The sequence below is a fragment of the Benincasa hispida genome, chromosome 10 (assembly GCF_009727055.1).
Source record: "Benincasa hispida cultivar B227 chromosome 10, ASM972705v1, whole genome shotgun sequence".
NCBI lineage: Eukaryota > Viridiplantae > Streptophyta > Magnoliopsida > Cucurbitales > Cucurbitaceae > Benincasa > Benincasa hispida.
In genome coordinates this window covers 34,367,972-34,440,060 of record NC_052358.1, presented here as the reverse complement: position 1 = coordinate 34,440,060, position 72,089 = coordinate 34,367,972, and the positions used below count along the sequence as shown (strand labels likewise).

Below are 72,089 nucleotides of genomic sequence, written 5' to 3'. Positions count from 1 at the left end.
ACCGTAGGACATGTTGACACACATCTCTCTCCCACTTACTATAAATACTCTCTCTATTCATCTTGATATTGACCCATGCAAACACTATTCAAAAGGGGATGCTTCTAGGGTGCCTTGAGGCCAAGTATGAGTCTCACGGTGTGAACATTAAGGGAGAAACATAAATGGAAAATTGACGTATCGTATACATATTTTTCCTCCCACTAAGTATTTAAAAAAAGGTTTATATAACTTAGGAAAAATACGGCTAATTATTTTTACTAAGTGATTGTTTAAGTTTGCCCAATAATGACACTTACTTTAGAAAGTTAAAATTTTAATTAATATTCGTTAAACATTTTAACAAATTTTAATCAACAATTGCATGCTTGTAGCAAATCTATCTAATTCACCTTTCTAGGTCAGTTCCTAGGTAGGGGTGTTTCGTTTCCATCAGCTTAAATACCCTAGTCTAAACAGAATTAGCCTTAGACAAAAGGTCTGTTATAGATACGTTTGCTACAAATTTGATCTTTTATAAAACCAATTTAATCCTATTAAACTTATTTAAAAGATTAAACTAATTTCTAATCTCATTAGAAATTTGTGATCTTAGGTCTATGTGAATCATATTCTAAAACTATTTTAAAAAATAATTTAAACCTAAGTTTACATGCAATTTTGAGTTATTGATTTTAATTTATAATTTCATTTAATTTTAACAATTATAAAATAAATGAAACAAATTAAAACCATACATTTCATCTAATGACGTACTTGATAAAATTATAACAATTTTAAAATTATCTAAAGTAGTGTCATGCATCATGCAATTCTCATTTCATTACTAAACATACATAATATTTATATACTAAAATAATGAAATAATTAATAACATACATACATTCATACATCTAAACTATATATTGTAACCCTTGTAATATAAATGATATATGACTATGTTATTAATGCATGCACACATATATTATAACACTTATATTATATGATGCATGATGAGCATGCTATAATTAAATCATGCAACTATATCTTATAAAATTTATAATATAAATGATGCATGAATATTGTATAACCTATGGTAAGATTTTACTATATGGTATACATTATGATATATATAAAAAAAATTAAATCATACAACAAATGCATAATTTAAACAGCAATTTATGGACCGGGATTGGACTCCTAAACCATTAATTAAATTAATATAAAATTTATATTAATTTAATCAATCAAAAGACGCTTACATAAATAATAGCTTAACCGATTCAAAACAGGTGAATCGGGTCTTGAATCGCACAAACTGGATTGTCCACGATGAAGGAACTCTTATTTAAGAGAACCAGTGAGTGGAAGCAAGATCTTTCCAAGTCCATTGTGCAAGAATAAATGCATTCACAAACATACAAGAATAGTTATGCATTATAAAGAAAATTACAGCATGCTTTCTTAACTAAAAATAACAGGAATTGCGAGACATACCTTTGAAGAACTCTTCTTCTGGAAATCTCTCGCTTTCATGATCATTCAACCAGTAATATCTCGCTCTCATTAACAACCAAACAGCAACCTCTCGCTGTCGTCACAATCGTCTAGCCAATCTTCTAGCAATTACGAATTGTCTGATCCACAAAGAGCAACCCCTTGACACTACCACTCGGCAACCTTGGTATTCTCGGAGTGAGAATCCAGGAGGTGTTGGCTCTGTGTGAATTTGGTAGAGGGAAGGAGGAAAAAATGATCGAACTAGACGATCACGTAAATGGGAGAAAAGTTTTGTCTATTGCATAGACTGAGAGTACGTGATCGTTTAGTAATCGTTTAGAGATGATCGTCTAGCAAATCTCGTTGGATCGTTTAGTATCTCGCTCGATCGTTTACACGATCGTTTAGTCTCTCGCTAGATCGCTTAGTCTCTCTGTGTAGTCTCTCGTAAGTAAACGATTAGTCAAGCAATTAATCAAGCGATCGTTCATAAAATGAAAACTCTTTTTATTTAATCCTTCAGTTATTCAAAACTGAAATTAACCTCCCACTTTCACGGTTAATGGAGAAAATAACCAACTAAACAATTATCTCATAATTGTTTTTATTATAAATAAATATAATAACTAATTTATCATATTATATTTATAACCTATAGTTTTAATATCACATCATATGTAATATTTAAACCATAGTTCTTTTCTCCTTTATTTAATATAAATCGTATTTATATCAATTCCTCCAATTAATGTATCTAATACATCAAATCAATTATATCACATATAATTGAATTAATTGAATTATATCATATATAATCAAATTTCCTCTTGTTAATTTGAACACTTCAAACTAACCCAAAAATTGATTCTCAACTTGAATCCATTGAGCTACCAAGGGGACCTTATAAACCTATAGCTTGAAGCTCCAACGGTATGTGAATGACTGACTAAACTCTTTAGTCACGAGATCCACCATCCGTTAACTGTTGGTCACTCCACTAAAGACCGATAGTTGCATTCTTCGCACTACAGATATATTTATGTGTCCATATAACCAATCAACAATGCGATGACCCTTCACAAATTGCTCGTACAACTGGGCCAATTTACCGTTTTGCCCTTGTAGTTACATCTAACTCCTAAGTACCACTGATTCCTCTAATGAACAATAAGTCATAGTCCTACTATGACTTAGTCCTTTCTTCCAAAGAGAGGGTGTGGCCACTATGTTCAAGACCCGGAATCAGCTCTTAAAGGAGTAATTTCTCTACTTACCCCTGCTTTGGGAAATGAGTGAATTTCGTCTTGTGTAGCTGATTTCCAGCTCCCCAATCAGACGAATCCCCAAAAAGGTAGGCTTGTTGAGTTGGCAATCCAACCACTCTCACCCATACTAATAAAAGGACCGCCCTCATAGGCATGAGTTCCCAACTCACTCAGAATTAAGGTCATGTCACCTATGGTCATTTTAGTGAAATGTAAGTCTCAATTATCAACGGCGTTATATAAAGAGACTAATCATCTCGTGATCCGTCTTATACAAACTCTTTGTATAGGATACCCCCGCTCGCATGTCTCCATATAAATGGTCAAGATCAGACCATTTGTAGCACTTTACAACACTTGTAACATCTACAAAACAGGTCGTATTCGTAGTGTCACCAAGATAAGGTATCCTTCCTTTAACCATCTACTACAGACCATTTAGATTATTACTTAAGGCATGATCTACTTGTATGTCTCACATACATGCTTAAGTTACATGAAATAACCACAGATCTTAGTTTATTGGATTTGAGTAAATGCATATAAAATAACATTTATTTTATTAATAACAATGTGTGTGGAAAATGCTTACAAACTACAAGACCACCGGGAGAATCAGGACACCAATCCCAACACATGAACCACTCAAACCAAGCGACGGATGCGAACCAGTTGAACCATGAACCGAACCGCACGCGAACTGGAAAATTTTTCCATCTCGAAGTGTTGCAACGCTGTGATCGAGTTTTGTATTGCTCGAAAAAATTTTTCAGTCCGCCTTTCGCGACATTGCAACGACACTATACAGTATGTGATTTGCTTCTTTTTTTTTCTCTCTGATTTAGGCCTCGTTTTCACTAGTACGTCACCAGAAACATTGCGAACGGTTCAATACTTTAATAATACATACTCAATTGTATTATGCCAAAAAACAAAGGGTTCTTACAAACCAAATATGTAAAATGAAAGTAGTAAAAACTACAGACCAATCCCGAAATTATTCAAAATTGCAAACTATATTCATTCATTCATCATTATGAATAAAACAGAATGTACCCAACATAATTCTAGTAAAAAATTTTGGAAAAAAAATAAATTGGTCCAAGAAACCTGACTCTGATATCAATTGAAGGAACGATGAAGTTCCGCAGTGGAAGCGGGATCGCCCCAATTTTATTTTTCACAGAATCCAAATTTACAAAACAAAAAACATTTATGCATTCTAATTTTACAACATACATAAAAGGAAGAAGGAAATAATTGAAACTTACTCTTGAAGACAAAATTCTTCACATTACCCATTGATCCGGTCACGAACAATTCGATCTGGGTCTCGATCTCCAAAAAACTAAAATCCCAAAGCCACCCCCAAGAGGTCAACCTCTATTTGCGAATAAGAATTCAGGAGTTGTGGGCTCTGAAAATTTGGGGAGAGAGAGAGAATTTTGAGAAAAGGAAAGGAAATTTGTGTATGAGAAAAATTTCAGAGAATTCACAGAGATACCCTCTCTATTGTGAAGAAGACGAAGAAATAAAAAATTGAACTACCCCTTCACGTTTCACGAAGGTTAGAGAAAAAAATTAGGGAGGGAGTTATAACTCCCTCAATTAATTTAATTCGAAAATTAAATTAAATTAAATATATATACATATAATAACTAATTTATTATATGTATATATAACTATATGTTATATCAAATATAACACATAACCTATAGTTCTTATATTGTATCAAATACAATATAACTTATAGTTTTTATTTCTCTCAATCATTTACGATACTTAATATAAATCACATTTATACTAAACTTAATTATATGAATCTTATTTATATAATTAGTATTTGAAATCACATTTGAATACTTAATTCCTGTCAATATAGTGATCAATTTGTTTGAATGTTGTCACTCTTCGTACAAACATAACTTCACTGTTGGATCATGATTTTTCATATCTATGGTCTACATCACACCCATAAACAAAAAATTTTACCACTTTGTTGTGTAGTCGCTTCGACTTGAATAGTTATGATGGGGAAATTGACGTGTGAGTGTCCATTCAAACATATCTATACTGTTAGATCGTATTGTTTCTGAAGGGATCGAATCCTACAGAGAAAGTTCATGGACGCATGTGGTCCTGAAATTTGTTTTGGAAAAACATGAAAAGCAGAGAATGAAACAAACACAGGATAAACATATTTCTCATAAGCATGCTATAATGGGAAAATGGACATTATACCTCTTGAAGACTTTCTTCAACATAATTCTTCTCCGCGGCATGGACTCTAAATAAATCCACGAACAGTTATGAATAGAACCAAGACACCACCACTGGTCTTCCTTGCTATTCTCCAGACAGAATCAAGGTTTGTGGGAACCTTTGGAAGGGAGAATTTTTACAGAGAAAAATGTTCTTTTGAAGATTTTTGTGTGAGAGAGAGTTTTTGTGATAGAGAGTAATTTCAGAGAGATGGAAAAAACCAAAAATGTATATAATCCTTTTCTCTAGCAAAAAACTCATTAACATCAGATTAAGAGTTGGTTGGAGAAGAGTTACAACTCCCCTCCACTAACTCACACATAACTCCCCATGGGAGTTATTTTCAATAAATTTATTTAATTAATATATTAAATATAATTTAATGAACAACAATAGTTAAATTAAATTAAATACCATATATTTAATTTCATTTGAATCATATTCAAATAATATCCTCTTACATAACCTATAGTTTTAATATGAATCTTATTCATATTAATTTTAACCTATAGTTTTATATGAATCTCATTCATATAAATAATATTTGAATGTTATTCAAATATTTATCTCTCTTATGTAATAAAGTATAATTTTGAATATCATTCAAAATTAACTTTATATTATAATGTATCTATATACATTATATTAATTATATCTCATACAATTAATTCCCTTATTTAATTTGAATAATTCAAATTAATCTAAAACTAAATGATTCATGTTTTACATTTAGTGAGCTTGCAAGGAGACCTAATGGACCTATAGATTAAAGGGTCCGATGATAGGGATTAATTAATTAAACTCTTTAATTAAATTAATCGACATTTATTAATTGCAGGTTACTCCATTAAAGACCCACAACTATATTTTTCATACTATAGATATATTTATGTGTCCATAGATATAACCAATTAACAGTAAGTCATCACTTCCCGAAATACCGGTAATTACAGCTGGGTCAAATTACCATTTCACCCTTATAATTACCTCTTACTCCTTAAGTACCATTGACCCCTTTAATGAACAATCAGTTTATAGTTCAACTATAAAGTAAATTCCTTTCGAGCCACTAAGAGGGTGAGGCCTTTTTGTTCAAAACCTGAAATCAGCCCTTAAGGGAACAATTCATCTACTTACCCTAAAGACGGGAATGAGTGAATTCCATCTTGTATAGCTATGTTCCCAACTCCTTACTTGGACAAATCCAATAAATGGTAAGCTTATTGAGTCTGCGAGTTAGATTACTCTCACCCATACAAATTAACGGACTACCCTCATAGACAAGAGTTCATAACCCACTCAAGATCGAGGTCGAATTACCTATGGTTATCATATGAAATATTAATCTCTTTAGTCAATGGTATTATACAAACTCTTGGTATAGGATATTCCCACTCGCATGTCTCCACATGCAAGATTTGGATCAAATCGTTTATAAAACTTACAACCCTTGTAACATTTACAATGTGGGTCGTCTTCGTAGTGTCACCAGAATAAGACACCCAACCTTATCCATATACTACAAATCATTTAAGTTATTACTTGAACATGATCTATCTGTATGTCTACCACATACTGTTCAAGTTACATAAAATAATCTTGGATTTTTCCTTAATGGATAATTGCATATATAAAATAATCAACTGTTATTTTAAATAACTTATTAACCACGAGGCTTTAGGGCCTATATCACAATATTTTCATATATGTGTCTATATCGCAGTTGGTGGGATCTATGCGCTAAAGTCTCATAGTTAATTAATTATTTAATATTGTATTTAATTTAATTATTAAATATGACATTCAAATATAACTCTATTGTTAGAGCATGTTGTTTAATATATGTGGTCTATATCGCACCTGTTGAGTTTTGTGCACTAAAGCCTCGTAGTTAATTAATTATTTAATATAATATTTAAATTTAATTATTAAATATGAAATAATGAATTGTCCATTACAGTAAAAAATCCAAGATTATTTTATGAGACTTGAACAGTATGTAGTTGATATACAGATGGATCATGTTCAAGGAATAATCTAAAGAGTCTATAGTATACAGATAAGGTTGAGTGTCTTATCCTAGTAACACTATGGATATGACTTACTTTGTAACTGTTACAAACAATATGATCCAAATTTGTTCATGTGGAGACTTGACCAAGTGAGGAGCTGGGAACATAATTCGTTCAGGTGGATTATGAATTCTTGCCTCTGAGGGCTCGCCCTATGATTTGTATGGGTGAGAGTGACCCATTGTCGCTCAATAAGCCTACCATTTTAGGGATTTGACCGAGTGGGAAGTTGAGAACATAACTAAACAAGATGAAATTCACTCATTCTCACCTTAGGGTAAGTAGATGAGTAGTTCCCTTAAGTGTTGATTCCGAATCTTGAACAATGAGGTCCCACTCTTTCATTGGTTTGAGAAGGACTTGGTTTATGGTTGGACCATAAACAAATTATTCATTAGAGAATCAGTGATACTTAAGGACAAAGAGATAATTATATGGGTAAAACGGTAATTTGATGGTTATATTTATGGACACAACATGTTTTACCGTGCAAAAGAGTCTATAGTGGTTTCCCGCATAGTTAATGAATGTTGATTAACTTAATAAAAGAGTTTAATTAATTAATCTTAGATCATTGGAGCTTATAATCTATAGGTCCATGATAGTGAGATTTACTGTCGCCTGCAAACCTCTACTAATCAAATAAAATTTATATTATACCAAACTAACAACTACTACTATGATAGTGTAGCAACAACGGCAAGTTCAGATCAATTCACAAAGAAGCGCGAGTTATAGTTTTGTTAAGCCAATTCTCCAGTTAGAGTGGTAAATGGGGGAGTTTGGTATGGATAGTGAGTGAGTACATGAAAAATAAAGGCAACGAGTAAATGTAACTTAGAATAGGAGTAATCTAGTTTCGAGAGCAAGAGAGATTCCTATGAAAGTTCGATCACTGATTTCTGTTAATCAAATATGCATTCGATTTATGCGTACATGCACAACGGTCTACTCAGTCTAATCGAACTCAACGACACTACAAGCAGCCAAATTATTAGATTAAATCAAATAAGCACCCTAATTATCAATTAAAACCTAAGGCTCTAATTAAATTAAACTAAATGATTTTAGTCCTATTGGGTTCGATAGTGGCCATCTAGAATTAAACCATTTGCATTACGATTAAGAGTTCCATTATATGCTTAATCAATTAGGTAGTCTAACCAATTAATCAATTTTACCTTTGAATCTAGTTAAAAACATGCATTCTAGGGTGATCATTAAATACATGATTAACTAATTACTATTTAGGGTGATTGAAGTCAGATGAACAACAAAATATATTGAGTAATTCTAAATCGATTAGCAAGGGTGACATACATATATGAAGGAACTACCATCCATAAACATGCATCTAGAAATTAAAGAAGATTTAAAGAAGGCATAAATCAAATGCATTCAGTTCATTCAACAAGAAATCTCAAGAAAATTACATAGGGTTCTTGCTCCTAAAGCTAGATAAAACCTTACCTCATCAATCTACAGACAAACTGAAGAGGAGAGCTCCATCCTTTAGTTACAATCCAAAACAAATTTAAAACCTAAGCTAAAGATGATATAAATAAGAAGAGAGGAGAAAATTTGAAGAACTCTTTAGACTCCATTAATTCCAATATGAAAAACCTTAAATGAGAAGAAAAGAATTTATAGAACACGAGGCAATGTCGTGACGCCTAGGGGCAGCGCTGTGGCACTAAAGCCCTTTGTCGAAGCGCAGGGTGTTAAGTCGTTAAGTGCCACCCTTGACAGCATACGCACGTGGGTGCTCAACCATTTCGTCAAAATCCAATGCGCAGCGGCACTATTGCTTTTCCTTGGCTTTTGGAAAAGCACTATGCATGACATCGAGCCTGGCGCTGCTACGCCGACTCCCTTGGGGGAAAATCTGTTTTTTTTGGCTGTGCTGGAGCTCCAATGCTCTATTTCACTTCCAATAACTCCAAATCACCTCGAACGGTTTGCAACACTCCGAAATACATGAATTGCCTTAGACTTGCAAAAATAGATATTTAAACATATTAAATCTAAGAAGCAAGTGAGATTGGAGACATAAACTTAGTTCTTTTGAAATGTTCAAATTATATAAGGAAATATATGTTAGTTGTATATGATACAATTAATATAATATATATATATATATATATATACAAAGTTTATTTGAATAGATTCAAAATCAAACTATATATTACGAGAGATTTAAATAATATTAATGAGATTTCATCTTACAACTTTAGGTGACGAGAGAGGAGTATATTTGAATATGATTCAAATATATATTTAATTAAATATGAAATATTTGATTAAATAAATTTATTAATTATTATTAACTAATTAATTATTTGATTGAACTAAATTAATTAATTTAATTTTAATTAAATCAAATTAACTCCCGTGCAATTGTAGAAGAGTGGGGAGTTGCTGAGGGGAGTTATAATTCCCCCCCTCTCTCACTTTAATGGCAGAATTCTACCATTTGTGGGCTTTAGGCTTTTAATGTGATTTTTCCCTTTCTCTCTCTCAACCTCTACCAAAACTCTCTCAAACTCACAAGTTTTATAGAGAAGTTAATCTTTGCAGCATATTCAATTCTCTCTCCTCTCTCAACAAGGTTCTCATCAATTAATCATTGCCAGAGAATAACAGGAAAGATCAAGTGGAGATGTCTAACTTGAGAAGAAGTTTAATTCGGTAAGTTTTAATCTTTCAAATCAAAGACAAAAGTGATAATACAATTTTGTTATCGGATTCAATTCCTTTAACACCCATACAAAAAAGAATACACCACTTTGCATGTAACCACTTCGACCTGTATAGTTGTAATGAAGGACAAAATAGGAATTATGACAAATTGTAAGGGGAAAATGGGGATGTAAAAATTCTCCCTCATAGTCCATTTTATATATAGTATAGATATACATATATGTATATTTCAATTGAAAGGGACATTTTTTTTAATGAGATAAACAAAGGCCAAACAATTAAAAGAAAGAGAGTAAGGGGGGAGAAAAAAACAGAGTAAGGGGGGAGAAAAAAACAGAGAAAATAGAGAAGTGTTAGGTTATATATTGAAGTAAAGGAGAAGAAATACAAAACGGAGATGATGAGTGTAGATAAACAATAAAAACATTTTTAATTTATTTTTTTATAAAATGTTATGCGGGTGATTTTGGGCCAAAATGATAATCTAATCAATGGAAACAAGGCTGAGACCAAGACAAGATCATGATAAGGCCAAGCTATGGAGGGGTATTGGACCTTTTGGTGTAGTCAGATTATACTCATTTTTTGTGTATCAAAGGCTGCAGTCAATAAAAATGTGCCATGTGGCACCTTTTTTTTTTTAAAAAAAATGATTTTTTAAAGTTTTTTTTATGTGTATAAGGAAGAGGGGAGCATGGACTAGGCTACGTCTAATCACTCCCTTTTATTTTTAACAACATTCAAAAAATTTTTATTAAATTTTTACATTATTTCTCCTCAAAAATTATATTTTCATTGAACTGATATGAGTTTTTCTTTACCAACCAAAATTTTCATTTTCATATCATTTCATCTCAAAAAATTTCTACACTTTATATTATTTTTAATTATTTTTCCATTTCTCTTTAATATTTCTGTTATCACATCGACATTTATACAAATATTTACAATATACATCTAAATATTGTCTTATTTCAAAGAAATGATGATTTAAAATGGTTAATTATAGTCTAATAAAACCACAATCAAAGTTTAATTAACTAATTATAACCATTTCCATCAATTCCATAAAATTTCTCGAAATTTCAATCAATATCGATATTTCCATAAAATTGAAACCTCGACATTTCCATCAATATCAACATTTCTAACCTTGAATACAACCAAACCAAACAAGCTCAAATCAAGTGGATGTGAAAAAGGGATGAAACCCACAGATAAAATGTTTAATGTTAAAATATCATTTTTGGTATATGTATTTTTAAATTTTGTTCCATTTTAGTTTATAAATTTTAAGTATTCAATCTTTAAGATTATAAAATATTCATGTACTATATTTAAGATTTAGTAAAAATATAGAGATAATATTGAAAGTAGAAGGATAAAATAGACTACAAAGAAAAAAATTTGATATTTTTTAATCTATGGGTTTATATGTGTTATGCGATCAAGTGGCCTTGATCAAACAATATATTTCTACTTACAAAGTTACTCTTAAATAAGATATTGACACTTATCTACTTCAATCTTTTTTAATCATATTTCAAACTTTTTTTAAAAAATTATTAGTGCAACGTGTACAAGAGAAAATTCCATAACGATATTAAATTGAACGAAATTTAATTGATAGTAATTCAGCAGACATAGCAAAAGAAATCAGAAAATTCCATTCAGTTTTAGGTACAGAGAAATCTTTAGTGTGAATTTCTGTGATTTTTTTTTCTTTTAAAGAATATTAAGAGTTAAAATGGGTTTTTCCCTTAGATAATATGACATGTGGCAAAACTCAATTAGCAGAATTTCTAACACATAAATAATTTGTAAATATGAAGTTTTTTTAAAAAAAAGAAAAAAGAAAAAGAAAAATATGAGTGTCGATGTGGACATTTTTACGCATTTATGTTTTGCATATTAAGATCATTTAGATATTCATCACTCATTTACTTTTTAAATGATTTATATACCTATCAAACAATAATGCGTAGGCTTGAGATATATTGATAAGTCTTTTCAACTTTTCAAACTTTATTTTTAGATCGAATTTCAAATTGTATCATGATTGTAATTATTTTTGGCCCAAGATAGTCGTATATATAATGCAACTATTATTATTATTATTATTTTTTTTTTGAGAAAAGATTTTATCATGAATTTACAATATTGTTAAAAAGAAATTAAAATAAATGAATAGAAAAAACTAGCTAGTAGGTAGGAAAACAGGTACCATGCTATTTCTCTATAATTATATGTGCAAATATGTCAGTTAGGATGCATACCATTTATATGATAAGGGAGAGAGGGAAATAGTGGTAGATGATCATATGTTTTATTCAAATCCAATAAACAAAATGACATGTAACATGATACTATTATTTATTTATACAATTTTATATTAATTGATTTTATCAATGTTGCATCATTTCATCTACAATTTCCTCCTGTTTTTCTCATTTTAATTTATTTACAAGCTTTTGACCATTTGGTATTTATTATTTCAGAAAATTTCAATTTCAATTTATGGTTGTATCAATTTAAATCGTGAACTAATAATTCTATCAATTTAAATTTTAAACTTTCACAAGTTCAACAATTCTTTTATACATTCCTTTAAATTTAGTTCGAAAAATACCCTATGAAACATTTAATTTTTTTCCAATCAAACTTCTAATTTGTTATAAGTGAATCAATTCAGAACATTTATTAGAATTATATTTTAAAATCGTAAATTCAATCAACTCTTACACGTGTGTATAGACTTGTCAAATATCAGATAACAAAATGGACGATTAGAATTAGCTCATTAATAATTTTCAAGGAAAATTTTAATTGAGAGTCTAAATTGATTTGCTTATGAAAGTATCGGAATTTATTTGGTAAAACTGTAAATTTCACGCGATATTTATCCAAAAACGTGACATGATTCAAACCGATAGAGATTCTCGTAAATCGACATCGGGGACAGTGTTCACTCTGAATGGAAGGGCTGATGCATCGCGGACTCCACTATGGAAGCCAAATATGTAGCTGCTTGTGAAGCAGCTAAAAAGGTTGTTTAGCTGAGGAAATTCTTTATAGATTTAGAAGTTGTTCCAAATATGGATTTGTCGATCACTCTTTATTGTGATAACAGCGGAGCTGTGGTAAATTTGAAGGAACCTCGGAGTCATTGTCGAGGCAAACATATCGAACAGAAATACCACTTGATCAAGGAGATTGTGCATCGCAGTGATGTGATAGTCACAAAGATCGCGTCGGAGCACAACGTTGCTGATCCATTTACAAAGGCTCTCATGGCTAAAGTGTTCGAGGGTCACCTGGAGAGTCTGGGTCTGCGGAACATGCGACATCTTGTCTAGGGCAAGTGGGAGATGATACTGCGGGTATGCCTTAGTTTATTGTATATTGTACATGTATTTATCTTGTATTGTACATTAGTCTCCCAAGGTATTAGAACAAGTGGGAGATTGTTGGGATTGGTGTCCTAATTCTCCCGGAGTCTCGTAGTTTGTAATATGTACATATTGTTATGAATAAAATAAGAGTAATTTTACCTGGCATTACTCATATCCAATAAACAAAACTCCATGGCTATTGTATGTAAAATTAAGCATGTATATGAGATATACAAGTGGATCATGCCTTAAGTGATAACCTAAATAGGTCTGTAGTATAAGGATTAAGGAGGAATACCTGATTCTTGTGACACTACGGATACGACCTGCTTTGTAGAGGTTTGCAAGTGTTGTGAACTACTATAGATGGTAGATCCTAACCATTCATGTGGAGACATGCAAGCGGGGGTGTCCTATACAAAGAGTTTGTATAACACAGGACCACGAGATGATTCGTCTCTGTATATAACGTCGTTGATACTGGAGACTTACATCTCACATAAACGACAATAGGTGACATGACCTCAATCCTGAGTGTTTTGGGAACTCCTGCTTTTGAGGGCGGTCTTTTGATTAGTATGGGTGAGAGTAGCCAGATGCCAACTTAACAAGTCTACCTTTTTGGGGACTTGTCTGATTTGGGAGATGGGAACTCAGTTACACAAGATGGAATTCACTCCTTCCCTGAAGCAGGGGTAAGTAGATAGATTGCTTCCCAGGTTCAAGGCCATGATTTCGGGCGTTGAAACATAGTGGTCATAACTTCTCTTTGGAAGAGAGGACTCAGTTATAGTAGTACTATGACTTATGTTCATTAAAGGGGTCAGTGGTACTTAAGGAGTTAGATGTAACTACAGGGGCATAACGGTTATTGGCCCAGCTGTAGTTACGAGCGATTCTGTGAAGGGTTTATCACATTGTTGGATTGGTTGGTTATCGCATTGTTGATTGGTTGATATGGGACACATAATATATCTGTAGTAAGGAGAGTTAACTATCGATCTTTAGTGGAGTGTTTAGTAGTTAACGGATGGTGGAATCCCGTGACTAAAGAGTTTAGTCAGTTATTCACGTACCGTTGAAGCTTCGAGCTACAAGTCCATAAGGTCCCTTGGTACCTCAATGGATTAAAGTTAAGAATCAGTTTCTTGGTGTTAATTTGAAATGTTCAAATTGAACAAGAGGTAATTCAATTATATATGATATGATCGGTGTGATGATAATGAGATACATCAAGTGGAGGATTAATGTAAATGAGATTTACATTAAGGGACCATGAAAATAGAAAAAGAACTATAGTTTATATGTTTCATAAGATGAAATATTAAAACTATAGTTATAAATATAGTATGCGTATGTTGGTTATCATAATATATTTATAAAATATTAATTATTGGATAATTATGTCTTTTTCTCTAATAAACCAATTGATATGGGAGATTATCATGGGTAAGTGATTCATAGGTAACCCAATGTGATAAAATGAAAATGTTTTATTCTAAATTTAGTATATATTGCTAAAAGTTGTTGCAAAAAATTTTCCAATTCCGGAAAAGACATCATGATGGCTGTCAAGTATGAGATCCTAAACGATAGGTGAAGAGAAGAACCAAAATGATCGTAGATGACAACTACACAGCAATAGTTCAACTCAGTTGGCCTTTAGCTAAAACGATCGGAGTTTTAGCGTAAAATCGATCGCGACTAGCAAGTTTGTTAAACGATTGAGGCATGCGTCTATGACAGATAGGACCTTTTGTCATCTCGCATCTTGCTCAATCGTTTACAAGCAACGAATTGTTTTCCTTCTGGAATCTCATCCTTTACCAACGTCCACATAGCAGTCCACACTTCTGGAATTCTTACAACTCGAGGAATACGCAAGGTAACATTGTGGTGGTGTTTTACCAACTACGACATTATATTTGAGGTTTTTGGAGGTCGTGTCGCCGGTGTTTCGTGATCTGGAGTATCCGCTGAGTTCAAAGTTGCACTAATGATCGTGCTGTGTTGCGGTTCGCTATGTATCGAGCATTTCGTCGTGTTTGCAGTCTTGGAGATATGTTCGAGCAATTCGGATGATCAAGGGAGTTTTGAAAGAATGAGTCTTCAAAGTTTTCGTTTCTTGATTGTATTGTTTACATGTTCGAAATAACGAATGAAATTTGAAAACGATCATTTCCGCATGCTCATTTGGAAATTCCTCAATCCGATTTCCTTTAAATCCTGCTATGATTTAGACGATCTCTTCAAGAGAGAAAGTTTTGTGTGTGACGCAACAGCTATGTTCAAGACCCAGAAAGGTCAGCACCTTAAGGGGGAATTTATCTACTTATCATGCTTCGGGGAATGGAGTGAAGGGGTAAACAGGCAATAGCAGACCACCTACGGATCATCCCGTGCCTGACTATGAGCTGATTTGATTAGTAAGGGGAGCATGTTCCCGGGCGAAGCTATTCTATAGCAGTAGGCGAAGAAGAAGGACGAAACTCCTCACATGATTGAAAATGTTCTTCGACGGTTCTAAAAAAAGAAGATAAGTAAGAAGGGAGGATCCGACCCAAGTATTTTTTGAGTCTTCTCCGGGGCTTCTTCGTTAAACAAAAAAAGAAAGACAATTCCTTCTTGTCGGGCAGTTCAATCTGAAAGCGAGCGACATTGCAATCTCGCTATTGCCAATGGGAGAGAAGACTGGGTAGAAAGAAGCTTTTTAAGCCTCTGCTTGTTCAGATGCTATATCCCGATCGTTCAATGGTCTTTAGTCGTTATTAAAGCCTAGTATGCCTCCGCCCTGTGTCCACAATTCCAGACCTTTCAATCCTCGATCATCCCCTGAGCTTAGTTCACATGTTCTAGCTTAGTTCGTATTCCGGGATATGTGGCAAGCAAGAAAAACGTATTCGCCATAATTACGATATCCTTTGCTGATGCTGATATGTACTACTAGCTCTTGACTTAAAAGGCAGTAAGTGGCTCACCAATTTCGAGTTACGCGTCCCATAGCCTAACTGTGTATTCATGTCTTCATATTAGCAGTATGGTATATGTAACGTTGTTGGTTCCAGGTTGCTTAGGACTGTCAGGTTGCTAGTCTTTCGATGGTTCCCAACCCCTTTTCCAAAAATCCCATTTCCTTCCATGAGAAACTATGGGAAATTTTGGAGTAGTATCCCGTTGAGTTCACCTATCATATCAGCAAGGGAAGCAGCTCTTTCAAATGCACCTAAATCTGATGAAGGAACTGTGGATCATATGGTTTCTTTCATTCGCAGAAAAACAACGCACCGAAGAATCAAAATAATCGGATCAATGCAACAGGCATCATCCTAAAGAAGTGGGTAGAGGGTTGAGAAAGAAACAGACCCCATTACTGACACGACTCTTGAAGCATGGCAGTGAGGGCACGGTTGCTCCTAGTGTTGATAGTCAGCTTCAGGCAGGGGATATATAGAGAGAAGAAGGGGTAGGTTGTGGGGAGTGATGGACGAAGTGAGTCTTCCCCGCGCTGGCTTGCTTAGAAAAATCGAAGATCTAGCATGTGTACAATAATTTGAAATTCATTTCTCTCTGCACAGATTGAAGCTTTTTTTGATAAAGAGAAGACAGAAAAAAAGGCTAAAGATTTGGGTAAGAAAGAAGTCTTTCTATCGGCTCCCCAATCAGAAGAATCCCCAAAAAGGTAGGCTTGTTGAGGTTGCAATCTTGCCACTCTCGCCCATACTAATCAAAGGACCACCCTCATGAGCAGGAATTCTCAACTCACTCAAGATTGAGATCATGTCACCTATGGTCATTCTAGTGAGATGTATGTCTCAATTATCAACAACGTTATATAAAGAGACTAATCATCTCGTGGTCCGGTCTTATACAAACTTTTTATATAGGATACCCCCACTCGCATGTCTCCACATGAATGGTCAGGATCAGACCATTTGTAGCACTTTACAACACTTGTAAACATCTACAAAGTAGGTCGTATCTATATTGTCACCAAGATAAGGTATCCCTCCTTTATCCTTATACTACAGACCATTTAGGTTATTACTTAAGGCATGATCCACTTGTATGTCTCACATACATGCTTTACATGAAATAACCACGGATCTTAGTTTATTGGATTTAAGTAAATGCAAATAAAATAACACTTATTTTATTAATAACAATGTGTGTACATAATGTTTACAAACTATGAGACCACCGGAAGAATTAGGACACCAATCCTAACACAACGCTCTTGGGTTATTCTCTTTGAGAAGGAAGCACAATAACACCGTGGTAGCGAGGTTGCCTAGAGGTGGAGATACAATTTTCTTGGGGAGACACTCTGTGTTTTCCAAAATAGCGAAAAAAGTATTGTCGAAGTAGATTTGAGAACTCGAATCTTTCTAAAGAGGAACGAATGAACATGTTCTTGTTAAATTATCATGTGTGTGCAGAGTTGAAGCATAGCTTTCAAAAATTTATTTTCTCCATATATTTAATCTCACTTTCAAGGCTTAAAATATTGATATCGACGGAGGTATATTTAACGAGAAGTTCTATGAAAAAATGAACAAATATATATTTTTATACTTTTAAGCAAGTTAAAATATTTATTATTTATACTATATTTGCATTTGTGTTATTTTGTTACTTACTTTCTATTTTTCATGGAGCTCTTTTACAATATATTGGAACCATCAATTCATCTCGTATGTCGATGTCGAACCCATGACAATGTAAAACTGGTGAAAATGTCAACATTTCGACAAAAATTTATTACCTACCCACTTCACCACTCAATGAATATTAATTTTCTTTTATAGTATAGTATCTCAAATTTTAATTGGAGTACTGGTTTATGCTTGTTTTAGAGCATCTTGTAAATGTTTAAAGAATGGTTTTTGCATTGAATAAGACATGAAAGTAAAAGACCACCCTGAATAGAGAATTGTAATTTGACATTATCCACACGTGGGATTTCTTGAACGCAATAAGGAGAAATAGAAAGTTGTATAGATTTGTTTGTATGACACAGAAAAAGACCTGATCTACCCCAAGAAAAACCATTCTCAAATTCCTTCTACTTTCACATCAATAAGAAACTTTAGCATCAGGTATTTAAAAAAAAAAAAGAAGAGGAAAAATCACAATATATATATATATATAAAGATTGAACTGATGCAATGTAAAAGATTTATATGGACAACCATAAATTAAGGAGGTGAATCAGGATGGCTCTCTGAGCTTTGGCTAGCTTGTTTGTTATCACTTGCTTTTTTTTTAAGCTTGCTTTTGACTTCTGCTTCTTTTTTATCTACAAAGTGCATGAAGCTAGTTGTACGACTAAGGCGTCTCGTCCTAACAGGTTCAATCTCCTCAACTTCAGGCTGGGTTTCCGGGGTAAATCTTCGGTATTGGAATAATACTCGAAAGAAGAATATGGAAAGAGCAATAAAGCATGCAATGCCACATATTAGGAACAATCCCCAAAAGCTACTCAATGATAGTTGGTTTACGTCGACTTGGTTCAAGCTCATCGAGCACTCAGTTCGTGGCAGCCATTTGTCGTGGATCTTTTGAAGATCACCATTCTCTGAGAGTTGAAGAATGGCTGTTGACAAATCAACTGCAAGAGGAGAGTCCCTTTGGAATGCCTAAGACAGAATTATTCATGTAAATAAGAAAAACATCACAGCTATTGGTCTCTCTTTATTTCCTAAATGAATAACAATATAACCAACCAAAGTAGACATCTTCCAACATGATTACATGAGAGTTCTAGTTAGGGGTATGTGGGTTATTTTAATGCAGGGGTGGGTAATACCATAGGAATGAAACCAAGGAGAAGAGTTGGATTAATACTTACAAATCCCCACCCGCTTTTGGTGAACTCTTGTCCAACTGTCCTGAATATGCAATTGGTACCAGCCAAGAAAAGCTCAACGTAAGGAAGCTCGTCAACAATGGCAGCAACCCCGCCATTTCCCGATCCACGCTTAAGAGCATCGATATATTCCTCCTGATTTTTTAGTTTAATGATTCTAGATGCTGCTATATTCAGCTCATTAATCAGATAATTCAATGCAAATGATCCTTCTTGAACTCCAATGGCATCTGTGTTGGAGATTAAGCTATCAATCCCTTCAATTTTTGACGTTAGTTGTTGCACCGTTAAGATCGACGTCAAACTAGCTGTATAGCTCGAGTTTATAATTAACACAACAAAGAGCCATATTATCAGCACCAACCGTCCGAGGGTGCTCACAGTGTTTTCCTCTGCACCAAGAGCAATAAAAGAAAAAGGTCAGGAGTTCCAAGTGTATATGTTATAACGGGATCAATGAACAAAACGAGGTAACTTAAGCAGAAGAAACTTACTGTGAGAAAAGAACATCGTCGAGAAACTAAACCTGCAAGGATGAAAAAGTTTCACTGTATGATTGTAGAAGAAGTCGGAAAGCAGCAAAGCAAGATTCAGCCACACAAAATGCTTATAGTTAAATGGCAATTTAGGAGCTAATTATCGATTTCCTTGGCGTTATTTGTAGCCTGGTGCTGCCTCAAACTAAGAAACTTCAATCTTATCATTTACAAGTAAACATTCGTTTGATGTAGCTAACTAGATTACCCTTGTAGTAATTCAGCTTAATTATGGATGAATCACAAGGTTATGCTTAAAGCCTATGCAGAACTTTTCATACAGTCCATTTACTAAAGTCTAAAATATGTGTTGTGAGCAAATTAAAGCCTCTGCAATGAGTTAAAACATACTAACCAAAATATTGTAATTAGTTGTTGCCTGGGTGGACCACGGAACTCTTCATTATTCCGGTGCTCGAGAATCCAGACAACTGCTCCAACAAAAATAAAGAATATTGCAGTGACAGCCCACATTTGTACAGTAAACGGCCTAAGAAAAGCCCATGGACTGGACTTCTCCTCTTTGACGACAGTAACTACAACAAGTCCCGATTCCATAAATGGCTGTGTAAAGTCTACAATCTTCGTCCTATTCGTTACAATAGTAATATCTCCAACAGCTGCATCGTATTTCTGAAGATGGGAGAATATAATCAAGATAAGCATTATTCACATCAGAGCCAACCCATTTGGACCACCAAAGATAAAGAGAGCTAGAATCAAAGCCATGTACTCACATTCTGTGAAACTTCATATACAAGATTGCTGTACTCAGGAGTGTCCTTTCCATCTCCATATAAGATATATGTGTGAGGAACTGGATAAGGCAACAAGTTTATGGCAGCTTCAAACACATCTATACAATATCCTTTAACACCTGGAGGGTTCTTGTCTTTAGACACAAAGGCTTTGTAACTCACTCGGTTAGGTACTACAATTTGTAATGGTTTCCCATTGTGTGGGAACACCCATCCTCGAGGAACGGTTGTTACTTCACCCGGCCATATGACACTGTAGAGATGATTATTTGGGGAAGCATTAAGAGGCTTAGTATACAAGTTTTCTGGTGCAATAGTTGACAGACCAGAATAATTTGACCAATAACCAATTCTACGTGAACCAGTTCCCCCAATGTTTAGGATATCATAAGCTGGATGGATCAAATTTCTATCATCACCAAATTGAATTTGCCCACTTACACCTGTGAAGTTCGTTCTCTTAATTGTCTGTAGAAGTTGTTCGCCACCATTAAACACTCTGAGGGATTTTAAGTGCAATGTGCTTTCATTGTTTTCACGTAACTTCGGGTCGTTGGAAAAGGATATATTTCCACCTTCTTTAATAAATGTGTCGAGAGCACGGGCTGCTAACCAAACAGAGTCGTATGCATAGAGTGCATAAGAGTTGAAGTTTGAACTCTTCTTATATTTTAGATTCCTCCACTTGGAAACAAAGTTTTTCTTCAGATCGCCATCGGGTGTGTGGTGACGAAGAGCAACAACACCTTGTAACTGATTCATTACCTCAGGACTATTTGTTTCAAAAGAATCAAGAAAAGTAGGAAGCCAATCTGTTGCAATCCAGACATAGCCACTACCCATCATCTGAAGTTTCTTAGCCATTGAAAATACTGATAAACCAGTGTCAGGATTGACGTGTACAACGTAAACCCGAGATTCCATCAGGTTTATTGAAACCAACAAGTCATTTATTACGCTATTGGGGGATCCAGGAGGAAAGGCAGCCTTATATGAGATCTTAGCTCGCTTCTTCGCCAAGGCATCGCTCAATGCTGATATCCCGCTCCTGCCATTATCATCATCTATAAAAATGGCAACAACCTCTCTCCATCGAAAATAATCTACCATATCAGCAATTGCATTCATCTGGAAGTAATCATTCTGTGTGGTGCGAACGAAATACTGGTATTGTTGTGCAGATAAAGCAGGATCTGTAGCTCCAAATGATAGAAGCGGTATATGGAGTTCATTAATAACATGGGAAATGACGTGAGCGATGCCCGAAGATTGTGGCCCAATAGCAGCAACCACTCCATCTTCCATCAACTGCAAGGCTAGATACATGTTCATAGAATCAATTAATACAACAGTGATATAATGTGTAATAGTGGATATGCTTGGTGATGCTAGTAAATGAAGCCAATTCAAGATGCATAGGAAGTGAATCAAATAGTTCCTGAACTTCAAGTCATCGTAGTACAAAAAAAATTAATTGAGAATTCATAATCATTTTCTGCCCTGCCCTTGATGCCTAAACTAGCAAACAATTTACCGAAATAAGAAATGAAACCATAGATAAAAGGTGAGCAAAACAATTTGAAAAACTTAGCACTGGTCCAACGAACGTCAGTGGATCACTTTTGTATGAATGCCAGTTGGAGGTCATTTTTTTCTTTTAATCAACCGACCATTCGGCCGACTAAGGAAAACACTAATTTCCAACTGGCCTATATGAATATCAGAGGAGCTTTCTTGGGTCCAAAATGAGATGTTATATCTCACATCCTATATTATTTAGTGTTTGGAGACTCATTATTCTATCTCATCGATTTTAATTGTTTGTGGACCCATTTTGGAACGTATTTTGTATTTCATCGTCATTTTTCTTCCGTCTATCGTACATCATCTCAATGCTTGAACACACTCGTTCATACTCTATTAGAACTCTCCAAATATCAAAACTCCACACATCCTATATCATCTCGACACTCCAAACAGCCCTAAAAATAATGTTAAAGTGTTGTCAGTTGCCTCCCCTTATTTACTATATTTTTAAGAAAACTACCACTCACACTCTTCCAAAAAAGAAAAGAAAAGAAAAAAGTAATGATGGTCAATTAATTTTTTTCACTTTTTTGCCTTCCCAATTTTTCTATTCAATGTCATTTAATAATTTTATTAATTTTTCCATTCTCTCTCCCACTTTTTTCTTTCTCAATTTTCCTATTCTTTCTCATTTAATAATTTTAGAGAAAATTTTGGATATTCAATGGATGCAAATATAAAATATTGTGACGTGACATTTTATTTTATAAAAATTATTTTTTTTCGTAGAGAAATGAAAAACAAAAATAATAGACGGCTTAATCATCCCTCGTAATTTTATTTAAATTTATCACTCTCTCTCCTACTTGTTTTCTTTTCCCAATTTTCCATCATTTAGATTTTCTTAATTCTCTCCCACGTTTTTCCTCTCTCAATTTTCCCATTCTCTCTCATCTCATCCATTCCCATCTTCTTTCTTCTTCTTTCTTTAGTCTTTTCTTCCCTTCTCCAACCCTTTTCTACTTCGGTCACCGCCGTCTCTTCCAACTACCACCATTACCAATGAGCTTTCTTCCTTCTTTTTTTCTTTCTCCCCTTGGCTTTTTTTTTTTTTTTTTCTTAATTTCTTCTTGCTTTTCAATGGATCTTCTTTGTTTGTGAGCTTCTTAGTACACATTATTGATTTCTTCTTCTCTATTTTTCCTCACTTTTTTTTGTTTAGTTCACTAGAGGCATCAAACCGACAAAGATCGACCGGCGGCACCCATGCCTCCAAAAGCAATGAGAACCAACCGATGAAAACCGAAGCATTAGCGGTCGGTGCCGGTTTGAGCCCGACGTCGATCAACTGATGATCATTAGCGGTCGGTCCATAAATAGAAGATCAACTATTTGACATACAAACCAAACTCATGTTCCAAGATAAAAAATTGCAATTCATGATTCTCATGCTACAGCTAATTGAATCAACAGTCCCAACTTACTTAACAATCTCAAATATAGTTAAAAGGATTATATAAAGAGTTCTCTTCTAAGTTTGGGCATTACCTTCCACAGTTCCAAGAAATCCACTGCAGTTCGTGTCGTGTAGGATCAAGTTCAGCTTTGTCCCTGGAAGAATGTTGTTATCAGCATTGACATCGTCCACAGCAGCTAAAATTGCAGGCTGCGCAGACCTTCCAATAACCGAATCGAGGGTGAACAGAACTCCAAGATTCAACACCCTTGGATTAGAAGAAGAAACAGAAACACTAGTGTTTCTAGAGACACCAATCACTCTAAAAGGCATCCACATCCCAATGAACAATGCAAATAGCATCACTTTGGTTTTGACCCAATGGCCACTCCTCCTCATCCAAAACACCTTCATTGCACAACAAATATATATGAACGAATTGATTCCCCTAACCACCGCCTGTTGAAGATATCAAAACCCTCTGTACAATCCTGGCTGGAGATGAACTTTACACACCATTATTAGCATCCCTATTTCCAAAACCTTAGAAGGGTGAAAATGATTAAAGACCTCTGCAAAATTTCCCTTTCATTATAGCATAAATCCAAAGTATATGAAGAGGAAAAAACAAAAAACCCAATTCCTAAAATGAGATTAAACATCAACTTCACAACAAACGAAGAACAATTAAAAAATGAAGTCCACGAAGCTAGACAAACAAAACCAGTCTTAGAAAAATCAACACCCATTTGAGGCATCTAACATCAAACTTCATCAAGTAGTTAATTAATATTCAATAGCACCAAAGATTTCTTAGCATTACTAACAAAATCCCATTCCCAATGTACAGAAAAACCCCATAATCAAAAGTAGATGGCATTAAAATATACAATCAAGTTGAAGGAAATCACGTGGAGAGATTGATTATAAACAAATTTAAACGAAAAGTTGAGTTGGAGGAAAAAATATATTGTTTCCCAAATTACCTGAAGGCCCGACTTCACAAAATATTATGCTGAACTTTAGAAGAAATGATTTGGAGTTCACAAAAGAGCTCAAAAATGGGAAAAATACAAGTTCAACTTCATGTTCTTATACTCTTCACTTTTTGCCAAGAAACAGAATTCACAAGCTCTCACAACAGTGTTGCCATCCCAAGAAAAGAATCATTCTCACACCCTAACTTTCCACTCCCTGTTTCACTTGCCAGTCTATAGAATTAAACTACAATTTTGATACAAGAAAAGTTAATAATATATAAATTGGGTCAATGACAGCCTTAATCAATCTCATTTATCATTATCATTAACTTTTTATACAGCCTTAATCCTACTTATAAGTGTAATTATGTATATATGGCTTAGTGGGGTTGCACTCCCCTAAAAGTATGGCTTAGTGTGGTGCATTCCCTAAAGTGTCATACAAGTGGGGTATTTTACATTAACAAAACATCAATAACTATAGATATAATTTCATATTCATCATGGATTTAAATTTTAAATGATAATGCGTAAGGTTGAGATATGTTGATGAGTCTTTTCAACTTTTCAAACTTTATATTTAGATTGAGTTCAAAATCGTGTCATGATTGTTTTATTATTTTTGGTCGAAGATAGTATAGTACATATATGTGCAACTATATATATATATATATATTTTCTTTAGAAAAAGGTTTTATCATGAATTTACAATATTGTTAAAAAAAAAATTAAAATAAATAAATTGAAAAAACTAGCTAGTAGGTAGGGAAACTGGCACCATGTTGTTTCTCTATAATTATATGTGCAAATATGTCAGTTAGGATGCATACCATTTATATGATAAGGGAGAGAGGGAAATAGTGGTAGATGATCATATGTTTTATTCAAATCTAATAAATAAAATGACATGTAACATGATACTATTATTTATTTATACAATTTTATATTAATTGATTTTATTAATGTTGCATCATTTCATCTACAATTTCCTCCTGTTTTTCTCATTTTAATTTATTTACAAGCTTTTGACAATTTGGTATTTATTATTTTAGATTGTATCAATTTAAATCATGAACTAATAACTCTATCAATTTAAATCCTAGACTTTCCCAAGTCCAACCATTCTTTTATACATTCCTTCAAATTTAATTCCAAAAATACCTTGTGAGACATTTGATTTTTTTTCAATCGAACTTCTAAATTGTTATAAGTGAATCAATTTAGAACATTTATTAGAATTATATTTTAAAATCGTAAATTCAATCAACTCTTACATGTGTGTATAGACTTGTCAAATATCAGATAACAAAATGGACGATTAGAATTAACTCATTGATAACTTTCAAAGAAAATTTTAATTGAGAGTCCAAATTGATTTGCATATGAAAGTATCGGGATTTAATTAGTAAAACTATAAATTTCACGCGATATTTATCCAAAAACATGACATAATTTAGGGTTTAAATTGATATACTTTGTGAAAATTTATGATTCAAAATTCATACCATTATTAGTCTATGGTTTAAATTGATTATAAGGAATGAAACTTAAAAATATCTAAATTTTACCCTCCTTCTACCTTACCTAGCTTGAAAGCTCTTTAAGGTTTACCATCTTTACTCAAGTCACTCATTTACTTGTAATAGCAACCAAAGTATCTCAAAGGGTTCAAATTGGATCAAAATCCTTGAGAAAGAAGCATGCATGCATTTTGCATATAAATTTAAGTGGGTTTGAGGTAAAAAACATAAAAGTTAAAATCTTCTATTGCAAGAATTCTTCATAGCTCCTTTTTCACCCAAACAATCTTTGATTTGATGCAAAAAATAAAATAAATTTTTTTTTTTAAAAAGGAAAATCTACAAAGTGGAAAAATAGCCCATCAATGAGAATTTTCATAGCCTTTCACACCAAGAGGGAATAAGTAATTAATAATTTAGTAGGCTTTGTATAGTTTAATGATGGTTTTTACAGTTTAGTAGGGAGAGACACTAGGGGAGAGGGGTAAAAAGGAATAAGATAAGGTGAAATTCTCTAGCATGTTTGAGAATATTATATTATATTTATGTGATTATAATTAATATGTGTAAAAGATAATCCTTTCTGTAATTTTTTTTTTCAACATGTGCTGGTTCTGGTGTTATTTGTTTTAATATGATAATGAAATTAAAATATTATTAATTGGAGAGAAAAGATGAATCTTACTATATACTTTTTTTCTTTAATTTTTATCAGATTCCATTTGAACACTGTTTTCTTTTTTCTGTGTAAATAACATATGATCCCTTTTATTTTGTTATACAATTTTATTTTAATCTTTATCATAACTTTTTTTTTATTATTTGCCTGTTTTGTTACTCTTGTAATCTTTAGTGTCTCCACACCCCTCTCTCTCATTTTTAAAAAAGGGCTATAGAGGAGAGAGAGAATCTTGCATTGAGGAGAGAGAAAGCCCCAAAGAGAAAGGTAAGATAGAACTAAAAGTTCAAAATATCAATTTCGACAAAAATATCGAGATCTTACTTTTACAAAAATTTCAATAGAAATATTGTTAAAATGTCGATTTCGATGAATATTTTTAAAAAAATTATAAAATAAAAAAATAATTTAAATTAGTAAATAAATGTTTTATAATTTTTAAACAAATTAACATGTCTATTATTTATATTATATTTACTTTAGTGATATTTTGTTGCTTTTTTTTTTATGTTTCATAGATTCTTCTACATACAATAAAAATATCGATTCAACCCATAGAAATGTGGAAATATGAATAAGAATATCGACATATAAATGTAGATTATTTAATATTAGGGATAGAACCAATAAAAATGAACAGAAACATAAGTCCCAATGTTATATTGGGTATCAAAAAACTCAAAAGACAATTGTGTATAATAGTAATGATATTAATAAAAGGTTAGATTATTAGTTTAGTAACTTTCAAAATTATCTAATAGGTTATTTTTTTTTAAAAAAAAATATCTAATAAGGTCTCAAAGTAATTTGAAACTTTGTTTTGTCAAATTCATAAAAGTTCTTTTCCTAATTTGAAATATTTAAAAAATAAGAACTTACTAAACTTAAATTGGAAAACGTGTGTCATTTTTTTAATTTTGTGTACAGTAGATTTCATAATTTTTTTTTTTTTTTAAAAAAAGAATATATTAGAAAAAAATCATTTTTATCCTAAACATAATAAGTTGTATCAATCTTAACCTTAAATTTTCAGTTTCATCAATTTAAACCTCTAACTTTTATCAATTTTAATCTTAAACTTTCAATTTCATCCATTTAAACCTCAAACTTCGTAGATTGTATCCATTTTAACTCTAGACTTTCAATTTCATTAATTTAAACCACAAACTTGATGCAATATGTGAAGTCTCGATATGGTATGTGAAGTTTTTGGGTTTAAATTTGTGAAATAATTAAAGACTTTTGATAGGACCCAAACAATATAACAACAACCCATTAGAATCACCTCCAAAGACAAATAACCAAATAATTGATCTCCAAAACACTACAAATAAATCACCAAATAATCACCAAAAGACTAAAAACAAAGAGTACACACGAATTATGCGTGCAAACCCACATTGATATGAAGAATAAAAACCATGGGACTTATGAGGGAGTTCATCCCTGTCAACTTCTTTTGTTATGATAAAATTGAGGAAAAAAGTCAAATCAATCATATAAAAATTCACTACCCACCAGTACTATCATACATAAAAGATCAACACTTTGAGAGATAAAAAAGAATGAAAATCACCCAATTTTACAGGTTCTATTCAGCAGCAATTACGGATAAACCATAGCTCCAAACAATGATCCCGTTCAAAACAAGACCTAATTATCTTGAACAGGCTTACCAAATTTCAGCATGATCCGACAGTTCAAACTCCGCCAATAGACAACTTTGTGAAAGTTGTTGCTGAAAAATCGAACTGTTGTCTTTCTCCCCGATTTTCTACCTCTTTTTCACACTTTTTTCCCCTTAGGTCATCCTCATATCACATAAAATAAAACTTAGGGCTTTCAAGATGAGCCAACCCAAAAAATTAGTCCAAATTGGACTCACAAAACACAAGTTTAAAATAAAATCTTGCTTGTGCAACAAGTGGGCTGGTTACCCACAACAATTTTTATAGGGTTAAAATTGAGGTCAAGGCAAACTTTTTCCAAAATATATATATATAAACCTATATATTAGACAAAAACTTGAAACATTAACACTACGTTTCTAAAATTTAGTGACATATTAGAAAAAAAATTAAGAAATTAAACTCTACTTTATTATTATTATTATTATTTTGAAAACCCTAAAGCTCTAGTTTAACTTAATAATATAGTGTGGGTACTCTATTCACACCACTATTGGTATACCCCGTTTGTAATATAACCTTTCATCCCATAAATTTTATTTCAAATTATGACAACTATCCTTAAAATGTTTGTTTTGTTTCAAAATTGTTCTTATTCTTTTAAATGTTGCAATATTACTATTGAATTTTTTTAATTTGTTATAAAAACCATCATTATAATAGAAATTTAAATTGAGACCTAGAATGGATGTGGTGATAACCTAGAATGTTGAAGTGTTTAGATTCTAATAATTCTAAATTAAACTTTGAGCAATGTGGCAACGTGTTTAGGTTCTAATTCTCGTTCTAGGTCATAAGTCCAAATCTTCGTTCAACATTCTAAAAAATTTCCCCATTGAAGCTAGTTTTAAAATGATTATTAAAAAAAATAAGGATAATATGAAAGAACATAAATATTTTTAAATAAATGACAATATTTAAGTTTTTTTTTTTTTTTTTTTTTGATAATCTAACCATTTATTTTATATATTGTTGTAAATTACTTATTTGATTATTATAACAACATCATTTTTATAGAACAACATGTTTAAATTGAATAATATCATCTTAACAAGGAAATAACCTTTTAAATGGGATGGAGTTCAATTTAAGGACAATCCAAGTACGAAACTTGAAGAGTTGGACAAGCATGAAAGACAAAACCGGTTCATTGTCATCATCACTCAATAATAATAATAATAATAAGTATAAATAAATAAATAGAAACCTTGTTGTCATAAAATTAAACTCTTTATTTTTGACACAGAGATATTGAAAGGCATGATTTTGAGATGGAATAGAATAGTTTTTTTATAGTCCCTACTTTGTTTGGTACCCACGTCTCTTGCCCCATTCCCTTTGTCACAATATTTTCACACATTTATGCGAGAAATGAGGATCTCAAAACTTCATATTCTCATCCCTTTTCTTTCTCGAACATATCTTAGATTCTCGTAGAATAGATATCTGAATTATCACGTTTGTTTTTGCAAAAAATATTATATCATCTAGAGATTTTCATACATCCTAGGATACCTTTACGGAATGCATCTTGAGAGTTTTTGATACCTTCATAAGACATGGATTTTTCAGATTCTCGTATTAAGGGTATCCCCATTTTACATTTTTGTCCTTCGTTTTTTCTAATGCATATACATCACTCTTCTTTATGTGCATTATATTAGTAAAATAAATAGTGTCAACTAGATATATCACTCTTTTTTTCTTTTTTTGTTATATCGTAGTTATTGTTTTTTTAGCAAGATATATATATTCCATTTTAAATTAATATTTATTGTATAAAAAATCTTAAATTATTATATATTATTTTGCTGAAAAAAAATAACACATAAAAATAATATAAATTTTATTAATTTAAAAAGAAATTCAAATTGATAAAATTAATGTCATATAAATTCAAATTATATTAAACTAATAAATAGTCGTAATAACATTCATGGAACGTTATATAAATTTAGGACATTTTCAAGTATAAATCTTACAAAAAAAAAATATTATTATAAAAATATTCTTAGAAATCGACAAAAATATTCTTACAAAACAAACATGGTTGGTTATCTAAATATATCGACTATTTGGAAACACAAACATCTATAATATTGGACATTTAAAGATTCTGATTATCTACCTTCTCAAAATACAAACGACTCTCAATAAATATATATATATATATATATATATATATATTTCTTTACCTGCACAGTTTTATGTTCATCTAATTAACATAAAATATGTACTAAAGAATTGAACGACGTGGAGGTGAACTGAAGGTAATCATGGAATTGGACTTTGATTCAAGCATGTGATCGGTTGGTTATATTATCTTATATCACTTTCAAGAAAAAAAAAAAAAAAAACGTAACCAATTGCTTTTGAAATGACAATATGGTTCGACCATTATTATCCCATACTTTGAAAGTTTCTAAAATGATAAATTTGTGGACGATGTTAAAAAATATTTTATTACTTTAATTCAAGTTATTTTTTTCTCGTTCTATAGGTTTGAAATGATAACATAAATACAAAAGAAAATTTTAATTTCACCCTTCTTAATTTTTACGACCAAAACCTATTTTTATAATTATTTAGTTTAAAAGATATTTATTATTTTAAAATTATTTGCATTTGTATGGAGGTAGATATGTATTATAAACTTATCTATTGCTTCGTAGATTTTAATGAAATTCGGGTTAATTTAAAAATTAGGGTGGTTTTGCAAAAAAAAAAAAAAAAAAAAAATGGGTGGTTTTAAAATTATTTAGGAAAATAAGAGTGTTTTTTGTCTCTTAGTGAAAAATCTCCCTAAAAATTGGAATGGGACCCACATAATGAATGAGATGACAATTGTTGTGATTTTTTTTTATTATTTCTTTTACAAATTTATTTATTTATTAAGGAAATACAATATCACTATTTTTTTTATAATTATTATCCTATTATATCATATAAATTTCTTTTCTTTTTAGCCACATTAAATTTAATTAAAAAAATATTACATATGTCCCTTACTGATTAAAAGATATAATAAATATATATTCAAAGTTACAAATTCATTTCCTTTACTTTTTTTTTTTAAGGAAATTTAATATCACACGTTTTTTATTATTATTATCTTATTATATCATATAGTTTTCTTTTCATTTTTTAAGCAAGATTAAATTTAGTTTACAAAAATATTACATATTTAATCATTTTATTGTAAAATAATAAGTTACTATATGTGTATTGGGGTTGATGCCCTAAATCTCCTAAGGTTCTATAGTTTATAATGGTAATGTATAAACATTTTATTTATGTAATAAAATATGTGATATTTTATTTCAATATTAGTTGCATTGACCAGACCAATAAACTAATATCCAAGGTTATTTTGTAGCTTAAACATGTATATAGAGACATACGGGTAGATCATGATTAAGTGATAACCTAAATGGTTTGTAGTAGATGGATTAGGTTGAATATCTGATCCTAGTGACACTATGAGTATGGTCGGTTTGTAGATGTTAAAATTGTTGTAATGTGTAACAAATGGTCTTATCCTGATCATATATGAAGACATGTGAGCGGGGATATTCTATACAAAGGAGTTTGTATAAGACCAGACCACGAAATGTTTAGTCTCATTATATAAGGCCATTCATAATAGAGACTTACATTTCACTAGGACGACCATAGGTAACATGACCTGAATCCTGAATGAGTTGTGAACTCTTGCCTATGAAGGCGGTCCTTTAATTTGTATAGGTGAGAGTAGCCAAATCGCCAATTCAACAAGCCTACCATTTTGGGGATTCGTCTGATTAGGGAGTTGGGAACAAAGTTACACAAGAAGAAATTCACTCCTTCCCCCAATGTCGGGGCAAGTAAATAAATTACTCTCTTAAGAGTTGATTCTAAGGTTTGAATAATGTGGCACCACACTCTCTCTTGGCTCGAGAAGGGTTTAGTCATAGTTAGACTATAATCTATTGTTCATTAGAGGGATCAGTGGTACTTAAGGAGTTAGATGTAACTATGGGACCAAAACGGTAATTTTGGACCAGCTGTATTTATGAGCAATTTGTGAAGGGTCATCGTACTGTTGATTAGTTATATCCAATGGACACAGAAACATATTTGTAGTGCGAAGAGTGCAGTTGTCGGTCTTTAGTGGAGTGTCCGACAGTTAACGGATGGTGAATCATTTAATTAAAGAGTTTAATTAATTATTCACGTACCGCTGGAGCTTCAAGCTATAGGTCCATGAGGTCCCCTTGGTAGCTCAACGGGATTTAATGAGAATCAGTTTTTAGATTAATTTGAATTGTTCAAATTAATTGAGGGTTATATTTGAATTTATGAGAGAGAAGTGAAACTATAGGTTATATTGTATTTGATGCGATATAAAAATTATAGGTTATATGTTATATATGATATAACATATATATATGTTATTTATTTACTAAAATTAAAATTTATTTTTTAAATTAAATTAAAGAGAGAAAAATAACTTCACATCACGTAAGTGGGAGGTTGAAGGTTTTATGATATTCTTCTTTTTCCTGCAAAAAGAAAAAGAGCAAAGATTACGTAGAATACACAGATGAGTTTTGTGAAAGAAAAAACCTCATCCTCCTCCATCGCTTAGTCTTTATCAAACCCTTTCCTAAAAAATCCAAAATAGTTAAAGCCTACACCTCCTGGGTTCTCATAAGAGAATATCGAGGTCATCTCGTGGTCGTGACCTATTTCGATTTTGGGATTTCATTTTGAAGAACGTCTTCAAAAGGTAAGGGTTTTTCTAACCTAATTTATTTTTTTGTAATTTCTTATTCATGTTGTATTATTTTATAATTAAATGCATATGTATATTTCTCTATAAAATTATGAATTTTGAAAAAAAAAAAAGAGATTTGGGACGATCAATCGCTTCCGTTCATGGACCACCTCATCAAGGATCCTTCAATATAGATAAAGATAATACCACTTTCTATGTAATATCTAAAAAAAACTACAATGTGATATAGCAAAATAAATTTATTGCATAATTACGTAAAATTCTAAAACCTTGCTATACGAAAATATCAAAAGTTCTAATTTTTTTTCTAATAAATTACTAATCCTTCTAAATAAAATTAGTAGATAATTACATTTTTCGATAAAAAAAAAAAAGTACTATTTTGATACCTAAGTTTTGGATTTAGTTTATATTTGATCCTTATATTTCAAAATCTAACACTTTGTCCTTGAGATTTCAATAATCCTTAATTTTAGTCCTTTAAATAATAAAACATTAGAGGCTGTTTGGTTTAAGGTTTTATAAATACATAGAAATAAAAACATGTCCGGAAATAAGATCCTTGAAAAAATGATGTTTGGGAGTAAAAAATAATTGTATGTTGGTTGTGCATGAAAAATGCTATCAAAATTTTATGAACAAAAATTAAGTTTGTATTTAATTTATGAAATTAAGTATGACAATCTTATATAATTGTAATAGATTAATTAATTAAACAATCATATTTGTAAATAGTTTGATATTTTTTCTATTTGTAATAATTGCCCTAATCTTGATTATAAATATTTGAAACTTGGGTAATTTATAATAAAATTAACCAATTAATTGTGTAATCAAATATTATCATTGAAAGACGAATATTTGTTAAATTAATATTAATTAGTTAATTAATTAATTATATAAAAAAATTATATATAAAATGAAAAACAGATGGACAAGGAAAAACTCACATTTTCTGAAGGGAAAAGAAAACCCTGATGTGTGGGAAATGAGGATGCCTGAGAATTGCTTATTCTCAGGAAAAGTGTTGAAAACTGTGAAACAAACATGATTTTTGCATGTATCAATTTTCATGAAGAAAGCCCTCCAACTAAATGACCCCTTTGGCCCTATTTGATAACCATTTTATTTTTTGTTTTTGATTTTTAAAAATTAAGTCTATAATCATCTCTTTCCCCTCTAAAATTCTTGCTTTGTTATTCCTTTTTTACCCATGTTTTCAAAAACCAAGTAAATTTTTTTAAAATTAAAAAAAGTAGTTTCTAAAAACTCGTTTTTATTTTTTAAACTTGGTTAAGAATGTAACTCTTGTAATTAAGAAAGAGACAAACAATTGTAAGAAATTATGAAGAAATAAGATTAATTTTCAAAAACAAAAAACGAAATAATTATCAAACAGACTTTTAATGACTACGGATACTTTCTTTAATTAAGTTTAGTGACTTAAAAAAATATTTTTTAATTAAACTTAATATTGCTAAAAGAAAAATGAAAAGTGACTCTATGATATAATAAGATAATAATTTTTTTAAAAATAGGGATATTATATTTTCTTAAAAAAATAAAGGAAATGAATTTGTAAAAATAAAAAATAAAAGAAATCACAACAATTATCATTTCATTCATCGTGTGGGTATCATTCAAATTTTTAATGAGACTTTTCACTAAAAGACAAAAAAAAAACCTACCTTATTTTCCTAAATAATTTTAAAACCACCCATTTTCACCATTTTTTTTCAAAACCACCCTAATTTTCAAATTAACCCATGAAATCCTAATTTTTGTTGTGAACTTGAGGAGTACAATGGAAACATGGTACCAATAAAATATAGTATTAAAATAAAATAAATATAATAATAAAATAAATATAATAATAAAATAAATTAATATTAAAATAAATTAAATATAATATATAAATAAACAAAATATGAAATAAGAAATTTCTCTAAATTCTCCACTTTCTCCAATTTTCATAGAATTTGTCAAATGTGTGTCTTCCAAACCCCACCAAATGCCATTATTGTATGCAATTTGGCAAGTAGGAGATGGATTACATAGACACTAATAATGTGTAATGTTGAGACACATGGACAACACTTTAGGAAATGAAGACATGACACATGGTCAACAGACACTAAGCATGAGCATCTAATGGGCATCCATTCTCATAATATCTATAATACTTCATCTTAGATACCCACTATATATATGAAATATGTCTCGTTAAAACATTGTTAGGAAAAAACCCATTGGAAAAAAGAATCCTGGGAAGAAAAAATAGTACATATTTCATATAATTTGATACTCTTAAAAAATATATTTACTCCCCTTATGGAAACATCGCCTGAGATCTTTGAGTCGTTGCATTCCAATATTGTGCACCAAATTTGAAAGGTTACAGTTGGTAATGATTTTGTAAATAAGTTTGCTAGGTTATCCTTCGAACAAATTTGTTGTACAGTAATGTCATCATTTTCTTCAAGATCATGAGTGTAGAAAAGCTTTGGTGAAATATGTTTTGTTCTATCTCCTTTAATATGTCCTCATTTGATTCAGGATATGCATGTTGTGTTGTCTTCGTATAATATCGTTAGAAGATTTTTACTAGAAGATAAACCACATGTTCCACGAACGTGCCGAGTCATTGACTTTAGCCATACACATTCTCGACTAGCCTCGTGAATTGTAAGAATTGCAACATGATTTGAGAAAATAGTCGTTATTGTCTGTTTCACTGATCGTCACGATATAAAAATTCTTCTCCATATATTAAGTAACATGTTTAAGATATAGCTTGTATGAGTTAGATAATTAACCTGCATCTTCACAACCAAGTAGATCATAATTAGATTTATTAGAATAAAATAAATCAATGTAAAGTAATTCTCAAATAAAACATATCATATGTTAAACTCTACTCCAATATTCTCCTTTTGGAGAAATATCATATATATGTAACAAAATTATTGAAAAATACTATAGAATGCAATGTATAAACTAGTCAAGCTATACAAATGCACTTATTTCTCAAAATTTATGGTTCTTTAGGACCTAACATTCTCATCACCTTTCTGAGATCAGATGATATATCCTTTCACATCGAGTGAATGAAACATCATAGGAGTATTCAATGATGTACAAAATCCACAAAAGATTTTTAATGTATAAATTGATGTAATTCCATTTGCTCTATGCTTTATTTGCAAGCTAAGGAAAAATTTATCATCTCAATTTCTTTCTTCAGAAATTCTATTGTCTTCGAAATCTCTTCAGGAGTTTCTGCTCAAATCATCAAGATATAGTAAATCTTAGGTTGTGATTTCTTTATAAAAGGATAGGGACAAATAAGATTATTTTTGTACCCTTATACCAACAAATATTGAATAAGACGATTACATTACATTCATCAGGAATATTTTATAAGAATCTCTATGATATATATATGACTCTCTAATATTTGAATTATAAGATTATGGTACCTTTAATTCTTTAGGAATTTTCATAAATAAATATCATTATTAAGAGATTCATATAAATGTAGTATGACAGCATCCATAAGATGTATATTAAACTTTTCATACACAATCAGATAAATTGAATATCTCATGGTATTGTATATCGACCATTAGAGAATATGTTTTCTCATAATTAATACCAATCTATTGCAAGAATTATTATGGAATTGTCTTGCTTTATATCTTGTGACTTCACTCTATTTGTTTTACAAATACTCCACTTGTATCCCACATATTTGACATTCTCGGGTGTCTGGACTACTAGTCTTCACGTTTTGAAAAATAAGTTTATATATATTGGATTGTTTCTTTCCATATAAGTCAATCCTTTCTATGTTGATATTTTTCATACCTACTTTCATAAATAATTCCATGAGTAACATTGAAAAATGCTATCAACTTATATGATTCCATAATTTATTGAGATCTTATTATTATCCTCATTTACTTCAATATCCTTATGAATACTCATATCTAGGATTTCTTCTAAAACATTCATATTCTTAACTGAGTCATTTATTGATTATTTCTTTTTCGAGGATTTTTGTCTTTGGAACCAAATGGTTTATCACACTTTTGGCGTGTCCTAGACTCATTAGTGACAACTTACTACATTTGACATCCATCCTAGCCAGGAAAATCCTCGAATCGCGAGTCTGGAGTATATAAAGGAGCATTTGCAGCTGGTATATGTGACTTAGTCACTTTCTTAGCATTTGTAAATGCATCTGGTAACTGATTTGCTATATTTGCAAATGAGTTATTTTTTAAACTTCAGGTAATCTGTACGGGGACCTAAATGAGACAATAATGATGCATTTCATGTAATTTCTTTTTCCAACTTTTTAATTCCTCCCTCTAATGTTGAAAAATTTTGTTTCATTAAAATGATAATCAACAAATCATGCAGAAAATACATCACCCGTCAAGGGTTCAAGATATTTAATTATTGATGGGGAATCATATCCAACATATAACCTCCTTTGATGACACATCTTAATAAGTTATGGTGGAGCAATTAGAACATATACTGCACATCTAAAAATTCTCAAATGGGAAATATCTGGCTCATGGTCATAAGTTAATTGTAATGGCGAGTACTTATAATAAGCTATTGGCCTAAATAGCATGTCCCCATACAGATTTAGGAAGCTTAGCGCTCATAAGCAATAGTCTAGCAATTAACTACAAACGTTTTATGAATGATTTTGCTAAACATCTTTATGTATGAACATGAGCTACAGGGTGTTCGACACTTATCCCAATTGACATACAATAATTATCAAAAGCTTGGGATGCAAATTCACCAACATTATCAAGTCAAATGTTCTTAATTGTATAATCATGAAATTGTGCTCTTAATTTAATTATTTGAGCAAGTAATCTTACAAATGCAAGACTTACTTGATAATAAGCACACGTGTGGTCATCTGTTGGATGGTCTATTAATACCATAAAATATCTAAATGGTTCACTTTATGGGTTAATAGGTCCACATATGTCACCATGAATTCGTTCTAAAAATGCAAGTAATTCAATCCCCACTTTGACTGGTGATGGTCTAATGATTAATTTTCCTTGAAAGCAAGCATCACATGATAATTCATTAGATTGAAGAATCTTCTAGCTCTTCAATGGATGTCTATTTGAGTTCTCAATAATTCTTCTCATCATTATAGACTGTGGATGATCTAATCTGTCATACCAAATTGTAAATATGTCTAGATTCATGAACTTCAAGTTCATTCTTGCATATGTTTTAATTACTCATATATGAGTATAATATAATCTAGAAGATAAAACAGGCAACTCTTCTAGTATATGTTTGTTATATGAGACAGTAGATATGATATAAAGGTATTCCATATTATTCTTTATATCATTCTCAATATGATAACCATTGCAACGTTTATCTCTAAAATTAGGTAGATTTCTCTTTGATTGACTTGAGAACAATACATTGTCAATTGTAAATTATTTTCCTCTAGGCAAAATAATATTTGTTTTTTTAAAAGCCTTCAACCAGTTTGTAAAACTTGATGTCATATTGACTTTTGCTTCAGCATTATGAGTTTGGAAAAATATTTTCTACTTGTAAGTTGCACTGTCTGCCAGACATATATCTTCTTTACTCATTTTTTAGTAAACCAACAAAAATGCTTATTATGTCATCAATTGTGCCAATTTTCTCTTCAGTGGATTTGAAAAAATGTGTCACATCCAAATCTGTTATATTGAATGGGTAAAATATCTCATGATTCTAGTATGCAAAATTTGCTTTCACATTTTCCCTTTTTTCCTTCAAGGATGCTTGATAGAGATCAACTAAGTATTTTGACGTATGATAGGTACGTGACCACTGCCCAGTCATTCCACATCGGAATTTCAACATTTTTTAACACTTATCTTGATGAGTTTTTCCTTTGTGATCATCGTTTTGTGTAGTTCTTTTGAAATTTGAATGATTAGAACGATCACCACGAAAATAATTATTATTTCTTCCTCTGCCATGGTACGACCTTGATCGGGACCATGACCTCGACCACGATTATTAACATTCACAGTATTCACTATTCAAGGAATAGTGTTGTTCCAGTTGGTCGAGATTCATGATTTTTCATTAATAACTCATTGTTTTTTTCAGCCATGAGAAGACATGAAATTAGTTCAAAATATTGTTTAAAACCTTTCTTTCAATATTGCTATTGCAGAAGCATGTCCAAAATGTAGAAAAATGTCTTCTGTAACATATTGATTAAAATTTTGGAACCTCAAGTGCATCCATTTACGATGAGATTTAGGAAGAAAAATTGTTTTCCAATGATCACATTTCTATAGCATCCATGTGTATTTTGGCATCAAGCACTAATGACAAATAATTATTACCATTAATATCATATGATACAAATTCTAATTTTGTAATATTTTTCATAGTAACACTATTAAAAATATTATATTTATATTAGAAATTAATATATATTAAATATGTTAAAAAATATTTAATTTATTAATTATAACGAAAGAGAAAAACCGACATACCTTTAGGACCTACCTTTAGCGAGAAAAATGATAGGAGCTTGTGACGATAATGTGTTATGACTTGGGAGCCACAACGGGAACATGGATACCAATCAAATATAATATAAAATAAATATAATATAATAAAAAATAAATTAGTATAAAAATAAATTAAAACATAATATATAAATTAACAAAATATGAAATAAGAAACTTCACTAAACTCTCAACTTTCTACAATTTTTATGGAATTTGTCCAATGTGTGTGTCTTCCAAAACCCAACAAATGCCACTATTTATAGGCAATTTGGCAAGTAAGAGGTGAACTAGATGAACACTCATAATGTGTAATGTTGAGACACATAGACAACACTTTGGGAAATGGGAACATGACACATGGTCAATGGACACTAAACATGAGCATCTAATGGGCATTATTCGCATGAGGTTTCCAGAAAAACTTGTTTCGTGAAATTTGAACATTTGCATTTGTATTAATTTTAGTATAGCAAGTAAAATCTGTAATACATAATTTTTTAATGCTTTTAAAATAAACTTTAATCTTTAAGCTTGCTGATTTTCTTGGATGATCTCTTGTACTGGGCGTGTTATGCCATAATTTATTGCTTTGTGTACTTGTAATTTAATTATCTTATATGCCCCACTAGCTTTAGGACAAGTGAGTGATTGTTGGGGTTGATGCCCTAAATCTCATAGGGTCCTATAATTTGTAAGCCTTTTATGAACAAACATTTATGTGATTAATCATATATGATATTTTACTCACCCTGTCTACGAAATATCAATTGTATTAACCACAAACCAATAAACTAACATCCATGGTTATCGTTGTAACTTAAACATGTATGTGGAGATATACAGGTGGATTGTGTTTAAGTGATAACCTAAATGGTTTGTAGTATATGGATAAGGTTGGGTACCTTATCCTGGTAACACTACGAGTATGACCCGCTTTGTAGGTGTTACAAATGTTATAAAGTGCTACAAATGATTTGATCCTGATCATTCATGTATTAGACATGCGAACAAGGATATTTTATACAAAAGAGTTTGTATAAGACTAGACCACGAAATGTTTAGTCTCATTATATAACATCGTTCATAATAGAGACTTTCATTTCACTAGGATGACCATAAGTACCATGACCTTAATCCTGAGTGAGTTGTGATCTCCTGCCTATGAGGGCGGTCCTTTGATTTATACGGGTGAGAGTGGCCAGATTGCCGATTCAATAAGCCTACCATTTTGGGGATTCGTTTGATTGGGGAGTTGGAAACTCAGCTACACAAGATGGAATTCACTTCTTCTCCGAAGCAGGGGTAAGTAGATAAATTGCTCTCTTAAGGGTTGATTCTGGGTCTTGAACAATGTGGCGCCACACCCTCTCCTGGCCTGAGAGGAGTTTAGTCATAGTGGGACTATGATCTATTGTTCATTAGAGGGATCAGTGGTACTTAAGGAGTTAGATGTAACTATAGGGGCAAAATGGTAATTTGGCCCAGCTATACTTACGAGCAATTTGTGAAGGGTCATCGTATTGTTGATTGGTTATATCCAATGGACACAGAAATATATCTGTATTGTGAAGAATGCAACTATCGGTCTTTAGTGGAGTGCACGACAGTTAACGAATGGTGGATATCGTGATTAAAGAGTTTAATTAGTTATTCGCGTACCGTTGGAACTTCAAGTTACAGGTCCTAAGATCTCATTGGTAGCTCAAAAGATTTAGTTGAGAATTAGTTTTTGGGTTAAGTTGAAATGTTCAATTAATAAGAGGGAATTTAATTATATAATTGATTCAATTATATATGATATAATTGATATAATTTATTTGATAATTATTGTATAATTGGAGGAATAGATATTTGAATATGATTCAAATATATTTTCTATGAATAAGATTCATAGTTGTTAATTCAATATAAATATGATTTATATTAAATGCCATAAAATAAAGAAAAAGAACTATGATTTATATATTGATTAAACCTAATCTAAATAAGAAAATCAAGATTAAGCCTAATCAAACCAAGAAAATCAAGACTTAAATCCAATCTAAACAAGAAAATCAAGATTAAGTCCTAATTTTGAAAGTTCATACCTCAAATCTACTTACCTCAATGAATAATCTCTTCAAGATTGATGAAATAACAAAGATGGATTTAAGAGAAGTGAAAAACCAAGAAGATTTTGAGTGTATTGCGCAAAAAATCAAAGGGACTGCAAATTGACTGCTGGAATTTCTTTTAAATGTGTCTTATAGCGTCGCGACACTACTAAAAGAGCGTTGCAATGTTGTTCAAGAGGCACTCAATTTTTTTGTCAAAACCCGTAGCGTTGCAACACTATTGAGAGCGTTATAATGCTGCGTGCGTGAGACGCACGCATTTTTCATTTTTCCGTCAAAATACATAGCGTTGCAACGCTACCCTATATATTCTACAATTCTTGACGTTTTTAAAACGTCAAGAATCCATTAATTGAACTTGATATTTTTAAAACATCAATTAATGTATTTTCCAGGAAAAATGCACAACCCCGTTTTTTAAAATCAATTCTTGACATTTTTCTTTAAGATCACCTATTTCTTGACATTTTTTTCATAAAAATATCAAGTATTTAAAATTGCAAACGTCAAGAAAGGTGGTTTTTCTTGTAGTGAATGGTTAGTTGCATGTTGCCCTGTTGTGTCCCAGATTACCACACCTACCGCACTTTGTGGTTAGACGGTGTCCTCCAGATGATGGAATTTAGTTAACCCTTGGCCTACCAACACTGGTTACTATTTTGGGTGGGAGGATTACCCTTTCAACATATCCCGATGGTTTATTCTATTTAGATACATGTCCAACCGAGAATATTGGTTCAACATATGCAAGGAGAAGGGATTCCATACTATAAAATTTATTGTAAAGGGTGTAAGGGTCAATGTTCCTTGACCTTTTTGTAATTATTGCATGTGAACATGGAATCTTCAAAGAGTATAACTCTTTGTACGTGAGCTCACATCGTCCAAGTAATTGTCCTTGATAATGAATGTATTATTGTCAATTGGGTGTACTTGGTACTGCCTACCTTTCTCAAACTCTTCGCCACTCGTTGTTTCACGTAGTTCGAATATAAAAATGTAAATGTGGACCAGTGATTTCTGCGTTCGAAAAACTATTCCTAAAATTTCTCTATAATGAATTAAAGCAATGGTATTATTGGTAGGAGTTTTACTTCAATTGTAAAGGTATTGAAGCACTTTGTACTATTTCTTGTCATATTTTCGTACCGCCTTTAATTCTGATGGACATGTGTCCACCATTGTAAGCCAATGTTCTCCAGGTAACGTGTCGCAGCATTGTCTTAGAATCCACATAGTTCTGTTGGGGTTGATGCCCTAAAGTCTCGTGTCTTGTAGCTTGTAAACAATTTGTATGAACGCTTGTGATGTAATATATGATATTTACTTCACTTCTTAATTTTGCTCATCTAAATGTTTTATTTGCTTTACCACAAACCAATAAACCTAAAATCTCTGGTTATCTTTATGTAACTTAAGCATGTATGTGGTGACATACAAGTGGATCGTGTCTTAAGGGATAACCAAAATGGTCTGTACTATATGGATAAAAGAGGGAAACCTTATCCTGGTAACGCTACGGATGCAGTCCGCTTTGTGGAATAATTACAAGTATTGTAACTTGTCACAGATGGTCTGATCTTGATCATTCGTGTAAGGGACAAGCGAGCGGGGGCGTCCTATACAAAGAGTTTGTATAAGATTTGACCATTAAGTGTTAACGTCTCGTTATATAACACCATTCATGACAGAGACTTCACTTCACTAGGATGACCATAGGTAATATGACCTCAATCTTGAGTGAGTTGGGAACTTCTGCCATTGAGGGCGGTTCTTTAATTTGCATGGGTGCGAGTGGCCAGGCTTCTAACTCAAACCTACCACTTTGAGGATTCGTATGATTTGAGAGCTGGGAACTCAACTACACAAGATGGAATTCACTCTTTCCCTGAAGTAGGGGTAAGTAGATAGATAGCTCCCTTAAGAGCTGATTCCAGGGCTTGAACGATGTGACGCCATACACCTTCTCATGGCCCGAGAGGTGTTCACACATAGTTGGATTATGATGTATTGTTCATTAGAGAGATCAGTGGTACTTAAGAAGTGAGATGTAACTACAAGGGCAAAACGGTAAATTGACCCAGCTGTATTTACGAGCATCTGTGAAGGGTTATTGTACTCATAATTGGTTATATCCGATGGACATATAAATATATCTATGGTAAGAAGAGTTCAACTGTCGGTCTTTAGTGGAATGTCTAGCAGTTAACGGATGGTAGATCTCGTGGCTAAAGAGTTTAGTCAACTATTCATGTACCGTTGGAGCTTCGAGCCATAGGTTCATAAGGTCCCCTTGGTAGCTTGGATAAAAGTTGAGAATCAGTTTTTGGGTCAGTTTGAAATGTTCAAATTGACAAGAGGGAGTTTGATTATATATGATATAATTGAACTGGTTAATTATATATGATATGATTGACTAAATATATGAGATACATTATTTTGGAGGAAATTGGATATAAATATGATTTATATCAAGTAGAGGAGAAAACACTATAGTTGATATATGATATCAAACTATAGGTTAAGAATATAATATGATTATATTCATTATTTTAATAGTTAGACGATTACGAGATAATTGGCTGAAGTTTTCTCCGGATTCGTACGAAAATGGGAAGTTCAATTCAGTTCTTGTAACTAAAGAATAAAAATGAAAATTGTTTTCATTTTGAGATATATGAAAGAGATCCAAAAAAATTCACTCACGGTGTGATTACTAGAAGATCGTTTAGTGTTGAGAGCCTATACGATAGCACCCGCCTTCCTAAACGATCGCACACCTGCGTCTCTAAACGATCGCACACAATTTCTTAAACGATCGCTTACCTTTGCTAGACGATCACTTAGCGCGCCAAGCATAACTAAACGATCGTTTACCTTTTGATAGACGATTGCTTAGTGTTTACTACACGATCGTGTACCCCGCTCTAAATGATCAAGCACACCCGACTATATGATAGTCTTCTCATTTCTCCCACTTACTTGTTCGTAGTACACGATCACTTTTCCTCCTTCCCTCTACCAATTCCATCAAAGTCCACCCTTTGGATTCTCACTCCAAGAATACTGAAGGCTTCGAGTGGTGGTGTAGACAATCGTGGTGCTGCTAGGTGACTGCTTGTTGGACGAGTAGGAACGAGAGGAGTTCGTTCACGCTGGACCAAGTTCCTATGAAGAAGAGTCTTCAACTGATATGTTTTCTCAGTCTTTTGTATTTATCTTTTAAAGCATGCCAGTTATTAGTTGTTCAATGTATATCTATTTGTTAGAATGTATGTGTGGGAATTATGTCACAATGAAATTGGAAAGATCCGCTTCCGCTCAAAGATACTCTTGTATAAGAGATCCTTCACTTCCTAAAACATATTAAATTACAATCTTCAATATGCTCTAGTGGCTTTATAGAAAACCTTTAGAATTGTCTTATTTTTTAAGTGTGTTGTGAGGTTGTTCTTTAGATGGTAAGTACATAAGGCATGAAATGTATTTAGGAAGACTCGTTCCACTACATTAGAGATAGTGGGTGTCGGTAAAAAACAATAACCATGTTGGAATCCTCACCTATGCAACGTCGAAGGTGTGTCATGAAATATGTCTATGATGCATATGACTATTTGTTCACTATTGCATACACTAATAGATATAATTGATTGTTGTCGTTATAGCCACGTTGATCAACATGCACCCTTTGTATTTGCCTAAATGTTGATCTAGCTACTACTGTGATAGGACGACAGTCGGCATATCCTCTAATGTAAGGGCTTGATATCATGAACATATACTTGCAATGTATTGTATCTTCTAATTGTATGTCGAATATAGTACCTGGGTTTTCAATTTTTAAAGCTTCATGTTAGGCATGTAACATGCTGTGAGATTCTTCCAGTGAGCTCATGCTTAAAGAGTAGGTTGTCTCACATGCACAACAAGCTTTATTGTAGCTTATATTCACTCTGTATTCTTTCCTTATGTTCTCGATAATGTGATTAGGTTTGTACACACAACCAATACCTTCTATACCCTATCCACTATTAACCACTATAGTAAAGGGAGATTTATAGAGGAAGGTACTTGGAAAAGATGACTGATCAAATGGAAGAGGAGAATAAGAAGAAAAAAAAAAGACGAAAATTTTAGTCTTTCGATACTCTGTTTAATTTAAAAATCATGAAAGGACTGAACAATAAAAACCATGGTCGAGTGGCAAAATTGTGAGAAAAATGAGAATCGCAATAACCCAGCTCATCAAGTCAAAGATTCGACAATTTGGGGCTGGGACGTGATGCGTTGCTACTTAAAACGTGACATGTGCCCTTTGATGTAAGTAGAAAGTTAGTTTTCACTGGTTTGTGGGAGGACAGATCATTAACTATTGAGGGACTTGGAGATAGGTTATCCGTACAAAAATCTCCTATATCCTCTCTCTTCAGTTTAGCAATGTGTCTAATGGTGAGACTATTTCCCCAAACCAACAACAAATCGTAGAGTCATTTTCCCTTTTCACACCCCAGTTTTCTTCCAAGTCCTATGAGTTTCCAGTTCTCCATTTTTCTAATAACAAGGTATAGAGAAAATGGGTAATTAAAGGGAAGGGAATAACCGATGGAGGAAAAGGTGGAACATAGAAAGAAATTAGAGGGAGAAATAAGAAATATGAGAGATATATTGAGGGCAATGAATTTATTTTTCACATTAAAATGATGGTTCAATTTTGAGCTATTTTCAAAAATAGAAAAATGAACCAATATATTTAAATATAACAAAATTTCGCTATCTATCTATGATAGACTGCGATAGACTACTGTCTGTGTCTATTTATGTCATGATAGACATAGATTAGTCTATTGCAGTCTATCTATTATTTTACTATTATTTGTAAATATTTTTAATAGGTTTGTCATTTAAAATAGGATATTTGTAATAGATAGTAGAATAAGAGAAAAAATTTAAAAGTATATTACATCTTCAAAATATTTGCAAATATGGATGAATTGACTAGTCAATCATTGATTTTTTTTGTAATTTCCAATTTTACCCTCCATTGTCTTGTCTTGTTGCACAACTTTTTTTAGTCTTTTTATTTTCTTTATTTTTTTTTATTTTTTCTTCTTCCCTCATTTTTTCATTTTTCATTTTTTTTTCTTTCTTCAGTTTTTACTTATTTCTTTTTTTTATTTTTATTTTCTTTCATTTCTCCAGTTTTTGCTTCTTCCCTTTTCTTTTTTTATTAGTTTATTTTATTTTCTTTCTCCGATTTTCTACTTCTTCCCTTTCTTTTTCTTTTTTTTTTAATTTTTCTTTTATTTCTCCGATTTTTGCTTCTTTTTTTTCTATTAAATTTTCTTTCCTTTCTTCAGTTTTTGCTTCTTCTATTTCTCTTATTTTAAATTTTTTTCTTTCATTTATTTGAATTTTTTCTTCTTTTTTTTTTTTACAATAATTATGAGGCTGAGTTTCGTACCCAAAGCTTGAAAGTACATAATTCATAAGTTACTTAACACCAACAAACCAATCATCATGTTTGATTATTATAATAAATAATAAATATAAATAGTAAATGAAAGTCTATCGGTGATAGCCACTAATATTTTCTATCATTGATAGCTTAATCTTTGATTATATTTTCATAGTTAATATCCACTTATAGAAATCTATCATTGATAGCCAACTTAGTGAATTTGATTAATAAAGTTGAAGTTCAAACTAAAATGTAAGTGGAATGCCTTGAAGTTATCACTAATAGATGTTTATTAGTGATAGAAGCTATCATAAAAAAGAAAATGAACTTTTTATAAATGTTCGGGAAGGACAAGAAAGGGGCAAAAAGTTGTTCAGTGGCTATGATTGATAGAAGCTATTACTGATAACATGTTATCAGTGATAGAAGCTAATACTAATAGTATGTTATCATGATAGAAGTTACCCAATAGCATGTTATCGGTGATAGAAGCTACCTGATTGTATGTTATCAGTGGTAGAAGCTACCACTGATAGCACGTTATCGGTGATAGAGAACTATCACTGATAGCATGATATCAGTGAGATCATTGATATCATCTTATCAGTGATGTTATCAGTGAAAAAAGCTATCACTGATAACCACAATATGTGTGATGTTAGTGATATCAGTGATAGAACTTAGGTGATATCTATATATCGAGTTTATTTCAAAGATGATAACCAATTATAGAAGTCTATCATTTTATAGCCTTAAGTTTTAATATTTCAAGGTTAATTCTAACTGATGAAAGTCTATCAGTGATAGAAACTGATAGCTGCTATCAGTGATAGTCATGATAAAAGATTATTGGTGATAGCTACTGTGGTAATCAAAGTTGTTAGTATTCTTTCAAAGTTGATCACTATTTATAAATCTATCATTGATAGTCAGTAATAGCCTTAAGTATTGATATTTCAAGGTTGATTCCAATTGATGAAAGTGAATCAATGATAGCTACTGATAATTGGTAGCAATGATAGCTACTGATAGAATAAGTTTAATTGTTTACAAACCACGGGTTTTAGGACATAAAATCCAACATTAAAATCAAAATTCTTCTTGATTGCTATCAAGTAAAAATAATTTGACAAAATCTCTTTACTAGAAAACACGTTCTTTTCTTTCAAATCGTGAGCAATGTATATCTATAATCACTTGGAAATTACCATCATCAATCATAGGCGTTGAAGAAAGAACAACAGACAAAAAATACTTAGCTCCACTAGAAACAACATTAGAAGACATTTCCAAATATGAACTAGTGACATGAGCAACTAAAGGTTGTCTTGTATTGTGTTCCTTATGTCTTGTATTGTGTTCCTTATATCCTTACTTTTTTTAGAACAATTCAAGCTATATCCTTATCTTCACGAATTGGAACTACATTTTGAACATCATTCATAACAAAATCTAATAAAGTTGAAAGTTCTATAGAAGAAGTAGATGCGTTCAAACAAATCTCCTTCACTATTAAACCCATAAAATCTTCAAAAATTATTGTATCGTCTACTAAAACTGTAATAGATTTGTAATTCACATAATAGTGTTCTTCATTCCATTTTCCACTATGAAAAACAACTATTGGAATTATTGGGGTCGATGCCCTAAATCTCGTAGGGTCCTATAATTTGTAATTTATTGTACAAACTTATTATTTTTTTAATAAAATATATGATGTTTTATTTCAAAATTAGTTGCATTAACCACAAACTAATAAACTAACATCCAAGGTTATCTTGTAACTTAAACATGTATGTAGAGACATACGGTTGGATCATGTTTAAGTGATAACTTAAATGGTCTGTAGTAGATGGATAAGGTTGGATACCTTATCTTGGTGACACTACAAGTATAGGTTGCTTTGTAGGTGTTACAATTGTTGTAAAGTGCTACAAATGTTCTGGTCTTAAGAATTCATGTGGAGACATGTGAGCCCGATATTCTATAAAAAGGAGTTTGTATAAGACCAGACCATAAAATGTTTAGTCTCATTATATAACGTCGTTCATAATAGAGACTTGCATTTCACTAAGATGACCATAGATAACATGGCCTGAATTCCAAGTGAGTTGTGAACTCCTGCCTATGAAGGTGATCTTTTGATTTGTATGGGTGAGAGTGGTCAGGTCGCCTACTCAACAAACCTACCATTTTTTGGGATTCATCTGATTGGGGAGATGGGAACACAGTTACACAAGAAGGAATTCACTCCTTCCCCAACGTCGAGGTAAGTAGATAAATTGCTCCCTTAAAGGCTGATTCTGAGGCTTGAACAATGTGGTGTCACACCCTCTCTTGGCTCGAGAGGAGTTCAATCATAGTTGGACTATAATTTATTGTTCATTAGATGAATTAGTGGTACTTAAGAAGTTAGATGTAACTACAAAAGCAAAACGGTAATTTTGGCCTAGCTATACTTACGAGAAATTGGTGAAGAGTCGTCGTACTGTCGATTAGTTATATCCAATGGACACAGAAATATATCTATAGTACGAAGAGTGCAGCTGATGGTATTTAGTGGAGTGTTCTTCAGTTAACGAATGGCGAATAATTTAAATTAAAGAGTTCTATTAATTATTCACGTATCATCGATGCTTCAAGTTACAAGTCCATGAGGTCTCCTTGATAACTCAATAGGACTAAATGAGAATCACTATTTGAATTAATTTGAATTGTTCAAATTAATTGAAGGTCCCATGACATTTTTATATATGTCCCTGAGTTGTGTCGACATTCCCAAAATTTTTAGGAACATTATAAAATATATTAAAATATCTAACATAATATTAAGAATAATGAAATTTTAACCTCATAGAACGTGACATTTCGGAAAGGAAATATTTCATATATCCATATCATTGTTCTAAGAATCCTAAAATCAGGGGGGAGATATAAATCTCCCAAGTCTTAAAAGCCAGCTCGATTTTATCAAAAAACAAAAACAAAAACAAAAAATTGCCACTTCATACAGCACTCATAAATATCATACTTGTCCCATCATACAGAATTTGACCACCCAAATATGGGAGTAATTAGGATCATAATGTTGCAGTCTTATTTACATGAACACTAAATTTTAGGTTACTTTGCAGCAAAGGAAGAACACAATATTTTTAAAACATAGAGATTCCAACTGCAAGTACAGCTGCAGGATTAACCTTCAAGCATTTTTAACACACATCGAAGAGCTATCGGTTAGCCTGATTCTGAGTATCGTGCTTTCGAAAAAGTCTCTTGATAGCTTCTTCCTTCTCATCAACAAAGTCGATAAACTTATATATAACCTGAGTCCAGCTTGAGTTTGAATTGGATGACACCAATTCTGAATGAGAAGATTCCTTCTGTTGTCGTATGTAGCGAGCAAATTGTCGAACTATGCGGAGCAAAAATATGAGAAGAGCAACGAGTGAAAAGGCGCCGCACAACAGATACAGACCCCAGAAGCTGACCAACTGAAGTTGGTTAGGCTCAGATTTCCTTCTCCTCTCTCCAGGACAACCCATCTTGCAAAACCACTTCTCATGGATCTTCTGAAGCTTTCCATTCTCAGAAAGCTTTAGAATTGCGGTTGACATGTCTACTGCAAGTGGAGATCCTCTCTGAAAGGCCTGGTTGTAAAAGCATAGCATTAACGGAGTGCAACAATTCCATGGAAATGGTAACATAGGATGCCATAAACTGGCACTAGTTTGAATCCAATAGAACTAACAGTTTTTAAAATGATGTCATGACTCATAAGATAACCACATAAAGTACTAACAGAAACATTGATAATAGAGATTACCACAGGCATTTACATCTCAATTGGCTAACTCAAAACAAATGATAAATGCCATAATATCCTCGATGCAATAAGTTATAATATTTGTGGTTTGCCCCCAAGTTTCCAACCAAACAGAAAATAATGCACCTACTAAAATATGTGCAGTCACCAATTCTCTCCTAGTCTAGTTAAAGCACGGAGATGTCGATATCAAGATTTCAATTTTACGGATATATCGATAAAATATCAATATTGATGGATATTTCTGTCATGAAAGTTATAAAATTTATTTAGATTAATAGTTAAAGTTGTTTTTACTCTTCAACTAAGTTATGAATATTGTTATTAGTATTCCTATTCATATTGGACTAAATAGATGATATTGGAGATATCAATGGATATTTAATATCAATGTTGAACCCTTCGATTTACAGATATATCGACATATTGATTGATATTTTCATCATTGAGTTAAGAGAAGGTTACTCACAAATCCCCATCCACTCTTGGTGAATGGCTGTCCGATCATTCCGAAATCATTCCTCCCTGATAAGAACAATTCCATATATGGAAGTTCATCTATAATAGCCGCCACCCCTCCTTTTTTGAATGGCCCCTTCAGCAGTGCTGATTCATACTCTTCTGGAGAGCCTAGAGATACAAGCCTCGATCGTGGAAGGTAAAGACTCTCGGTCAGATAGCTATACGCAAACGATCCTACCTGGTAGCCAATTGGCTGTTCATTAGTAATCAAGTCATCAAGTCCTTTAATGGGAGATGAAAGCTGCTGAACTGTAAGGATTGAAGTGAGACTGGCTGTATAGCTTGATGTGATAACCATCAATAAGAAAAGCCACACCACCATTACCATACGTCCAAGTGGACTTACAGTAGCTTCCTCTGTAATTTGAGTTGTGAAGTCAGAAATCTTGTCAATATATAGTAAATTTCAAATTTGTATTTAAGCCAGTAATGAACACAATAAAGACTCATTTACATGGGTAGCTCATGCAGTCAGTTAGAAACATAGGCTATGATATAGAAATGTCTTAAAAATTATTTGAACAGGAAAAGGACCGGCAATTAGAAAAACGAGGTTTTCAACAATGAGTTTCAAAACAGAATTTACCTTAAAGTGGACAGTAGCTATTATGTACTTGAAAAGAGATTAGGCAGAACAAATAACTCTTAGAGAATGCACATTCATCTAAATAACTTAATGCAATACCCAGTATCGTACTTTCATCCTATAAGTTCTGATAACCAAGTAGTAACAGTATAATGAAGAGAATGAGGTCTGATAACCATGTTAATACCCATCTGTGCAAATATTTTTAAGGTAAATTGAAGCAAAAATATAAATACAAGATTCCAGTGAAAATATTACGGCTTGTCAACATTTTGAATTTATAAATTTGATCTTCTTAATAACATATATATCGGTGAAAATAGAGTGGATTAAATGACAAGCTATTGGAGTGCGATATCTCTTATATATTCTTAGTTGAGTTTGAATTTGAGTCAAACTTGCCCAATATTCATCAAGCCCACCAAATCATGCTGTTTCTTCTTATTTTAGACACTGCTTGTTATAGAAAAACAAAAACAAGTAAAAGAAGCAAAAGAAAAAAAAAATATCTTACGATTCGTTTTAAACAATGTCGAGAAGCTGAACCTGCAAGATGGAAATATTTTCAGATACTGTTCTGAATCCATTAATGCAAAAGGTTAACTTATACTAAAGGAATGATGTATCAAAAAATAGCTGTGATATTGAAAATTTTCCACTTGTTGATTTATATGTAACCGCCTTCAACGCTGAAAGCACTTACAATATTACTGTCACTAGCTGCCTTTTTGGTGGACCACGGAAATCATCATTTACTCGATGCTCAAGAAGCCATATGACTGCCCCTATCATAAAAAAGGACGCCGATGTTACGCACCACATCTCTACTGTAAATGGTTTAAGGAACACCCAAGCATTTGACTTTGAATTTTTTATTGGAGCCACAATAACAAGACCGGTAGAAGCAAAAGGCTGAGAAAAATCCACGATCCTTGTGCGATTGGTCACAATTGCAATATCTCCAACAGCTGCATCAAATATCTGACACAAAAGGAATGAGAAAGTAACAGCTCCGCGATAGACTTTTGTCAGAGAAGAAATAAATCTAATCCACACTCACGCTAATATAAGAATGAATTTAATATACACACTAATACACCTTGTTTCGTAAGTAGGTTACAACTGCATATAGAAAATAACAATTTACTTTTGTTCTTCCTACAATATTTTCTTTCCAGTCTATTTCCAAATCTAATTCACTACTTCTCTAAGATTGTTTGATTAAATTGCACCGAACCTTTTGGAAATGGATTCATCATTTTTGCTAGAGGATCTTAGATGGCAAGGTGCGGTAATTAATTTCAAATGCTAATACACCCTAGAGAGCACATGTAGTCCACAAGAAAATGGAACCAACAGATATTCTGCCCCTTAGAAACCAAATAAAATCATTCCTTTACACCATTCATAAATCCTGACTCTCGAGCTTTACAGATAGTTTACTGAATCATGTTGACACTTTCTGAAAACCACAATCCCAGATTGAATTTATTCTCTTTAGGCGCTCAGACATCAGAAAAGTAGATAATATAATATTTTACTTACACCATTTGCAACGTTCTTCACAAGGTCATCATAACTAGGATTGGAGGAGCCATTTCCAAAAGGTATAAATCTGTAAGGAACATCATAAGGAACCAGCTTTCTTGCTTCATTGAACAGATCGATGCAGTATCCTTCAATGTTTTTGTGGCTTCCATTGACTGCAGTAACAAATTCAACAAAACTTACTCTACGTGGCACTCCAATTATTAATGGTCTTTCATTGTTTGCAATCACCCATCCACGCGGTTTTTCTCTCTTTCCACCAGGCCAGGTAACATTGCCAAGCGTCTGGTTCAGGTGGGAATAACCAATTCGTTTCTGTTTCAGAGTTTCTGGAGATTGGATTGTAAAGCCTGTGACATTGGACCAATAACCAACTCTACGCAGTCCCATCTGATCGATATTAATCACCTCATAGCCTCTATTGATAACGTTCCGATCTGAATTAAACTCAATCCGACCACTTAAACCAGTAAAGTTTGCCTGCAACAATATGCTCAACAGTAGAGCACCATCATCAAATATTTTGAGCTTTCCCCAGGACATTCTAGATGTATTTAAATCATGAAACTTGTTCTTCAATGAGAAGGTAATGCTCCTACCTTCATTTAGAAACTTATCGATTGCACGTGCAACTACTTGAATGGTATCATAGGCACTAAGAGCATAGACATTCAAAGAAGAATTTCTAGAGTCTTCTGGCAGCATGTTCCTTAACCTAGACCATAATGTTGTTTTTCGGCTGGATTCAGGAATATGTTGACGAAGTACAACCACACCTTGAAGGATGTTTATAGAGGTTTGTTGCACGGGCAGAACAGAATCTAAGGTAGTAGAAAGCCAATCTGTTGCCAGCCACACATAATCACTTGTCATCATATCAAGTTGATGGGCTATTTTGAAGATACTTAATCTAGGATCAGGATTGACATGAACAACATAGACACGAGGACCAAGCAACTTGGAGTTATTGAGTATGATTGTGATTTCACTGAGATTAAAATGACAAGGTAAGGGTATTTTGTAAGAAATTTTAAACATCCTCTTGTCAAGCTCATCAGTTAAAGTGGATATTCCATTTCTACCATAATCATCATCCACAAAGATCATGATCACCTCCTTCCACTCATAAAAGTCAATTAAGTCTGCCATAGCAGTCATTTGATAGGCATCACTCTGAGTAGTCCGTAGGAAAAAGGGGAATTGGAGAGCAGATAAAGTTGGGTCAGTGGCAGCATATGATATAAGAGGCACTTGGAGATTATTAGCAATCTGTAGAACCATATGAGCTACAACTGAAGATTGAGGCCCAACTATGGCTACTACATCTTTCTCAAGAACCTGAAAAGCTGTTGCACAAGGGAGAGAAGTCAGAAAATGTGACATAAAACAAGTAGACATCAAGACAATTTAATATAAAAAGAAAAGTCCAGTATAAGAATTCAGGGCCATATATTCAAAACGGGGGCACTAAAGGATATAGGTAGAAAAGATGGTGAAGAAATAGCAGACAGCATCAGGAATGAAGGAGTAACAAATTTCCACCTTCACATACGAGTTCATCCTAATAACAATCAAAGACATAGTGTGGGGATAACACTACCACAGCCATTTCCAAAATGTTGCCAAATTTTCGAACATATTATGAATGAAATATGTGTACAGTGACATACCTCCAATAGAACCCAAGAGAACATTACAATGTGTATCTGCCATGACCAAATTCAGCTTTGTTCCATTGAGAATGGAAGGATCTGCATTCACATCCGAAACTGCGGCTTCCATTGCCACCTTTGCCGCTCTTCCTATAATTGAATCAAAAGTGAAAACTGCACCAATGTTCACAACCGCAGGCCTTTGGCAACAAGCAGAACCAGCAAGAAATGCCCATATCGAACTAATCAATGTAAGAACTAATAAGCTCTCCATGACCGAACAACAAACTTAATCTGCCAAACCAGCCTTGGCCCAGGAAGACTACTAACTGATTCAAGCTTTCACAAAGCTGGAGACTGCTGAACAAGCAAAGAGCTATTGGTGATAACAAGGAAAGCTTTAAATGAAGAGAAGGAGCTCAAGAACATAGACCACAGAAGAACAAGCATTCCACCGAAAAGTTTCAGTACAGAACTATTTACTACCAAATCTTGTATAGAGCTCGTAAAGAATAAACTCAAGTTAACCATAGCTACTTCAGCAACACAAAATCCTCAATAGTAAACCGTGAACAGGAAAAAGATGTAGGTCAAGAATAAGTACTAAGGAAGGCAAGAAAAACGAAGTAATGGGGGAATGGCACGTCTTATCAGAGAGAATCATTCGAATCCCATTGACGGTAAAAGAAAATAAACACAAAACCAAGAACGTAAAAAAGAGAATAAAGATTGACTTCCAAAAGCAAAGCTCAGAAATGATCAAAGAAATTTACTCGGAAAGGATTTTAAGCCAAAACAGGACCCTGTTCCCAATTAATGCAAGCATCCGATTTGATGCCCAAAAGCTGTTTAACAACGTGGTGCTGGTTGCGCCGATGATCCCATCAATCATTTTCGATCGACGCTTACAACTCCGAGCAGTTCTCCGACAATGTCCACCAACCACTACTGTTACAGAACAGACTTAACAACTGCAAGTTCACAGGAAACAAACACAAAATTTCTCTCCTCTTACTGATTTGCTTGTCAAAGCTAAGAATCACTGAACCGCAGAGTTTTTTTCCATCGAACCACACGCCAGTCACTGAATTAAACTGAAACAGGACATTACATAGAATTACAAATGCGACATCAATCTACTTCTAAAACAAAATTTTACAATGGGGATTCGGAGAAAATCGATCAAGAACACTTACAGAATCGCGAAGCGATAATGGGAGGATCACTTGCATTGTTTCCAACTGGGTAAACATGAATTTGACTATTCTCCACCAATCAATTTCTGGTTGGATTAGGAAGGTGGATTCATAAATTTGTATAATAACACGTCTTGATAATACAATAATGTACAATAGTTATCATAATTTGATAGAGTTTGACAAGAAGGAAGAAAATGGTGATTAGAAACAAGTCGATAGACAGTCCGACACCACAGAATGCTCACCTTCTTCAAAGAATCAAATCCTTCTTACGAGTTCTCTTGCTTCTCGCGAGCTTTTAATAATGGCGTCTTCAAATCCATTGCTCTTCCTTCACTAACCGGATCCACTTTATCGACTTCTCTAAGCTAATCCTTTTTTTTTTTTTTTTTTTTTTTTCTATTTTTTGTTTTGGCAAATTACAAAATCTGCCCATAAACTAGTGGGATGATTGTAATAAATTTACAAATGTATTAGAAAGTACTTCGAATCACCTTATAGCAATTGTACTAAAAAAAATTAATTCAAGGTTGATTTCATAGGTTTTTTTAAAAAAATTAAATTAATAAATTAACATTCAATTTATAGACAATTTAAATTTTAAAATTTTAATTAATAAATAAACATTTCACCCTCTAAAACAAGTTAAAATGTTGTCCAGGTATATTATATCTATGTTAGTGAATGTTGTTACTTATCTTTTAGTCTTTAGAATTTGAGATCAAAATATTACGGTCTCATTTGGTAATCATTTTAGCTTTTGTTTTTGTTTTGTTTTTGAAATTAATCTTATGCACACTATTTCAACTTCCAAATTTCTCCCTTTATTATCTACTATTCACCAATAGTTTAAAACTAAATTCTGAGAACTAAAAAAACAATAGCTTTCAAAATGTTTTTTTTTTTCTGGAGTTTTGCTAAAAATTAATAATTGTATTTAAGAAATACAAATTATTGTAAGAAATATGGATGAAATATGCTTAATTTAAAAAAAAAAAACAAAAATAAAAAACCAAATAGTTATCAAACAGGGCCTACACTTATAGTTTTTAAGTTTTGAGTTTTATTTTAATTTAGTTCCTATATTTCAAAATATGTTACAATTTTAGTTCTTAAGGTTTGAGTTTTGTTTCAATTTGGTCTCTAGATTTCAAAATTTATATTTTTAGCTCGCTTGTTCACTAAGTACTCACTTTTAATTTTGGTATCAATGTCTATTAATTCATTTAAAATAATTATAGCGTAAAAATCTAAGATTAATTTTAATACCGGTGAGAAAATATAGTGAAACTTAATTAATTGTAACTCTTTTATTTTTTTTTAATTAACACCACTAATAGTGAGTATAGTGAACAATTAAATTTAAAAAAGTAAATGGACCAAATTGAAACAAAATTCTAATATGTAGGGTAAAATTATAACATTTTAAAAAGCAGAGACAAAATTAAAATCAAACTTAAAACTTAAAGTAAAATTTTGAAATCTAAATATACATTTAGTTGAAAACTATAGACATATAGAAATATTTATGAAAATGTAAGCCATTGTCGAATTTTCATGTAAGTGTCGAATTCATAACTACATAGGGGGCGTTTGGGGTAAGGATTATCATCAAAATATAATAATCACGTAAAAACTATTTCAAAACCTCCAATTAACTACCGTTAACATTATTTCAAAACCCCAATTTGCTACCATATTTACTATTTATTATAGTTTTTACTATTTTATATTCATAATTTTTTTGATTATTTGCTACAGTGTTTACTATTTCCTTCTCAAACTAAAATAATCTACACCTCAAACACAAACTATCATAACCTAACTATAATAATCTAAGACTATAATAACTAACTTATTGCCTCAAATGCCTCATAGTGTCATCATTTAAGGCCATCAATGAACAAATTAGGTTATTTTTTTTAAATAACCAATATAGCAGTCTTGGGCTTTTGGCTTGGTGATAAACGCACACAGACCGAGTAAAGTGTGAACAAGAGAAAAAAAAAATTAGAAAAGATCCAATCCGACCAGCAACGTTTTTCAGTTATCTACAGTTAGATACGGTGAGTAATTGGTTGCCAACATTAAGTGAGACCCTTATAATTATTTCTTCTTTATTGTTCCCGTTTGTTACTAAGATGGTTAATCTTGAGATATATTTTGTGTATGTCTCTAGTTGTGACTAGAGAGAACTCGTTGTAACCTATTATTAATTATAGTGGAGATTTTTCAGTTTGTGGTTTTTTTTTTATTATTCCTCACATTGAGAAGGTTTTTCCATGTTAAAATGTCTATTGATTACTATTATTGTTACTAGTTGATTAGTATTATTTTAGATTCCCACAAAGGGGAATAATTGATCCTAAAAGTGTAGTATTTATTCCAACACATAAAAATGTGAATAAAAGTGTCGTCATGCCCATAAAATAAAGAAAATAATATTTTGAGTAAATAAAAGTTAAATCTAATTCTCTAACTTAAACCACTGTTAAACTTTTAACAACTTCTAAGAGCTCGTGAGGAGAAAAGTAGAAGTGCCAGTTGAGAAATGGCAAAGATCGGACCTTTTTCTCTTATAAAATGATTGAAAAGTTCAAAACTACACCACCTCTGGTCATTAGTGAATGCGACTGATGGCTAGCGAGATTGGTGGGAGAAAAAAGTTACCTATTTTATTATGTAGAGAAAAAGTCTACTTGGAAAGGAGATAAATATTGTAACATCTAGCTAAATTTCATTTAATACAGATTTCGTTTTTAGCTTTCCATTTTTTACAGTTTTGTTTCTTCCTAATCTTTATTATTTGGTTATCAGATTCGGAGGTAATTTGTTATGTCGTGAAAACTATTTTCTTGAAAACAAATTTGACATGACCTAAGTGCGAACCGTTCTTTGTAGTTCTCTCCAAGATTGACACAACACCCACTTTCAGACGTGCATTCGTCGGTTGGATGGTTGAAATTAAATCAGGAGAAAAATACTTGCTCAAAATTGGAGAAAAAAGCAGATGAAAAGATGATATCAAGAAAAAGCATTAAAGACAATTAATCCTAAAATGTTTTTTTTTTTCCAAATAATTAAAGCTTCAATGGATAACAACATACATGTGGGGGAAGGCTCTCTACTCCCACTCTCTCCATATTTGCAAGTCTATAGAAATGTTTTCATATTTATACCATCTAGTCACTCCTTAATTCTCTAATGTGGGATAAATGAAAAGTTTCATGTGACTACGAATCTACATAGAGATTAGGAGGGCATGTGCCCCTCAAAGTATCAATTTTTTTTATTTTTAATATATATTATAAGCAATAATTAATAATATACGTTAAGGTAGCCCACTAAGATTTTTGTAGGGATTTCTACAGATATAGTCTTAATTGTAGACTCATATTACACCTTTGTCTTTAACATTTAATTTATTTAAAAAAATAGGTCTATAGAATACAAATTTTCACTAAAGTTGATGTGTATTTATCATTTAGGTCTCATCCATATTTTTTATAAAACAGAAAAAAAAAAATTGATTCTCTCTCCCCCATGCACAATCTTAGGGCTTCATGCCCATTGATGTTGCTTTTTAAAAAAGAAAAATACATTGAAATCTTCATCCTCCTCCCTCTTCCCTATTCTTTCTTCCTTCTCCTCCCTCCTACCTATTCTTTCTTCTTCTTCCTCCTCTTTTTCTCCTTCCTAACAGTGTGGTTGCAGACAGACGACTCGGGACAACCTCGCGCAAGGCGAAACTTCGGCATCGGGCAGGAGCAGATCCGACGTGGGCTCGAGCAGAAGACAACTGTTTGATTGTATGTCCTAAAACTTGCAATTTGTAAAGTTAAACATTTTCTATTATCAATAACGATGTTATTCAACATTTATTCAATAAAATTGTTATTGAATTTGTAAATTGCAATTATAAAGACTAAATCCAATAAACTAAGATCCATCGCTATTATATGAATATTTGAAATTTATGTGGAGACATAAAGATGGATCAAGTTCGAGCAAATAGCCAAAACAGTCTTTAGTATACGAATAAGGTTGGGTGCCTCATTCTGGTAACACTATTGAATGTGGCTCACTTTGTGGTTATTACATTTTGTTGTAAGGTACTACAAATGAAGTGATCCTGATTTGTTCATGTATTAACATGAGAAATGGGGGCGTCTCATGCAATGAGTTTGCATATGATCGAACCAAGAAATAGGTCACTCTTACTTTATAACGTCTGTTTAAGATTGACTATTTCGCTTAGATGACCTAAGTAACTCAATCTTAATCTTGAGCTAACTATAAACTCCTATTTATTCAGAATTATCATTAGATTTGCGTAGGTGGGGATTGGCTCAACAGCATCGGCTCAATAAACCTCTAAGTTTAGAGGTAAGACTGGGTAAATAGCTGGGGACATAGGGTGAAAGATAAAAATCGCGTATACTCGATTTAGGGATAAAAGGAAGGTTATTCTCTTAAGTACTGAATCCAAGTCTTGAACAAGGGGCCCCACCCTCTCATTGCCTTGAGAGGAATCCGGTTTAGTGATTGGATCACAAACCAATTGTTCATTAAAGAATCAATGGAATTTGAGGAGCAAAACATAATTTTGGGGGGTAAAACAACATTTGACCCAGCCGTTATTACGAACAACCTATGAAGGGTCGCCTTAGTGATTATGGTTAAATCAAATGGACACAAATATATCTATAATGAGGAGCGTGCAACTATAGAGTTATAGTGGTGTGTCTCGGTAGTTAACGAACATTAATTAATTTAGTCTAAAGAGTTTAGCCAATTAATCTCAAATCGTTAGAGCTCATGATTGGTAGGTCCATAAGCTCGCTCTACTAGCTCATAAAACATGAACACCTTGGATTAGTAAATTGAGTGAATTTGAAATTAATTCAATTTGAAGTGTTCAAAATGAATTTAGGGTTTCAATTTGAAGTATTCAAATTGCATATTAAGATTTGAATTTGAATTGTTCAATTCCAAATTAGAGTTTGTATAATCATATATGATATAATTAAACGTTTAATTTATCGAAATTAAACGAAATTGGAGATTTTATAATATTTAAATATTGATTTAAATATTAATTACACGAATAGGATTCACGTATCAAATAGGTGTTTAATTAATTTAATAGTTGATATTAAATTTTGTTTAATTAATTAAAACTAAATTATTTTTCAATTTGAAAATTTTGATTTTGAAATTTGAGTTTAATTAATTTTAAATTAATTAAATAAGACTTCAATTTTATTTTTGATTTTAGATAATTTTGAATTAATTAAAATTGAAAATTGGAAATGGAAATTAAAAAATTAAAATACCTTAGTGGAGTTTTCCACCATTTGTGAAATAGAAGGTGGATTCTCTTAATCCAACCACCTAGCGCACTTCCTTTGATCAATTTGAAGTGGCATCAACCGTCTCCATTAGTGCTTGTATGAAGAAGAATGATAAAACTCTTCAATTTTATTGATCGAAGGGATTTTTGAGCTGCTGGAAAAGTTTTCTACAGTGGTGTTCTTCTTACCAAAAGCTCACTCCATTCCCTTCACAAAATTCACTTTAATCTTGAGTTCCACCACTCAAATTCAAGACTGAGAATAGTAGAGAAGATCTCTTGATGGTTCACTGAGGTGTTGAAGCTAAGAATACGTGGAGAGCGACTTGGATTTGGAGGATTCTTCAAATGTATGATGTCTTGAAACAGTTTTGTTGAAAAACCTGTTTTACATGCTTTTAAAACTCAAATTAAGTGTAATTAGAGTGCTTATTAATTCTGATTGCTTCCGTTGCGTGCTTCTACATTCCATCAACAACGTGGTTGCAAACGGACGATGTGAGATGGTGTGGTGCGGGGTGAGCTTCCGGCATTAGATGCAAGCAAATCCTACACAAACTCGGTCAAATCCAATCGAGGGCGACGCGACCTCAAGCAAACGAATGTCGTGAGAAGACATGACGAAGCTTCCAGCATTGGGTTGGAGCAGATCCACGCGCGAACTCGGACAGATCCAGTCGACGAAGCTAGACAAGAATATCTGGCGAGAGATTTGGACAAGATGAAGATGGGGAGAAAAAAAAAGGCAAAGATGAAGAGAGTTGTTGGACACACAAAATAAGAATAAATGTGTATGTGTGTATATATATAATCGTTTATTTTATATAAATGATGACTGTTTTTGTATTTAGATTTATTGTTTTGTGATATATATGCTTATATATATATTTTATGTTGAACATCAAGTTCATCTGTGATTTATATACTAGGGTAAATATTTTTATTGATTTTCGACTATTTTGAATTTATGATATATGATATATACACGCTTGTATATATATTCTGAAATTTATGTTCTAAGGTATATATAGAAAAATAACCATAAATATTTGAGTATATATCAAATATATTTACTAGTATAATACATATATTTTTTAGAATGTTTCCAAATAAACAATGGAATATATTAAATGCACAAGTGAACAAACAATAAGATATCTCACATAATATCAAAAATCAACATGAAAAACAAAATGGTGATTTATGTCAACAATTGAATCAATCTCTATTTTATATATTGTGGTATATTTCATATATTTGTTAGAATATTTTTAAATACCTAACAACATGTTATGAGGTATAATTTAAATAACCATGAATCTAAAAAAAAATAATACGTGAAACCAACAAAAATAGAAAATAAAATTTTATTAAAGACATTTTCTCTCTCCAATTAAATTAAATAAAGGAAAAAATCTCAACAAATAAATTGAAAATGTTAAAAAAATCATATTAAATACATTTTCTCTCCCTATAATAAATGTAGTTTTTATCTCCATCATTAAGAAAGCTTCGTAAATAAGAAAATATATATAAAAATCAAAAATAAAAATAATAAAAAAAATTAAATTTGTCTTAAAATAATATTAGAAACCCTTCATGAAAAAATTCAAATTTAAAGACATTTTTTTAAAATATATGGTCTAAAGAGAATGTTTTACATAAAAAATATATTTTTTTTTATTATTATCTCTGTTCAAGCCCAAAAGCCCAAAATTATATGGCTCATTTCTCATGTAATCTGTTGTTTGATTCTCCTTCTAGAATATTTTTTCTGAGGTATGTGTAGTGAAACTCCTTTACGTTGGAGGTTCATATTTTTTTTGTGTATTTATTCTATATTTTAAAATGTTCAATATTAATTCAATAATCATTTCGTTAGTCTAAGGGCAGGTGGTGGTTCATATCCATTTATATGTCAGTAAGTTTCAAAACTCCCCTAATGCATTTCTCTGTATTTTTTGTTCTCTTATTTTTTAAATTTAATTTTCATGGTATATATTGACATATTGTCTGTATTTAAATTGAAAAAAAATTCATTCTTTTTTTTTTTAATATATATATATTATTTTTTAAAAAAAATTTATTCTTCGTTTATATATTAAATGGATAAGTATGGTTCATCAAATTTTAAAATTGTGTCCTACAGGTCTCTATAGTTTAAACCATTTCTTATACATCCCAAAATTCTCAATTTTATATGAAGTAAAATCTTAAACTTTTACAATGTTTAATAGATTTATGAGATATTATTTTGTATTCAATATGTTAGGTACATATTGTTTCTAAAAAATTTGTTGTTATATTTGAGAAAATTTCATTTTAGCTCTACTTGAACACAAAAATTATAACATTGTATCTAATAAATATGGGAATCTTAAAAGATATCAGAAAATTTGAAGACTTATAAAACACAAAAATAAAACCTATGTATGATAGAACATTTGTTTTTTTTTTTTTTAAAAAAAATTGAATGTATCTCTATAACATATAAAATTGAAAATTTTGTGGATTTATTACCTACATTTAAAGTTTATATTATAAAAAAACAGGTTTTTGTGAACGCCAAATTTAAAATTTAAATAACTGAAATTGACATTTAACATTATTGGAATTGTATCCCATATATTCTTGGATCCGCACGGGTGATTAGACTCTTTTATCGGCCTTGGGCTATGGGATGCGTGGGTCATTTCCAACCATTTTTAATTAGGGGAATTGGAGCGTGTATGACAAATTTTAGGGTTTGATTTTGAAAAATTGAAAAATAGGCAAATAATAAGATTTACGACAACTCACATGACATGCACATGACTATGAATTTTCAAATCCCTATTTTACCCTAGTCTAGTTGTACCTTTTATTATTAATAAAACTACATGAATCATAAATAATGATGTGGTTCTGTATACAAGGTAATTCTTGATGCCTTAATTCTCCATTTTCCCTCTAATCGATTCATTTGAAAAACTAAACATAATTGTCTTCCTCGAAATAACGATCGTTCCTGATTTTCTTCATGTAATTAATGTTTCAATGTAGATTTTATTATTAATTTAGATTCTGTTTAACAACTTTTCTCAATTGAATTAAATATCTAGATTTTTCTACCAAATTTATATTTTAAATATTTATAAATTATCAAATTTCATTTATCTAATCAAAATTTAAATTTATCAAAATGTTTAATTGTTTTTCATTATTTTATACACATTCTTAATAAATTAAACATATATTTTCTATATTTTTTAAGGTTTAAATTGTTTTGTATATGTTATTAGATTCAATTGTACATATTTCATATTTAGTCACTATTTTAGTTGACATTTTGATAATACTTGACTTGCTCTTAGTTGGTTCGTATGTCCGAAATATTAAATACAGTGCAAATGTAGAGATTTATTAATAACATAGATATAAATACAGTGTAAGTGGATGTTGGGGTTGATGCCCTAAATCTCGTAAGGTCTTGTAGTTTGTAAACATTGTATGAACAGATACTTTGTGACTTATAATATATGATATTTTATTCACTTCAGTCTATGAAATATTTGATATTTTAGTTGCATTAACCACAAACCAATAAACTAAGATCCATGGTTATCGTTGTAACTTAAGCATGTATGTGGAGACATACAAGTGGATCATCCTTCAAATGATAACCTAAATGGTATGTAGTATATGGAAAAGGAGGGATACCTTATCTTGGTGACACTACGAGTGTGGCCCACTTTGTAGGTATTACAAATGTTGTAAAGTGCTACAAATGATCTGATCCTGATCATTCATGAATTAGATATGCAAGCGGGGATATTCTATACAAAGGAGTTTGTATAAGATCAGATCACGAAATGTTCAGTCTCGTTATATAAAACCGTTCATAATTGAGACTTTCATTTCACTAGGATAACCATAGGTAACATGACCTTAATCCTGAGTGAGTTGTGAACTCCTGCCGATAAGAACATTCCTTTGATTTGTATGGGTGAGAGTGGCCAGATCGCCGACTCAAAAAGCCTACCATTTTAGGGATTTTTCTGGGGAGCTGGGAACTCAGCTACACAAGATGAAATGCACCCCTTCCTCGAAGCAAGGGTAAGTAGATAAATTACTCCCTTAAGAGCTGATTCTGGGGCTTGAATAATGTGGCACCACACCCTCTCTTGCCACAAGAAGTGTTTTGTCATAGTAAGACTATGATCTATTATTCATTAGAGAAATTAGTGGTACTTAAGGAGTTAGATGTAACTAAGGGGCAAAATGATAATTTGGCCCAGTTGTACTTACAAGCGATTTGTGAAGGATCATCGTACTGTTGATTGGTTATATCCAATGGACACAGAAATATATCTATAGTGCGAAAAGTGCAGCTGTCAGTCTTTAGTAGAATGCCCGACAGTTAACAGATGGTGGATAATGTAATTAAAGAGTTTAGTCAATTAATCATGTTTTGTTGGAGGTTCAAGCTACATATCCATAAGGTTCCCTTGGTAGCTCAATGGATTCAAGTTGAGAATCAGTTTTTGGGTTAGTTTGAAATGTTCAAATTAACAAGAGGGAATTTGATTATACATGATATAATTAAATTAATTCAATTACATATGATATAATTGATATGATGTATTTGATACATCATTATTTGATTGGAGGAATTAATATAAATATGATTTATATTAAATGCCACAAAAAGATAAAAAGAACTATGGTTTATGTATTGTATATGATGCAATATTAAAACTATAGGTTATAAATATAATATGATAAGTTAGTTATTGTATTTATTTATAATTTATTAGTTATATGATAATTAAATTTCTTTTTATCCAATAACTATCTTAGTTGGTGGTTATACAGTTTTATGGCTAAGTGAGATAAAGAAAAAAAAATGGTTTTTCTAATCATTCAACAACATGCACGTTATTAGATTCACTTTTGAATGACTAAACGATACGATAGTACTCTTATGTAAACGATCGAGCATCGAGTCTATGCAATAGACTTCCATCTGTTACATAATACTCTCATCATCTACTCAATTGTCTCCTCCTTCACCCCAATCTTTCCCTCAATCCAAAATAAGCTAGACCCTACCACTCCTGGATTCTCACACCGAGAATACCAAGGTAACCTAGTGGTTGTGTCTGGTTGTTTGAGGATCGAGTTTATACTCGTTGCTGGTGTTCGAGGGAGTTCAAGTTGATCGTTGCGTTCGTGACTGATCGAGGGACACACTTGAAGAAACGTTCTTCAAAGGTATTGTTTTCTTGATCCTTTGTATTTATTTCAAGAAGCATGCTATAATTTATTGATTAATGCATAATCTATTTAGTACGATTGTAAATGTTTGAGTTCTTTCACAATGGAGTTTGGGATGATCTGTTTCCGCTATAGGTCCTCTATATTTAGAGTTCCTTCAATTGGTATTAGAGCCAGGTTGTTCTGATTTCTAAATTCCATTGCTATATTGAATGTCATTTACAGTCTTGGTGGGTTTTTAAGCATTTTGTACTGCATTTAAGTGTTAAGTTTTGTGGATGTATTTGATGGATGTTTACGGGATAATTATCTCTATTTAAGTTTTCTTTATTTTTACAAAAATTGATTTGTAAGGGCCCCTGCATTTTTTGGCATATTAACTTGCAATCAAATTTGTATTCATTTTTTTGTTTTTGAGTCGTTCGTGATAAGGCTTCAGACACAAGGAGTTATTGTTCGCTTCGAGGGAGAAGACGAATCGTTGGTCGCATTGTGTGGCTTAAGCTAAACGATCGTTTAGATTTGGCTATACGATCGTGTAGAAATGTTCTACTCGATCGTGTAGTATTTGCTAAACGATTGTATAGTTAAAGCTATGCGATTGAGTAAAGAGTTTACTCGATCGTGTTACGTTGGCTACTTGATCGCGTAGACGCTCGGGGTAAACGATCGCAGAGTATATGATACTCGACGTATGGCATGCGAACTAAACGATCATGTAGGCTAGCATGCTCATTGCATTGTCACTAGCTACATGATCACTTGGTATATGATACTCGACGCTTGTTACTCAATTGTGTAGACAATCATGCTCATCGCATAGTCGTTGGCTGCACGATCGTATGACATGCGTTACTCGAAGTGCACTACATGATCGCATGGACTTTCATGCTCATCGCATAGTCCTTAGCCACACGATCATCGCTACATGATCGTTTATACTCGATGTGTGTTACTCGGCGATCTGAAGAAGTTGCTACACGATCAAGTGACGAGGCTTCGACTGGACGATTCAAGACCCGATTTGCCTGTTTGAGCCGGTTGACTCAAATTCTTTTGTAATAGTTAGCTTTTATTTTTCTAGTTTTGAGGCATATTATCCCGATCTATCAATTTTTATTGAATGTACATGTGATGTATGTTTTAGTTATATGCCATAGTGTATGTCATATGGTTTTAAAACCCACCATAGGTTATGCATTTTATTCATGCATCATCTTTATATTATAAGTGTTATAATATAGTAGTTTGCATGATTAAATTACAATAAAGCATGCTCATGCATCATATAATATAAGAGTTATAATATATGCATGTATTAAAGCATATCCATGCATCATCTTTATTATAAATGTTATAATATAAGGATGTATGTTAGCATGTATGCTTAGTTCATTACTTGTTATATAAAATTTATATATATTAGTAATGAATGAACATTGCATGAAGCATGACACTTAGGTTTATTTATAAAAGTTATAAATACCTTGTGTATGTCTAGCTTAGCAATGTGGATGACTTTAATTGTTTCATTGTTTATAAAAGTTATAATTAATGAAATTAGAATTGAAATCAACAAGAAAGAGTTGCAAGCAAACTTAGGCTTTAATCATGTTTTAAAAGAGTTTTAAGATTTGATTGAGATAGACATAAGATCACGATTCTAATGAGATTGGATATCTAAGTTTAATCTTTTAATTCGGTTTAATAGGATTAAATTGACTAATAAAAGATTAAATATATACCAAATCTATCTATAAAGGATCTTTTGGCTAAAACTGGTTCTGGCTAGGTTGAGGTACTTAAGTCGATAGAAATGTCACACCCCTACTTGGGAACCTACCTGGAAAGGTGAATTAGATAGATTTGTTGCATGCATGAAAATTTGATGATAGTATGTTAAAGTGTTTAATAAGACTTGAATCAAACTTGTTTAATCATAAAAAACAAGTGTTGTTTTTTAGCAAATTAAACATCCACTTAGATAAAATCAGTAGCTGAATTTTCTAAATTAATGAATCCCTAGGTAGAACATTCAGTGGGAGGTAATTGGGGTATATGATAATTCACTTTACTTCTACATGTTTCTCCCTAAAAAGTTCACACCGTGAGATCTATCCTTGGCCTCGAGACACCCTGGGAGTATCCCCCTAAAGAATGGCATTTGGGTAGGTCAATACCAAGGTGAATGGAGAGAATGTTCATAGTAAGTAGGAGCGGGACGTGTGACAATATATCCCTTGGTCTCTCTTATTAGGTTGGATAAAGTTTTAGTGCATCGCCTCAAGGCTTCCTGGGAGTGTCCCCCTAAAGAATGACTGTATTTCCACAACTCTTTATCTGATCACCAGAAATGGATAGGGTGCTTTAGTCTCTTATCCTAATCTACTTTTTCCCTACGGTGGACGCATTTGGGCGAGACTCTAGGACTTAAAATGAGAGGTTATACTTACACAGATTTGTCAAGGATGTTAACATATTCTGGACCGAACAATAGTGGCTGTTAGACTCAGCTACAAGGAGTTTTTTCTATCTAATGGTGGAGATTGTCTCATTCTAGTGAAGGGGCACTTGATCACCCTACAGTGACTTTTGTCCTGCCTCACTGAAGCATCATTGCAAATAAGATGTCACTTAGGGCACAATAAAACTATTTTGCTAAAATTTAATTGGTGTTAAAAATGGTAATGTAAGTAAACTCATTAAGTTTGTTTTTTTTTTTCCAGAAACTTTTAAATTATGGCAACCGCTACTTTATCGCTATTAGCCACCGATAAATTGGTTGGCGAGAACTACGCTAGTTGAAAAAAATACCATAAACACGATACTTATCATCGATGACTTAAGGTTCGTTCTTATGGAGGAGTGTTCTTCTATTCCACCTCCCAACGCTGCTCGAAATGTTCGAAAGACATACGAACATTGGAAATAGGCGAACGAAAAGGCTCGAGTGTATATCTTGGCCAGTTTTAATGACGTTTTCGCCAAGAAACATGAGCCCATGATCACTGCATGCGAGATCATGGAGTCCCTGAGGGAAATGTTCGGACAACTGTCCGCACAGCTCAGGCACGACGCTTTTAAGTTCATCTTCAACTCCAAAATGAAGGAGGGTACATCTGTTCATGAACATGTTTTGAACATAATGGTCCACTTCAATGTGGCGAAGATGAATGGGTCGAGCATCGATGAGGCCAGCCAGGTTAGCATTATTCTAGAGTTGTTACCAGAAAGCTTCATTCATTTCATAAGCAACGTTGTTCTGAACAGGGTTGACTACAACCTTACAACTCTACTGAATGAGTTGCAGACTTTCCAATCTTTGTTGAAAAACAAGGAGAAGAAGGTTGGTGAGGTAAATGTTGCTTCATATTCCAAGAAGTTCCATCGAGGTTTGACCTCTGGAACCAAGTCTTCACCTTCTTCTTTCGGCACCAGCAAGTGGAAGAAGAAGAAGAGTCGTAAAGGGAAGGCATCTGCTAACCCACAACCTGCCACTCCACGGGGTAGGCAATCAGTGCGAGTTGAAAAGGAAAAATGTTTCTACTACAACCAGGACGAGCACTAGAAGCAGAACTGCCCACGTTATTTGGCTGAAAAGAAGAAGGCCAAATAAGGTAAATGTGATTTATTAGTTTTGTAGACTTGTTTAGTAGAGAATGATGATTCTGTCTGGATTATTGACTATAGAGCCACTAACCATGTTTGTTCTTCATTTCAGGGAATTAGTTCCTGCAGCAGCTTGGTGCTGGTGAGATGACGATGCGAATTGGAACCGGGCATGTCATCTCAGTTGTGGCAGTGGGAGGTCTCTAGTTGACTTTACAGAATAGGTTTATCATTTTGAATGATGTGTATGTAGTTTCCGAGTTAAAGAGAAACTTAATTTCTGTAAAGTCTTTGCTCGAATGTAATTACACACTTAATTTTTCTGCTAATAAAGTGTTTACTATAAAAAATGGTGTTGATGTATATTCAGCTCAACTGTAAAAGAATTTGTTTGTGATAAGGCCATTAGCGACAAATTCCCTCCATAATATAGAGATATTTAAAACTGTCGTAACTCAAAACAAACGACTTAAAGTTTCTCCTAAAGAAAATGTCCAACTTTAGCACCTACGTTTAGGATATATTAATCTCAATAGGATTGAGAGGTTGGTGAAGAATGGACTTCTAAGTGAGTTAGAAGAAAATTCTTTACCTGTGTGAGTCATGCCTTGAAGGCAAAATGACTAAAAGACCTTTTACTGGAAAAGGTTATAAGGCCAAAGAGCCTCTAGAGTTAGTACATTCAGACTTTTGTGGTTCGATGAATGTGCAAGCCAGGTGAGGCTATGAATACTTCATCATTTTTACTGATGCTTATTCGAGGTATGGGTACGTTTATTTAATGCAACATAAGTCTGAGTCCTTTGAAAAGTTCAAGGAGTTCAAGGCTGAAGTTGAAAACGCATTAAGTAAAACGAATAAAATGCTTAGATCTGATCGAGATGGAGAGTTTTTGGATTATGAGTTCCAAAACTATATGATAGAACATGGAATCGTTTCCCAACTCTCAGCACCTGGTACACCTCAGCAGAAGGGTGTATCAGAGAGGAAAAATTGAACCTTGTTGGACATAGTTCGGTCGATAATGAGTTATGCTTCCTTACCGAACTCGTTTTGGGGTTTTGCAGTAGAGACTACAACTTATATCCTGAACTACGTTCCCTCCAAGATTGTTGCCAGAACACCTTTGGAATTGTGGAATGGGCGTAAAGCTATTTACGTCATTTTCTCATCTTGGGTTGCCCAGCACATATGCTTGAGGCTAATCCTAAGAAACTGGAACCACGTTCGAGCCTATGCCTATTTGTAGGCTACCCCAAAGGGATACGAGAAAGTTATCTTTATGATCCTCGGGAAAACAAAGTATTTGTATCGATAAATGCTATTTTTCTTGAGGAGGATCATATAAGGGATCACAGTCCTAGAAGCAAAATCGTGTTGAATGAAGTTTCCAAAGAAACTACTGAAACTTCAACAAGAGTTGTTGAGGAGCTTATT

The 72,089-nt window shown here is 32.3% G+C and overlaps 2 protein-coding genes across 11 annotated transcripts; both read right to left on the bottom strand.

Annotated features, from left to right (window-relative positions):
• Positions 1–18,289: 18,289 nt before the first annotated feature.
• Positions 18,290–24,498, bottom strand: LOC120087910 (glutamate receptor 3.4-like). 5 transcript variants are annotated; one of them, XM_039044919.1, is made up of 7 exons: positions 24,300–24,498; positions 23,406–23,885; positions 20,310–21,646; positions 19,928–20,205; positions 19,531–19,562; positions 19,019–19,428; positions 18,290–18,806 (listed from the first exon to the last, which is right to left on the bottom strand). In XM_039044919.1, the coding sequence occupies exons 2-7, from the start codon at positions 23,725–23,727 to the stop codon at positions 18,366–18,368; spliced, it is 2,820 nt and encodes a 939-aa protein (XP_038900847.1). In that variant the 5' UTR covers positions 23,728–23,885; positions 24,300–24,498; the 3' UTR covers positions 18,290–18,365. The 5 variants fall into 5 exon arrangements, with proteins under 5 accessions (XP_038900847.1, XP_038900846.1, XP_038900848.1 ...); XM_039044918.1 differs by having other exon boundaries at positions 23,406–23,856; XM_039044920.1 differs by having other exon boundaries at positions 23,406–23,843.
• Positions 24,499–50,066: 25,568 nt separating this feature from the next.
• LOC120088124 (glutamate receptor 3.7-like) lies at positions 50,067–56,835 on the bottom strand. Of its 6 annotated transcripts, none has more exons than XM_039045200.1 (9): positions 56,680–56,835; positions 56,432–56,517; positions 56,009–56,329; positions 55,254–55,595; positions 53,581–54,929; positions 52,739–53,016; positions 52,550–52,581; positions 51,397–51,806; positions 50,067–50,751 (listed from the first exon to the last, which is right to left on the bottom strand). In XM_039045200.1, exons 4-9 carry the CDS (start codon positions 55,507–55,509, stop codon positions 50,332–50,334), a joined length of 2,745 nt encoding a protein of 914 aa, XP_038901128.1. In that variant the 5' UTR covers positions 55,510–55,595; positions 56,009–56,329; positions 56,432–56,517; positions 56,680–56,835; the 3' UTR covers positions 50,067–50,331. The 6 variants fall into 6 exon arrangements, with proteins under 6 accessions (XP_038901128.1, XP_038901126.1, XP_038901130.1 ...); XM_039045198.1 differs by having other exon boundaries at positions 55,254–55,592; XM_039045202.1 differs by having other exon boundaries at positions 55,254–56,183; positions 56,251–56,329.
• Positions 56,836–72,089: the final 15,254 nt, after the last annotated feature.

Bases quoted from the DNA above. Each gene is read 5' to 3' on its own strand.
- LOC120087910 (XM_039044919.1), bottom strand. From the start codon at position 23,727: ATGAAGGTGTTTTGGATGAGGAGGAGTGGCCATTGGGTCAAAACCAAA. The intron at 19,563-19,927 runs GTTAGTATGTTT...TCATCCTTGCAG, and splicing joins CAACTAATTACAATATTTTG to GTTTAGTTTCTCGACGATGT. The intron at 18,807-19,018 runs GTAAGTATTAAT...ATTCTGTCTTAG, and splicing joins CCAAAAGCGGGTGGGGATTT to GCATTCCAAAGGGACTCTCC.
- LOC120088124 (XM_039045200.1), bottom strand. From the start codon at position 55,509: ATGGAGAGCTTATTAGTTCTTACATTGATTAGTTCGATATGGGCATTT. The intron at 54,930-55,253 runs GTATGTCACTGT...CTTGTGCAACAG, and splicing joins TCTCTTGGGTTCTATTGGAG to CTTTTCAGGTTCTTGAGAAA. The intron at 51,807-52,549 runs GTAAGATATTTT...CTCAAATTACAG, and splicing joins GACATTGTTTAAAACGAATC to AGGAAGCTACTGTAAGTCCA.